Genomic DNA, 71,472 nt, shown 5'->3' with positions numbered 1-71,472 from the left:
TGGGGAATGTGACAGAAAAAAACCTGAAAATCTTGGGAAATCCTAATAATGCATCCCACAGTTATCTCTTATTTTTCTCTTTTTTTCTCCATTTTCTGTAGCTGATCAGCAATTCCCAAGCACCCACCACGGCCACTCCATCTTCTGAGTGTTGCCTTGTTAGACACAGGGCTATTGGGGGCAGATCTTAGGCTTTGGGGATATAAGACCTGGCTGGGGGTCCTGAATCCACCATTGTCCTCATTAGCTGGATGATCCTAAGCAAGACGCTTGACCTCTCTGAGCTTCAGTTATCTCAGTTGTAAAATGGGACTGACCAGAGAGCCTGCCCTGAGGGATAGTGAGGACTGCACGGGACGATCTACCAGTGACGGCAGCAGAGTTAGCACCGGTAACCGCCACCAGGGGCTTACGGTAGGCGCTCAAGACGTGTGAGACACGAATTATTTTGACACTCCTACGTTTAGATGACATCAGGTTATTTATAAATGGGTGTGACCTATTCGTTCATGTGTTCCATTGATTCTAAAGGGACTCACTGAGAGTCCTCTTCATATAATGCCCTGTCTTGATAGTGGGATAAATATTGTGGAAGAATTCAGACACTTGGATGGAGATGACAGACGTTTTCCTCACTTCCGCTCCCCTTTGTGTCTGTCTGTCTGTCTGACTCAAAGTTCACGTTCATTAGACATTCAACAGATTTTCACTGAGGGCCCACTGCGTGCCAGAACATGGGGATAGAGTATCAAACAAAGCCAGTCTCGCTCACGCCCAACGTGAAGCAGCCATTTTTACTTAGGATTCGGAAGGTGGGCTTTGACCTTAAGTTCTGAGTGGGCCTGGCCGCTGGCTCCAGAAGCCCCTACTCCCGCACCTGTGATGCCTGATGCTCACACCACCCTCGCTCTTGGGCTAAATCTTTGCCCTCCCTGGAGACTTGTCTACTATTTTTCTTTTGAAATGACTGACTTTGAATTTACTATAAAAGAAAAAGGTGAATCGTGTTTTCATGGTATATTTATATCATGAATGAGAGTCTGGAGATCAGTGGCTCTCACAGGCAGGCAGTCATGGAGGAAACAGAAGGAAACCAAACCAGGTTAGGTTCTGCTCAGATCCTCCTGCCTGCTGGAAGGGAAGGTTACCTGGAAGAATGGCCCGCCTTAGAGAGGTTTTGCAGACACACCAGCACCTGATGGGTATTTTCTATGTGACAAGATTGGAAAGGTAGAAAGGGAATGGAAAAGCCTGTCTTGGCGAGTTGACGTCATTTGATGTCACGTCTGGACACTGCCTAAAACCTGTCTCCCTCATCCGTGGTCCTTATCCTTTATTTTGGGAAATTTCAGTGAGTCTAGGTGGAAGGTCAGGATTCTTATTTTTCTTTTCTCCTGGGGTGCTGGGGATGGGACCCAGGGCCTCGAGCATGCTAGGCAAGCGCTCTACCACTGAACCTCACTCTCAGCCACCAGGATCTTGGCTACAAAGAGGAACTGGCTTTATTTCTTGAACTGCGACCTGGTGAAGCAGATGACGTTTTCTCTTTAAACCGAGTTAGCGGAGGCCTCGGTGTGGCCGGGTCCTGGCCTTCCACGCCCCCCTCTGCTCTCTCACTCAGTGTTCATGAAGTGAAGTTGGGACCTTTGTTCTCACACTTCCTGATTTCTCCGATCCTTTTACCACATGGCCCCAGAAACCATCCGACAGGGCCAGTCTCTCCTCCTTCCCGTCCCCCTGTGTAGGGGTCTCTGACCTGTTCACGAGGGCTCCTCCTCCTGCTTTCTCGGGGTCTCTCCTCCATCAATCATCTCCCCGGCATTTTCAATTTTTTGCCTATAGCAAATCATTCCCACCCACATTTATTGGTGTATATAAAATTTCTTTCTCATAAATGTACAATTTATTGGGCAACAAAGAAAACTCCAAGGAACCAAGAGTATTTGGCAAAATATCTCCTACTTTTTTTGTTTGTTTGAGGGCTATAAAATGTATCTTGTTAAATCATTCAATCCGCTAGAGTAGGGGTCAGTAAACTGTGGCACATGACCCAAATCTGCCACCACCTGTTTTTGTAAGAAAAGTTTTACTGAAACACGGTCACACTCCCTCATTTATGTATAGACTATGTCTGGTTTGGGGGGAATTTTTTTGCCAGGAGAGGAGATGCATAAGAGTCCATCTGGTCGGTAGAGTCAACATATTTACTATGTGGCCCTCGGCAGAAAAGTGGCTGAACCCTGTGCTAGAGAAGAACCAGTGGTGTATTTTGTGGTGAGGAACTGACTATGGGACACTACAAATTTGTCACAGGTCTGGAGCTGTCACCTCAATACAAATGTGGCCAAGGACCACAACGTAGCATAGCTTAATGGTTCAGGGTCTGGATTGCCTCCTGCAAGTGGCGAAATTTGCCCCATTCAACTCTTACTTTTATGCCTGTGCAAGGAACTTGGTGAGCTGAGCATTGTCTCATAGGAGCAGTGCATTTAAAATTGTTTTTAGTTGTCAATGAACATTTATTTATTTATTTACATGTGGTGCCAAGACTTGATGAACCCAGTACCTCACCAGGCATACCAGGCAAGCACTTTACCACTGAGCTGCAATCCCAGCCTATCATTTTTTTTTTTTTTTTTTTTTTTTTTTTTGGAGGAGCAAAATCTAGGTGATGAGGTCCTTATTTCACAAGCTCAGGCAACCTGGTAATCACAGCATGGCCGTAAGGAACAAGTGAAAACGCTCGGAAGTTCTACACGTCTTCTTACGCCCCAGGGAACGCAGGGATGCGATCAGCCTGCAGCTTGAGCTCACCTGTCCCTTGTATGAATCACATTTGTCTACTCATGCCTTCTTCCTGGAAGAACACCTGCCCCGAGGCCACAATTTGGTCAGCACATGCTGGAAGCGATAGTTAGACAGCTGGAGATGAGACAATATTTCAAGCTGTTAGAACCAGAATATTCCTGTGTCTGAGTTTTGGACAAATTCCCAAGCTGAGAGCAATAGGGGCCAAGGGTTCCCACAGTGATAGGCTAGACGGTTTTGGGACTTGGACAGACCTCCAAGTTGGGTTTTCCAGCGTTGGCTCATCACCAGCCTCCAGACTATGGGATAGAAGGCTAAAGATTCATTTGGAAATTCACAAGAGTAGAGGGCAATCCACCAAAGAGTAGAAATGTCTTTAGAAAGTGTGTGTGTGGTGTGTGTGCGTGTGTGTGTTGGACTTAAAGATATCTGCTTGGGAAGGTTGCAACTTGAAGAATACAGTAACTGTTACCTGTTGCACATCTGTATTAGTCAGGGTCTCTAGAGGAACAGAATCAACAGGAAGGATGATTATAAAAAGGGGATTTATTAGATTGGCTCACACGACCAGAAGCTGGAGAGTCCACATGGCCGTCTGCAGCTGGAGAGCTGGAGGAACCAGCAGCTGCGCAGTCCAAGACGCAGAAACCCCAGAACAAGAAGGATCAGCAGTGCTACCGTTGTCCCAGACCAAGGCTTCTGGAAACTCCCTGGAGAATCACTGGCAGAGTCCACTTTGGAAGAGTGAAGAAGCGAGAGTCCAACGTCCTCAGAGGATGGAAGCAGCAACCAAGAAGAGCTGAGCAGCATCTCATCTGCTTCCTTGTTCTTCCAGCTTCTATTCCATCCTGTTGGGCGGTGCTGCCCACGCCCAGGGAGGGGCTCCACTTCAGTTGGCTCTCCCACATGCCAATCATCCCTAGACACGCCCTCATGACACACCCAGAGCCTCTCCATCATGGGTAGCTCTCAATCCCATCAAGTTGACAGTTCAGACTAACCATTGCAACATCTAGAAATTCAAAGCCAAGGTGTGGACCAGAAGCGGATGGTGAGACAAGGCCCTCGGGACAGTTAGTGCTCCCTGAGTCTCACGGGGCAGGGTTGTCCCTAAGGCTCCCAGGGAAGGGAGCCATCTCTGAGTCATGATGAAAGGTGTACTTCACAGAGGGTCCTCTGGAGAGAGACCACCCCAGTAGAAGAGGGCACTGCCAGGAACCTGAAGCCAAAGGAGTTGGAAAAGTTTGTTCTATGGGGCAATGGTAAGAAAAAAAGAAGTTTACCCTTCATCCCTAGTCCCAGCTTCAATCCCAGGTCATCATGAATCTACTATTGCTATTGGATTGCCTTTCAGAAATATTTTGACACAGGTAGAATCATATGGCAGTGATCTTTTGCATCTGGTCTCTTTTATTCCGCATAATGTTTTGGAGGTTCATCCGTGTTGTAGCATGCGTTGGTGTTTTGTTCTTTGGATTGTTGAGTGGTATTCTGTGCCTGGATATACACTGGTTGGAGGTACTTTTCGAAAGTTCTTTAGATGGTTCTGATGGGCAACGTGGGGTGAACCAAACCATCGTTCTGAGTAAGAACCTTTGAGACACCCAAGTAAACGTGTTCCCTTTCTCTTGGTTTATGTGAGCACCACCACCTCCACCAAAGCCCAGATCAACAGACCTCGCCCAGCCTCCCAGCTCCATGCACCACGGGGCCCCTCCTTACCCTTCCTTTCTAATAAACCTCTTGGCCAGCTGTCTCTGACTCCTCATCTCCTACCAGCTCCTCAACCCACTGGCCCCCCAACTCTGTAGCCCACCATTCTGCAGCTGCTGAAGCCCAAGGAGACGTCTTGGTCACCCTTGAGCTTTTAGAGCATTGTCCCAGCTGATCACTTCCTGCTTCCTGACACGTGAACATCATGACATCACAGCTTCGTGCCTTTGTTCTGAGCTCCTGTTTCCTTCCATGATTATCTTCTCAGTATTAGTTTTCTACTGCCGCATTACCAAGGACTGCACATTTAGTGACTTTTAAACAACACTTATTTTTGATCTCAGCTTCTGAGGGCAGGTGCAGCTCACCTGGGTCTTGTGCCAGAGCCCGAGAAGATTGTGCTATATTTTGAGTCTGAAATGTCTCCCAAAACCCACATGTAAAAGGTTTAGCTGCCAGTACACTCGGGAGTTGTGGAACTCTTGGAGGTGGGGCCTAGCTGGAGGGGACCCAGCCCCCTCCTCCTGCTCTCTCTTTGCTTCCCAGCCACCTTGAGGGGAGCTGCTTTGTCCCATCACTTGGTTCCTATCACGATAGGCCAAAAGCAGTGAATGGCCCAACAAACCATGGACTCAAACCTTCAAACTATGAACCACAATAAATCTTTCCTCCTTTAAGTTGATTCTGTCAGGTATTTTGTCATAGTAATGGAAAGCTGATGAACCCAGGCTGTAATCAAAGCCTTGGTTGGACTCTCTTCTTGTCAGGAATCTTGACTAGGGAAAAATTTAGTCCTAATCTCACTCAGGTTGCTGCAAGAACTCATTTCCTGGTAGCTGTACAACTGAGGCCCCGGGCTTTTTTCTGGGTGTCAGCTTGGGGACGCATTTAGACTGTGACCCACAGTTCCCTGACCCCTGGCCCTCTCACAACACGACACCTTGTGTTTCAAAACGTCTGAAAGAGCCTCTTGCTCTAGTCTGTTAGGGCAGAGGATTACATGACAAAATGGTCATGGAGTGATGTTCTATCTTTGCTGTGTGGTATGAGCTAATCACAGGAGTGACGTCCGTCACCTTCTCCATGTTCTACTGATTACACAAATCCTGCATGCTCTCACTTATATGTGGATGCTAAAGATGATCTCAGAGAAGTAGGGAATATAATCGTGGTTGCCAGAGTCTGGAAATGGAGTGAGGAGTGGGGTGGAGGGAGACGGCTAATGAGTACAGGGGAGACATACTTCTCATGGCACAATAAGGTCCCTGTGGCTGACAATAGTTATGGAATATTTCATATTAGCTGAGAGAGAGAGAGAGAGGATTTTGTCATGGTGGCCTCTGCCCACAGTGGCAGCAGAGAGGTCCTCTGAAGTTCTTCATGGTCAGGAGACAGCAATGAGGAAGACACTGGACAATGGAGGAGGACGGGAGAGACTCCATATGGAGATTATAGCTCACAGATGGAGAAATGCCCACACGGACTCCTGGAAACATTGAAGGGGACCTGAGCGAACACACAGGGCATGACACCAACAGTTTTGGGCATTATGCCCATGGGGCATTTTCACTGTAGGCCTTAATGTGTCCAGAGGATGGCGAGGCAGGAGAACGCTGGAATCATTGCACCTCTCAGCCATTTCTGGACGGTGGGGTGACATGGCATCAGCTGATTCCTTTTATGACCCTAGCAGTGTGCATATAAACCGCAGGCAAAGCTAACCTCCCTGAGACCTGCTGCCTCTCAGGCAGGGTCTGTCGCTCACAAGGTCTCCTTCTACCCTGTTGGTTCATGTCTGTGTTCACCTCATTTCAACAGACATGACACCTTGAAGGCCAGCCTGCACCTTATCAAGCAGTGAACCCAGGGATGCTTGGAACCCATGGAGGGGAAAGGTTTTGTCTTAAGCTGAGGAGAGTAGGTGTAGACATTGTCCCTCCTTGTCAACCAGACCCCTCATCAGGTTTATTTATTTGCTTATAAGGAGCAGACTCCAAAAGTCATATTGGTTGATAATAATGACATTTTTGAAGGACCACCTAGCCTCAGAATGACTTTTGGTATTGAATTATTGAGGTCACCTGCCTTTGAGAAATTAGTATCCATCTATCCATCATCCATCCATCCATCCATATATGTATCCATCCATCCATCCATATATGTATCCATCCATCATCCATCCATCCATCATCCATCCATATATGTATCCATCCATCCATCCATCCATCCATCCATCTTCCATCCATCCAGCCATATATGTATCCATCCATCCATCCACCCATCCATCCATACATACATGTATCCATTCATGTATTTATTCATCAAAAAACTCTTGATGTGCATGACTACTGAGTACTAGACTAAAGGTTTCCAGAAGAAAAGACTGTATTCTTTTGAGTGGTATAAACTTATTCCAGGACCTGGTATTCTTGTTTCCATACTTATTCATAAATCATCTGGAAGAAAACCCTTTCATTTTATTTTGTAAATTGTGAATATTATTTTTGATAATAAAATGGATTTATATTCATTGAAAAATCATTGATTAAATCAAAATATTTGTAATTTAGATAGCGAACAATCCCCAGTATATTTTATTCTCCCATGTTAAGATTTGGAGTATCTCTTTTAGACATCTCCTCCCACATATAAACACACACACACACACACACACACACACACACACACTCTTACATGTGTACACACACATTTGTAGACACACAAGCCAGGCATTTTTCCCTTAAAGAGAAGATGGAAATACTTCGTACCTGCTATTTTTTCACTTTAAAATGTACTGTAGATATCTTAGCCATCAGTACATCTAGATCTCACTCATCATTTTCAAATACCTATTTTATAGAGGCATAATAACCCATTTAACAAATTGGACATTTAGGATGGTTCCAATACTTTATTGTTATCAAATAAGGCCGCAATAACTTGGCTCAAATATCTTCGCATGGTTAACAATCTGAAAAATGATAAATGCTAGGAATTGGAATGGCTGAGTCAAACAATAGGTATGTACATCTAAAATTTTTAACTTTCCTTCCCAAAGGATTAGAGGAGTTTAAACCATCCCAAACGGTGTGTGGCAGCCTGTGTTTCCCACATCCTCGCTCACGCGGGGTGGTGTGACCTCGGGAAAGACAGACAGCTTCACGCTTGTACCTCTTTACATAGAAATAAGCTTTTCATGTTGGTTATCATGTTTGTTTTCTCTTTCTGTATTTTTCCTCAAATATTTATCATTCCTTTGTAATGAAACATTCAAAATCCTTTCTTCTAGCTATTTTGCAGTATAAATGCATTAATTTCTATGGACTGTAGTCACCACAGAACACCAGAGTTTATTCTTTCTATTGAACTGCCACTTCCTTCGTTGGTCGGCTCTTCCCAAACTCTCCCTGTTTCCTACTCTCTTCGGTCTCTGGCGCCCACTCTTCTCTCACTTTATGAGTTAGGCTTTTTTTTATTTTTATTTTTTCAAGATTCCACACGTGAGTGAGATTATGTGGCATTAATCTTTCCGTGCCTGGCTTATGTCATCTAACAAAGTTCTCTTGGTCCATTCGTGTTCTTGCCAATGATGGAATTTCAACCTTTTTACGGTTGAGTAGTATTCCACTGTGTATGTGTGTCACATTTTCTTCATCCATTCCTCTATTGATGGGACTCATGTCGATTTCACAACTTGATTGATCTCATATTTCATATCATGAATAAAGTTGCAAAGCTCACGAGAGTGTGGACATCTCTTTGACATGCTGATTTCGGTTCTTTGGGTGTATGCCCAGTTCATTGCTATTTCTTATTTTGTAAATAGTCTTCCTATCATGTGTACCTTTTATAAGGTTTTTAAAATTTTTCTTTCTATTTCTGATTTTTAACCACTCTGCCTATTGAGGGCATGAATTTCCGATATTTCATATTTGACTGCATGTTTTGCATTGGTATGCTTGTTGTAAGTATATGGATGATGTCTTTTATCATAAAGAAGTTTAAACTTTTTCCATGATTAAATCTGTTATTCTTTCATTCCACATCCTCTTTCTGGTTTTAAGCATCATATTAGGAAAAACTCCTCACATTATAGATCATAAAAAATGACCCCCCAGGTATTTTGGATATTTTTCTCCTTTTTGCTGTAATCATTTTATCTTAGATTTCCAACCTGTTTTGATCATGAACTAGTCTCTTGCCTGGAACCATCTGGAATCAACACCCTCATTTTGTAGATGAGGAAACTCAAGAGAGGATGGATCAGTGACTAAGGCAGTTAATGGCGAGGGCACACCTAGAACTTGGATTTTCCCTCCCTGCCAGGTGCTCTTTGCTGTCTCTCCCCCTCATGATCTGATGTGGATCATACATTCCCTCTAATCCCTGGGACATGGATACTGATGTCTAACCAGTGGTCTTCAGCTGAGATGCCAAAGAGAACTCTCAGGTTTTCTCCCACACTTCAATCAAAGGGTCCACTTCTACTCTAGCAGCAGTTGAAGTTCCACATTATAAAATGAGTGACAGATGAGTAGGGCCCAGGGTGGGATGTGGGGTGGGGATAACTCTTTGGAAGACAGAAGTAAGAAGTGTGGAGTCGACGAAGACAGAGCCATTACTTACAGCGGGGCTGTATTTTGTGCTGTCAGGAATCACTCTACTAGAAATTCTACAACAAGTTTATTAAGTAAATTGCTCACCTTTAAGCTCCCCAAATAGGTGAAGTTTTCATATGTTCTGAAGACAACACGTCTTTAAGAACTTAGCAAGCTCAGAGCTGAGTCACTCAGATCAACTGGAAAAACCTTAAAAACATCATTGATTTCTCAGTCTAGTCATTGTCTCCCGAGTTGGGTAATTATCTGAACAATCTTTGAAAGGCATTTTGAACAATCAGAGCAAAGGTGCTCAGTGTCCATAATACAGCACCAAAATGTTAAACCTATTAGTTTGAGCAGTGCTGTTATTTTCATCCAAGAAACTGATAGTAGCTCAATCAACAACGTCTACTCTATCACGACGCTGGGAACGAGCAAACATTTAGAATCTGCTCATCCCCCTTGAAGGAGAAACTAGAATTTCAGATCAGAATTCACTGTGGATCAGAGGGGACTAAGATCTTCCCTTGTGGACACTGGGTTTCAAAATTAACAAGGAAGGTGGTATTGGGTATAACAAAAATCACCTTTGGAAAATCCATTGCAACATTAACACAATAACATGGCAAATAGCAAAAGTCTTCCCTGGCATTGGAGCCAGTGGAAAGTTGGGGACCAGTGGAAGCAGGGGGCTTGTGTTTACAGGAAAATCCACGTACAGGGATTAGATCTCCCAGTGGAGGGAGAGAGGCTCCTGCTAGGGAGGCAGGCAGGAAAAGGAGGCTGAACCAACTGTTGGTCCCTGGGTCTCATTTCAGATTCACTCTTAGGTGCAGAATATGGAGGATGATTCTCCCTCCCTATTATCCTCTCTTCTCTCACCTTATTTCACTCTTTTTACTTTGACTCAGTTAAATGTACATTTGTTGAAATTCTATTCACCCAGATGTCTTCAGAAATGTGCCTTGGGAATATGTAAGATCGCACAGGCAGGTCAGTGAATATTTTTATACCTTGTGCTGAAAGACCGTTGAAAGATGAGTGCAATAAACGTGGGTGCTTTTGGAGAAAAGGTGGGGCATGAGTGGCAATTGCATCGTGATTACTGTTGACTTTTAAAAGCCTGGTTTGATTCTGTTAATCCTCCAAGCTTGTCCCCAAAAGTTTTGATATTTGAAAATGGTCTGTAAACAAACAACAACAAATAAGCCATAACAGCAACAGAAAACCTGAAGAATCTGCTCTGCATTTATTTTAATCAATTTTAAATTATCTAAATTAAATCATCCCCCCTATTAAGCTTTGTCTGTCCTCTTATCTTGCTCCAGAAAGGTAGATAAAAGAAATAGGTTGCCAACAATGGAATTATCTGTGGGCGGTGGAGATAGCATCGATGATTGGAGTATTTTTGGAAAGAGGCACAAGCATTATTGCAGTGTTTGCAGGAAAAAAATGCTGAAGGAAATGGAAGAGGTATCAACGTTGTTTGGATTACAGAAGAAAATGATGAAACATCCCGTGAGTTTCAAGGGGACTCTGGAATGGAGAGTAACGAATGCCTTTTCTTCGGCAGACGGGGAAGAAGCGGTTTGGTGCTAATGGCTGAGGTTGGTCTTGCTACTTGCTGGAATTAGTTCCCAATCCCCTTCTTGTGTTTTCCTTCCCAACACCATTCATTGGTGACACCGAGGCTAAATTTTCAAGGGGATTTGGATGTAAGTGGGGAAAAGGAAGTTTGGGGAGAGAACTGACATTGACTCTGAAGGACATTCAGACGTGGTGGGGGAAGGGAGAGGGAGAAGGAAAATCATCTCCTGAGAGTCCCCTCCAGCCACTTGGGAAGTCAGTGGCTTTCAAGAGAGACCAATCTTGAAGTTCAAGGACCAAGCGAAGGGGATAGAGCTTTTCCATCCCAGAAGTACTTAAAGCCTCGTGAGACCCTGCTGTCAATCTCGAGGAGGTCAGGTTGCTATATGTCAGGGTGGCTGCAGAGGGGACTTGCTTGGAGGAATGGGCGGATGGCCCTGCGGGTCCAACTAAAAGTAATAATACAGACTTCTCCTGGGAGGAAGAAGGGGGCCATGGCTGATGTTCTAAAGTCCCCAGAAGTGAGCGAACCCTACATCTTTTATAGGTTAAGGTCTCTTTTGTTCTCCAGTTCTCTCCCCACTTATCTCTCCTTCCTGGGTGACTAGGCCTGGTTTTGCATAAAGTGAGAAGCAATGGGCAGGTGATTCAGGCAGGTAAGGGCACAGGGGCATTAATTAGCAGCTCCTTGCCTGCAGTCCCTGACAAGGGCAGGTAAATTTGGTGATCACTGAGCTCCAGAGATCCTTAACATTCCATTCTCCCAGGGGCAGTCTCCAACTTCCAGAGGCAGATGACTTTCATGGCCTTCATTTCCTCGATTTAACCCGATCCCCTATTTCTACACTAACTGCCTGTCCCCAGTTCTGGCTTCACAACTCAGTGCTGGGCTCACCCTGCCTTTCTCGCCTCCAGGACCCGCCGGTCTTAGTCGGGGATGCTCTTGCTTAACATTTCTGATCAACCAGGACAAGGTGGAATATTTCAACGAGAGCTTGCCTCAGGTCTGGGACGATGGTGGAAATCAACAAAGACAACCCTAAGGGGACGGTCCAACTTAAACTGGAGCCACCTCTCCAGCTGGACTTGCCCAGTCCTTTGTCTTCCGGTCTTAAGTTTCACCTTCAGCGTCTCTTCCCCAGGAAAACTAACGTGGTCACTTAGACGACCCAGACAGAGAGAGGCCTAACCCTAACCCTGCCTTCCCGGAGCCACTTCCTGTCTCTCTGTCCGATGGCCCGTCTCTCCCTCAGCAGCTGCGATGACCGCAGTCTTTAGGGAAGACCCTGTCCTTTCCTCTCACGGTAGTGGCCTTTCCCCTGCACCTCTTGCTGCGACGGCCGCGTCACAGTCCATCACTGTGCCCCAGATAATCAGACGCACTAAGAGGCACACGCATAAAGCAACAGGAAGTCATTTTCTTACAGCCTCTTGGAAATTGGATATTTACAAAATTAATTTGTCATAACAAGAAGCCCTTGTCCCCAGCTGAGGAATATGTGTGTCCTCCCTCTCGGAGCCTTGGAGACGTACTTGACATAGTGGAGACAGGTGACCTGCATCCACGCTCACCCGCCAACAGGACTATTTCCGTTCTTATCCTCACCAGAGCCAAGTGATAGCAACCCTAACAAAAGGGGCAAGTGGCCTTTGTGTCACTGCCCTCTCTTCATGCCGAATGCTCGAGCTTCAGTCCAGAGACTAGCAGAGGATGGAAACTGAGAGAAGGAGCCAGGTGCCCCAGGGAGCCGCTTTTACTGGGATATGGGGTGACGGAGGGCCTGCCGTCTCTCTCCCAGATCCTCCACGCTCTGTCCTTTCCAGGCTGTCACTGGATGACTGCAGTGAACGAGATGCTTTCTCTACTTTGGAAAAGGGAGGGGGATGAGATAGGACCCTGCTCACCCCTTCTTTCCTGGGAGTGACCTCATCACCTCAAAGTGGACCCTGTTACTCAGAGAAGTCCTGGAACCCACAACATTCTTCTTACCCTCATTCCCAGGACAGGAATAATACAAATAATAATAAAAATCAATCTATCTTAAACAACAGAATCGATTCGTTTATTAATAATTAATAAGAAATAATGGTATAGCTAATGAACACATTCATTAATAATAATAAACACATATTTCATTAATACATGGATTAATAATCTCCAGACACAAAATATGATAAATCATCCCTACCGCTCCCTTTCGAAGTCTGTATGACTGTTACTCCCACTTTACAGGTTGATACCATGGAGATTCAGAGATCGGGAGTGACTTTCCAGGGTCACTTAACCGGGACGAGGGGGACCCGGGATTTGAACCTGAATCTGCATGACCGTATCCTTGCACACCCGCGAACCTGCTGTCTTTAGGGGTTGCAAGGTTTCAGGTGTCCGATTCGGGTACCATCTTTGTTCACTCCTCAACGTGCTATTTAGTGTCATGATTTTAATCAAAGTCGCTTAAAATCATTTTCTTACCTCAGAGTTTTAGAGAACTGTGTGAGATCTGGGAGAGAGTATGGCAAGACTGAGGGTCCCTGAGATAGGATGTGTCTTTGGAGGTGCCCAATGGCCCCACCCTGCTTTGCGGATGATGAGGAGCTGGGAGGATCGGGGGCATCTTCCCTCGATGTATTTTAATAGTCCAGCACACCCGACCATCGCCTCCCTGTGGGTGGGGAAATCCCCCAAATAGCCTGGGCCCTGAGGAGCGTGTGGAGGGGGAACGTGCTGCCTTCCAGTCCTTCCAACCTGGCCCATGGGGGATACTCTTGCTCCTACTCCCAGCAGTATTTGGGAGGTGACGTATCTCCATCCTCCTCTTTAAATCCACTCCCAGTGAAGAGGAAAGGCCTTGACTGATCTGTGGACTTGGGAGAAGGAACACACAGCTGGGAATCAGCTCCCTTTCCTCTCTATTTCTCAGGCTGTCCGGAGAGGGAGGAATTCTTCTGCTGTCTTGTCTGCACAGGAACACTAGCTGTATTAGGTCCCTACCTCGTATCCAGAGGATGGTCTGAAGGCCCATTCCTTGAGGACAGAGATCAACTTGGGAGGCAGAGAGTCTGCTTGCTACAGTCTGGATACCTGTTTTCCATGTTTTCCCAGATATGGGGGTTGGGTAGGAAGAAGTCCTTTGGCCTTGGGTCTAATGAGGTTCTCCAATCCATCGTTCCAGTAATAGAACTTGCCTTTGGTCTCCACTGGTCCATTTCTTGAATCTCTTTCTCAATTTGTTCCAAAGTCAGAGTGGGGGATAGTGTAGGATTTATCAGCTCCCTGGGTCTCCAACAGGGACTAGGGCACACATTGGAATCCCAACCAACTGTGGAGCCTGGGTTAATGAAACGCCCAAGTGACAGATTATTTGGGAGGACTGTGTTGTGATTTCCAAGTTCTTCTAGCTGCCTCCATGCTGCTAGGCAGGCAAGTGACCGTCACTTTGGGCTGTTTCAGAATCACCCAGGTGTGACTTGGGCACCCTGATGCCTCATGTTCATTCCTGGAGATTCTTATTTAAAGATAAGATCGGGTCTGGATGGCTATAAAGTGCAGCTAAGCCTGAGAATCACTAAATGAAAACAGCTGAAAAAGCCTTATTTTATTGTATCGTGTCTTCTAAGGCACAGTGCTTGTGACTGGGGGAGCCGGTTTGTGTGTGATGGTTTAGACAGCACAAGGCTTGACTCCAGAATGTCGAAGCATCTTTTGAAAGAACCTCCCTTTCTAATTTGCTATCAATCCTTTTGATTGGGTGAGGGGAAAAAAAACTCTCATTATGGGCCTTTCACACCTGGCTCTTGTTTCATAAACAAGAGAGACTAGATACCAAGTTCGGAGAATAGTGCGTGTTGAGATTTTCAACCATCTTTGGTCATTTGCTTTACTCTTTTTTTATTGATCTATGATAGATGGTATTCATTTTTCCATTTATGGTGGTGATATGAAGTTTTCTTCAAGGAAATCAGAGGCTCTCTCTTTCGATGACATGTTAGAATCATTTGAGGAGTGGGAAGATTATTGACTTCTGAGTTCCATCTGGGACTTTAGGATTTTCCAAAGTTCCCCAAGGGTACATAATCATTGGTTAAAATGCACAAGGACCTGGCTTCTCAAACTCACTTGCTTATGAATCACCTGGGGATCTTGCTAAAATACAGATTCTGCAACACGGAGGTGCCTCAAAAGGCCAGGCATGGACCCACCTCATGACCCATCCCTGGTGTTTATCCCAAAGACTTAATGTGAGCAGACGTTATGTGCTACATGCATAGTCGTGTTTATAGCAGCACAGTTCACAGCAGCCTAGCTGTCTGTCAACAGACGAGTGGATCAAGAGAATGTGGTATCTACGCACGATGGGGTTTGATTCAGCCACAAAGAAGAATGAAATGGGTGGTATTTAAGAGTATCGTGTTCAGCAAAATTAACCAAACTCAGAAAGTCAAGGCTCCTGAGTTTTCCCTCATCTGTGAAAGCTGGAGAGAAAAAAAAAAAAAAAAATGAAAGAAAAAAAAGTGTGTGTGTGTGCGTGTGTGTGTGTGTGTGTGTGTGTGTGTGTCTGAGGTGAGATGGTGTGTAAATCTCACAAAGAGGAGGGACTGGGAAATGACATTGACCAACTTATGTGCATGTACAAATAAATACGTAACAAGCCCCCCAAAATGTATAATTACGATGTACCAAAAAAAAAAAAAAAAACCTAAAAAAAATTAAGAAATGCAGATTCCAATCCCTCGGGGGGTCGTGATTCGATGTTTCTCACCGACTTCCATGTAATGCTGTTGCTTCCGCCGGAGGGGACGGTGTTCTGAGGAGCTAGGCCCTGGTGGAACTCGACTCTGCAAGAAGTCCCACCCTAAAAGTGCCCATAAAGTAGCTAATACAGTCCAGGGTCCATTTTTTAATGTGGAGGGTAGGGGGGAGTGCAAATCTGTGTCTTTATGTCTAAAATTTTCTTGCATCGGATATCACTCTGAATGAAATAGAGGTCATGGCCCAGGGGCTTCAGGATCTTGGGCTGGAGCAGAGACAGCAGCAGTCAGTTGAAGGGTGAGTGCCTACGCCCAAGGAAGGCGAGTCAGAACCTCGTGTGAAAGTCTGGGAGACGGGGACGTTGAGAATATTGCGGTGGGCTGTGCAGGGACATTTTGAGCCAGCCTCTGCCTTTTTGTGTCTCCTGCACCAGGAGCAACTTTATTATTCCATCCACAACCTTGGGGGGCCAGGCTTCTGCCAGATTTCATCAAATGCAAAATTGGGTCAGGAAATAGAACCATAAAGGACTGTGCCCCGGTGATGTCTGACTCCTCATTAGTGGAATTAGAGGAGGACGTCCGCCTAAATATCAGCCCGGGACCATGAAAAGGCTAATGGGACCACAGCTAATTGAGGAAGGAGAGAGCGGGTGTCAACCGCAGCCGGCCACAGTGCCCTCCGGAAGTGGCTCTTGGAGTGAGACCGGGCTGGGCTTCAGCACCAGCTCAGAAGTGGCTCACTGGGATGTGGGGGCTGTTTGATTTAGTCCCCGGGAGACTTAGCAACGGGGGTAATGGCACCCCCCTCGGAGAGGTGTCCGATGGCGTCCCTCCAGATTCTCCACAGGGCCCAAACCTGTCCCCGCCTCGCCCCTCCCCTGCCCTCCTGGCCTGGTCCACGTTCTCCCAGGTCACAGGCATCGGCAGGCTGGGCTGTTCCATGAGCTCTCAGGGTTATTCCCATTTCTAAGGTTGTGGTACCTTCTGCTTCCTTCACCTGGAATGTTCTCTCTCTCTCTCCCCCTCCTCTCTCTCTTCTTTTTCTCTCTCCATCTCTGTCTTTCCCTTCTCTCTTTTTCTGTCTCTCCTTCTCTCTTTTTCTGTCTCTCCTTCTCTCTTTTTCTGTCTTTCTCTTCTCTCTCTTTCTTTCTCTATCTCTCTCTCTCTTTCTCTCCTCTGCCTCTATCTCTGTCTCTTTCTCTTTTTCTCTGTCTCTGTTTCTTTTGTCTCTATCTTTCTCTTTTTCTGTCTCTCCCTCTCTCTTCTTCTGTCTCTCTTTCTCTCTCTCTTTTTTGTGTTTCTCTCTCTTTCTCTCCTCTCTCTGTCTCTATCTCTCTCTTTCTCTTTTCTCTGTCTTTATCTGTCTCTCTTTTTGTCTCTATCTCTCTTTTTCTATCTCTCTTCCTCTTTTTCTGTGTCTTTCTCTCCCTCTTTCTCTTTCTCTCCTCTCTCTCTCTCTCTTTCTCTTTTTCTCTGTCTCTTTTCGTCTCTATCTCTATCTCTCTCTGTCTATGTCTCTCCCTCTCTCTGTTGTTACTGTCTCAAACAGACCTTCTTGACTGCTTTATCTAATGCCGGTTCTGCCCGGCCCTGGATACTTAACTGTTATTTTCGTCAGCACTTACCTCTACCTGAAGTTATCTTGCTTCCTCGCCTATCATCTCTCCCAGGAGAAGGTGACTGGCACAAGGCCGGGGGCCTCATCTGTCTTGTTCGCTAAATAATTACCATGCCTAGAACGGATCTTGACACATAGTGTATTTTAATGATCATCAGTCGGATGAATGCGTGGCACTAGGATCTGGCTCTGGTGAGGGCCTGCGCTCTGGATCCTCGTCGTCTCCATCCCTGAACGTGTTCAGGCTGACAGCGCACAGGAGATGCTGAGGAGGAATCTGAGAAATTTCTGACCATGAAGGTTTAAGGCAGGCGTCTGAGGGTGCACAGTCCCATCTGTGTTTCTGGGAAATGTGAAGGAAGATCACGGGAAAGAGTATCAACTCACATTTAGGTTGTGTGGCTTGGGCAAGGGGGACTTTGGGGTCTCAGTTTTCTTTTCTTTTTTAATCTTTGAGCAAAATAATTTCTAAGCCCTCCCTGGCTCTCTGTGGACTTAGTAAAATAGAAACCTGACCTTTGCCGGTTCTTCTGTGTTGCTTCCTGTCTCATCTCACCCGTGGCCTGTTCTTTGCTGTTCTGCGTCTTGGGGTCCGGCTGCTGTGAGCTGCACCCCGTGAACTCTCTTCTGCTGGTTCTGTTTGACTTGGGTGTGGGGGGCACCAGGTGTATCAGAGGGAAGGAAGAGAGAGAGGTTGGGGCATCCCTACACCTCCCTTTCTAGCATCACGAATCTTTTTGGATACTGGGGATTGAACCTATGGGCCACATCCCCATCCCTTTTAATGTATTTATTTATTTTATTTATTTTAAAATTTTGAGACAGGGTCTTACTAAGTTGTTTAGGGCCTCGCAAAATTGCTGAGACTGGCCTCAAACTTGCCATCTTCCTGCCTCAGCCTCACATTTCTGACAGTGGTATGGAACTGCCTCTAGATTCCAGCCCTGGCTGAGCGCAGGTGAGTCTGTTCCCTGGGAGGGCCCCATAAATCCGAGGGAAGTCAGGTTTCCCATGGTTTCTAGTTCCTTGGTATCTCAACAGCTCTCCTTGGTTTCTTCCTCCTGCTCAAGTCTGACTATCGCCAACATCTCTTGGTTCAAGTCTTCTCACCGAAGGCTCCTGCCCGTGGTTTGGTTCCTGCGCAGACTCTGAAGCAGAATCCATTTTGAAATAGATCTAGGGAGGCAACTAGTAAGGGCTCCCCCTGCAGTAGGGGGTTAGCAGACATCCTTACGAATAGGTCTTCTCTGGTTTTAATCCAGAGCCTTCCTGCTGCAGTTAAAGGCTCACTTCCTCTTGCTCCATCTCCAGTACAGACGTATTTTGTTACTGGTACCAAAGCTCTCTGGGCATGGAGACACCTCACACAGATGAGGACACGTCTCTCTGCCCTGTGGCCCTGTTTGCTCCTTTTTCATCAGAGAGTTCTTCTTCTTTTGGCGTGACAGTGACACATTCTCCCAATAAACCCAGGAAATTCGCAGTATCTATTTCTCCCAGTGGACACAAGTCTGTCCCTGCTGCATCGTGTCTGGCGAGGACCTGGATTAACTGCACACCCTCCAAAGAGGCTGGACCACCCCATGTAACCGAGTGCATTAATAAAGGGATTATTTTTTATCAGTCCAACCTCCTTCAACTCGCTCTTCCTCTCCCTGAGGTGGTGGGTGGGGATGAGCCTGCTGTGGACGTGCCCAGTGGCTCCTGGTGGTGACCCTCTCAGTGGGTTCTTGGCTTTTCTGTCCTCCTCCCCGACTTAAAGTCACTTTTATTCCCCAAGTTGAGGCAAAGATGGATTGTGACAATAGTTTGTGGGTGGCTGTCAGAATTGATGGTGGTTTGTGTGGGAAAATGCATAGCGATTTTGAGAGCTGATAGAATCAATTAAAAAAAAAAAAACAGTTCTACCTTCCAGGGAAAGGTCAAGCGGAGTGTTTTAATTACGATGCTGTTAAAATATACCTCATGCTTGGCTGACCTGGGTTTGAAGAGTTGCAACATCCCCAACTCTATAAAGGGCATAAAAATAAAGTGATCTTTTGGAGGATGACTCAGAATTCTGCAGAGAAGTCAGTGAGGTAGGGTGGAGAGGGAAGGGTTGAATGATGTGGGAGCCACTCTGGACAAAACCTCTTTCACCTCCGAGTCTAGCACCCTCACCTGTAAAACGATGTCCAATTGGAGGCTTTAAAATGTTCTGCTACAAAGAAGCACCCCAGGAGGCACTTACTGGAATTATGATTAGCCCCATTTTATGGAGAGGAAATGGAGACTCAGAGAGATTGAGAACCTTACCCAAGGACACACAGCCTGCAAAGCACAGCCTATAATAACTGACTCCAAATCTTGGGTGTCTGACAAAGAGAGCCTCTGTTGCCTGACAGGCAACTGGGGAAACAATTAAAATGGGCCCTGTTTTCTAGATGTGGCCAGTCTTGCAGAGAGTTTTCAAGGACTTGTTCAAGGCCATCTATCTGGTAATGGTGGAGCTGGGACATGAACCCACGTCTGTCTGACCCCAAAGTCCAAACTCTTAGTCATTATGCTAGATTTCCATTTGTGATGGCGGCCCCATGGTCTCAGACAGGATGTGATCAGAAGAATTCTGATTCGTCCCTGATGAACAATCTAATTCAGAAGGACAGGAAGCAGAGCTCAGTGGTTTTGGATTCTGAAATCCATCTGACTAACCAGGAGGCTGGCAGGACTCTGCTTTATTCTAGCACTCAGGACAATGTAAGGTGACTCTTTGAAAGTGTGACTCAGCATCCTAACTGGGAGGACTTTTCTAAGTGAAATACGCCCTGGACAGAAAGACAAGCATCACATGATCTCACATATATGTGGAATCCCAAACAGCCAACTTCCCGGAAGTAGATTTAGATGGAGGCTATCAGAGGCTGCGGGAGGAGGCGGCAAGGGAATGGGGGGCTGTTGAGCGGAGGTTTCAGTTAGACAAGAGGAAGACGTTTTGAGACCTACTGCGTGGCAGGGGGACCATGGTCCATAATAACATACTGGATACTTCAAAATAACTGAGAGTAAGTTTCAAAAGTCTCACCAGAGAAAAATGCTCTGAGTCATGGATATGTTAATTAGCTCAATTTAATCATTCCACATTGAATACATATATCAAAACATTACATCGTACCCCATACAGGTATACAATTATGATTTGTCAATTAAAAATTATATTCATAAAAATCAACATTCTGCAATTGCTTAAACATATATGCAAATGCCAAACACCAAGTGCGCACCATATTAGAATTTATTATAATACAAACAAGTCCAAACACAATATATTGTCTAATTAAGAAAATATGAGCTTTTGCTACTTCTCTATGGCAACCTTCTATTCCATCCTTTTGAGCTGGAAGAGCCCACGGTAGAGTTGCTTATTCTCTTCCCAGAGGCTCCCTGTGTTGGATAGTAGGCACCAACTGTGCAAAACCACCTTTCCCAATTGCAGGGATTCAGAGTGGAAGTTCCTGCTTCTCATGGTCTGTGTTTTATGATTTGTCGGTCGTCACCCTCATTTCCTTCCCCAGGAGACATTTCTGTCTTCGAGTCATTCACTAAAAAGACACAGCACGGACGTGTGCAGTATCATAGCAGTGTCCAACCAAGGACACAGGTCCTTCAGCAAGGGAGATGCGATTAACAGTCTTTGAAAGAGGCACCACAGAATCCCGGCCAAGGCAACTGCTCTAGCGCCCTGGGCAACAGCTGTTTACCTGACGGCTTCAAGATTCAAGACTTTGTTTCCAAAACTGGCATGAAAGAAAAGGTTTCCAAACTTCTAAAGTAAAAAAAAAAAAATGTTTTTTTTCATTACCATTCATAATGATTACTATAAATCATAATAAATTAAAAATCCTTAGAGGATCTGAAATACATTTTAGGAGCTATGTACCAACCTAACCCATTGGGCATTCATAGGCATTTTAAGCAGGAGACAGCAACTAACTCCGGAGTGCCTTTGAGAATCAGATCTTTGAAAAGATTACTTAGCAAAATAGAAAACCGAGTCAGAAAGAAGAGATCACAGCCCTACTATGTAAAACCACTACTGTCCAGAGAACTAATCAACGAGTGTCTGAGGAAAACCTTCCCAGTGCACACCCAATTTTTAAACATCAAGGATTAATTTTTACATACAATTAAAAACAAGGACCAGAGAGCGTGGCGATATACAGACTCAGTTTCCATCTCACATACGTCCTCAAAAAGGACTTGCTGAGGCTGGGGAGATAGCTCAGTCGTAGAGTGCTTGCCTTGTAAGCACGAGGCCCTGGGTTCGATCCCCAGCACCCAAAAAAAAAAAGGAATAGCTTTATCAGTATGGATATTGCACTTTGACTCATTCACATATAGCTCAAACTGTCATATTTTTAGAGCTAAGTATTTTAAAAGTAAATAAATAAATAAATATTCATATATATATATATATTCAGTATAGGTCGCCTTTGGTCAATGTTCATTCATAAGGGGGTGCGGTGGAGTCACATCATACACACGTTTAATGAACATGTATTCAACTGCACAAGCTTGGCAAAGAAATGGACCTGAAGGAACCTGAGGACCTCTGCTCACTTCTCCACTCAGTGAGACACACGCCCGGGAGCAAGTGAGAAGGGAAACAGGGATCTGCTTGTCCAGCAATTGGACAACAACTTCCCAAAACCTCTATTAGCGGGAGTGCCTTGCCACACCAGAGGGTCCTAACGTTCTCAGACGCGTTGGAATCAAACAACATGGGACCTAAACACAAGCCAAGTCTGTTTTGTCTTCAACCAAAGAACCAGCAACCTATTCTGATGCTGGAGAAAAACTTTGCTATCTTCGGTTTTGAAAGAGACAGCACATGATCTCCAATGTAGCTCTTTCCTAAGGACTTTGCACAGGTAACTAGCTACCATGGGTTTTTGTCCTTTGCACTGACCTTAGAGTCTGTCCCCGGAGTCTGGTGGGACTCTACTGCTATGACTTAAAAGAAGTAGAAGACAGAATCATTAGGACTGATAGGACCAAAATTATATTTAGTTAGTATTGAGGGCCTTGGCTGAAGTTTAGGGTTTGTATGACCCTGGGGCATTTTTACCCCATTCATTTATTGCAAACTCCCTTAAAAAGAGACCACCTTCCAATTTAGGGACAACATGCAGTCAAATGTCAGCCTAAAGATCCTAGTGTTCCAGGTGAACTGTCTGCTTTTTGTTGGGTCACCAAAAATATCATGTGATTCCCAAACCATTTTGGAAGATTTCTTTCAGAACAGGGGTGAATGCAAATACTGGAGATCTGTGAGTGAAGTTTTATTTTTCTTTTAAAAACTAAAATAACAGGGACTCCAGCTCAGATTTCCCTTTTAAAACACCGCCCTGGGTGCAGGGGGGTCTCATGGAATCAAGTGAGCGTGTACGCAGCCATCTTTCTTGGGAAAGCTCCTGCTGATTGCATTCTAGAACGGTTCTTGCCTTCAACAGGCAAGGGGAGAATAAAGAAATAAACTCATATTTCATCCTATGAATGGATCTGGATGAAATGGCTTCACCGAGAACCGGTGCCACCGTTTTGAGCCATGTGCTTCAAAGGACAGAGAAGCAGCCAGCGCCAGCACCTGTCCATGTCAACCGCGTCTGCCCTGGTGGCCTCAAGGTAGTGCCGGCTGGCCTGGGGGTGGGGACAGAGGATGGCTCCTTTCATACCCGGGGAGCTTCCGTTCCTGACCCTGGAATATTACATTCAGTGAGGAAATCACACCAAATCAAACAGCCTGGTGAGGGTTTCAGCAAGCAAGTGGGCGGGGCTGGCGACTCGGCAGGTGGAGGCCCCTCTAGGAGGCCGTGGGCACCACAGCAAGAAGCGGTTTGGAGCAAAGGAGTCGTTGGCGGCCGACACGGGCATGGATCGGGACAATGGCAAGAGTGGGCTTGTTTTTTTTGTTTTCCTGGGCTCAAGAATTCCTCCTTCCCCCCACACACCAGGCAGGGTCTTTGTTTTGGAGGAAACAGATAACATCTATACATTATGGCAAATAGAAAACTGGACCTCGGACGCCAGGTCTGAGGGTCATAGTCACATTGGTCTGGAGCCTCCCTGCGGGAGCTCTGGACGAAGTTTGGAAGGGATTGAATGTCCCCCTTCCCCCCATGGTGACGTTCTGCAGCCGGGGTGCCGGGGCCTCTTCAAGACCACAACCCTCTCCAGGACAAAGGGCACCTTGGAAAAAAAAATCTCAAATCGATCGGCATGATTGGCTTCTGGGAATGGCACGGGGAAGCGATGGGTGACCTCAGCTCTCGGAAGAAGAGTGGGGACGCGGCCACGTGCTGCCGTGGGCTCGGCACGTCACACAAATGAGCGGTTCCCAGTGATGGTGGATGGTGCCGGTGCTAAGTCACAGGCTATTTCTCTACCGGGGTCCTTACTGGTCACAGGATGACAGCCCGGCTTCCAACAGCATCTCCAGACTGGCAGGAACTTTTGCCGTCGACGTGATTTTGTGGAAATGAGTGCGTAAATAAAAGCAAGGTCCATGCATTCCTTCCTTCTCTTCCATCGTTTCTCATCTACCAGTCTGAGAGTTGCTCAGGCTGCGGAGACAGGAAATCAGGTGAGCACTCTTAAGCAGACCTGTCCAGCCACAGGATGGGACGCCCTCCCACCTGAAATGGATCACGCAGGGGCACCAGGTGCCGCACCTGCGGGGTCAAGGGGAGACTTTTATAGGCTTCCCATTCTTGTCATACTGGTATACCAGCATCTTGATACAGTGCGAGTTCGCCGGCGAGATCCAGGGACTACTGGTTATGGAGAAGTTATGGTTGGTATAGAACTGGATGGGTTGCTTCTGGCACTTGAAGAAGGCCTTCAGCGTGGCGGCCGCCATGGTGCGGAACCGCTTGCTGATGAAGCAGTAAAGGAAGAAGTTGATGGCGGTGTTCAGCAGGGCCAGCATGTTGGCCACGTCGGACATGATGTGCACCAGCCAGAGGTTCTGGATGGGCGTCCCGTAGAGGTGGTAGAGGATCACGATGATGCGGGGGGCCCAGAGCGTGGCGAAGATGGAGGTGATGGTGAACAGGATGGCTGTGGTCTTCCCCGTGGAGTAGCCGCGGAGCCGGAAGCTGCTCTTCCTTCTGAGCTTGTACACAATGATGGAGTTCAAGATGAAGAAGATGGAGCAGGGCACCAGGTAGACGGTGAAGCAGTGGATCCAGACCAGCACGTGGTGCACGGAGGTGCTGATGTAGTCCTCCGTCCAGATGTTGGGCCACCAGTAGTAGGGGATGCTCGTCAGGAAGCAGGTGACGTACACGCTGACGATGACTTTCCGGGTGCGGGCTGGGTAGGAGACCGTGTGGTACTTGAGCGGGTGGCAGACGGCGATGTACCTGTCGATGGTCAAGGGAACCGTGATCCAGATGGAGGTGTGGATGGACGTGAACTCCAGAACCTCTATGATCTTGTCGGGGACGCGAGGCATCTGCATGTGCAAGATGAAATCTTCCAACAGGAAGTCCACGAACACGATGAAAAAGAGGACCAAGATGTCGGCCGCCGCCAGGGCCAAGAGATAGTTGTAGGAGGACTTCTGACGTCTGGCCACCAGCTGGGAGAGGATGATCACCGTCAGAATATTTGCTGTGGGAGAAAAAAGAGAGTCTGGTTGATTTTTGAGGCACAGAAGACTTTGCTGACTACGAGGGAAGCCCTGGGCATCGGGATATTTCTGTGGAGGTTGAAGGACAGAACTAGCAGTTTTTTAAATTTATTTTTATTTACTTATTTTTTATTTTTACAGACTGCATTTTGATTCGTTGCACACAAACGGGGCACAACTTTTCATTTCTTTGGTTGTACACGACGTAGAGTCACACCATTGTGTAATCATACACGTACCTAAGGTAATAATGTCTCAGTCCACCATCTTTCCTTCTCCCACCCTCTCCCGCCCCATTTCCCTCCACACAATCCAAAGTTCCTCCATTTTCCCCTTACCACTACTCCTGCATTATGCATCTGTATCGACTTATCAGAGAAAACTTTCAGTCTTTGGTTTTTTGGAATTGGCTTATTTCACTTAGCATGATATTCTCCAACTCCATCCATTTACTTGCACATGCCATAATTTTATTCTTCTTTATGGCTGAGTAATATTCCACATATGTATACTGTGGTTTCTTTATCCATTCATCTATTGAAGGGCATCTAGGTTGGTTCCACAATCTAGCTATTGTCAGTTGAGCAACTATAGACATTGATGTGGTATGCTGTTTTTATTGTAGTATGCTGCCCTTTACTGTACTATGCTGATTTTAAGTTCTTCGAGTATAAACCAAGGAGTGGGAAAGGTAGAACCAGCATTTTTGAGGGACAACCTCTGCACTACAAATTGAACCTAATGTGAACATCTGGATGCTGTTTTTTTGCAGGGGGTAGTGGGGGTGGAACTCAGGGGCCGTCAACCACTGAGCCACACCCCAGCCCTATTTTGTATTTATTTAGAGGCAGGGTCTCACTGAGTTGCTTAGCACCCCGCTTTTGCTGAGGCTGACATTGAACTCAAGATCCTCCTGCTTCAGCCTCCCAAGCCACTGCACCTGGCCTGGATGTTATTGTAAAGTTGGTTTATTCTTCACACAACCAGGAGAGGTGGTGTTGCCATTATCCTAGGAAGTGAAACCAGCACCCCAAGAGCCAAAGGGTCATATAGTGTAAGTCAGGGTGACAGGAACCTGCCCAGATCTAATCCCAACACTCCGCTCTTTCTTTTGTCTAACCGCATGAGGGAGGGGATGGGGGTCTTTTTCCTGCTGCACCTGTTCAGGCAGCAGCCTGGGCTCCTGGAACTTGCGAGAACCTCTCTAGAACTTAGATTTTAGAACTTTTCCTTTTTAAGTGGGTTTAGAATGAAAGGAGAGGGATGATCATCACTTTCAGATTTATTATATATGATGTGTCAAAGTGCATTCTACTCTCATGTATAACTAATTAAAACAAATCAATTTATTTTTATTTTTTAAAATCTTTTTTTTTATTATAAACAAATGGGATACATGTTGTTTATGTTGTTTCTCTGTACATGGCGTAAAGGCATACCATTTGTGTAATCATAAATTTACATAGGGTAATGTTGTTTGATTCATTCTGTTGTTTTTCCCTTCCCCCCACCCCTCCCACCCTTCTTTCCCCTCTATACAGTCCTTCCTTCCTCCATTCTTGCCCCCCTCCCTAACCCTAACTCTAACCCTAACACTTACCCCTCCCACCCCCCATTATGTGTCATCATCCACTTATTAGCAATATCATTCGTCCTTTGGATTTTTGAGATTGGCTTATCTCACTTAGCATGATATTCTCCAATTTCATCCATTTGCCTGCAAATTCAATTTTTTTTAAATAAGAAAACAGGAAATGCTATTTGTTGCTGTTGAATTTTACAGCATCGCTAAAGTGTAACGCACATAAGTGTGGTTATCGTCATCTACAAACAATAGATACATTTAATGGTGAAACAAAGATTCCTTTTCTTTGTTCTTTCTCTAAGTTCCCCAAAGAAATTTTAAAAACACCAGAATACTGGATCAATCTAAAAATAATAATAAAAATAAATTAGCCAGGAATGGCGGTGCAGGTCTGTAATCCCAGCTACTTGGAAGACTGAGGCAGGAGGATGGAAGGCAAGTTCAAAGCCAGGCTGGGCAACTTAAAGAGACCCTTCTCAAAATAAGACCTCAAAAGGTTTGTGGATGTGGCTCAGTGGCAGAGCACCCCTGGGCGTCTGGACTTCCTTCCCTGTAGCACACGAATCGATTTTGGGACTAGGTCATCAGTCATCAAAAATCACAGCGGAGTATGTAAATTCCCTTCCGCTCTTGTTCTCCCGCCATCCGAGCTCTGAGCCCTCAAGGCCATGGCAGTTAACAGGCCATCGATGAACCTGCAAGTCTATATATCACGTAGTTGAGCAGTTTTTGCATAAAGAGTAACTGTATTTTTCCTCCTTGGGCAGATTTGTGTTGAAAACGCACGCACACAGTTTCTGGTTGGGTTTAAAAACTAGCTTCTCCCTGGACGGGACGCGTTTAGAAAATCAGGCGGGACTGGTGTCCCAAAGCATGTCTCTGGGGTAACGCCCGAAGCTGTTCCAGGCCTTGCTTCTCGTTCATTCCCATGCACAACCCCGGGACTTAAACTCGGTCAGTCCTGTTCTGCAGACGGGGGTCTGAGAGAGCCCACGTGCTGGGCGGAGGCCCTAGAGGCAGCGCTAGACCCCGCTCCTCTCTCGGGAGCCGCTTCACGTCTAGGGTCTTGCACACGAGACGATACCACCCGCTCCAGGGCGCGGCCCCTGGATGGAACAAATCCGAACACCCTGCTGCATCCTTTAATAGAGGGGTGGCGCCCTAGGAGCGGCTGAGGTCCCTTCCCCTTCTTCCCCTCCTTCCCTCCGGGCGCCTTGTGGGGCGGGGACCCTCCACTCTGACTCCTCCCTCCTCCTCCACCCTCCGTCCCTGCCACGCCCCTCGCAGCCTCTTCCACCCACAGCCTGTCCCCAGACCCCGTGGAGCTGAGTTTGCTTGTCGTGATGAGCATAAAGCGGTTCCTTGTGAACTCCTTGCAATTCATCCATGGCTATGAATCATTTATAATTTATCACATCGAATAGAGACATGATATAAAATGTTATATCAAGTTGATCAAATCTATAGATATATAAATCAAATTTATAAATCTATAAATATATTAATGTATTAACTATGTCAAACACATTTAGTATATCAAATCTGTATTTATTATAACATATCAATATACGACACCACGCTGGTTCCAGGGTTTGGCTGTTATGCACCGCGTGACTCTTCACAGGAAGTCATTTTATTTGCGAGTTCTCTGGGTAGCACCCGTCTAGAAGCCCGTGATGCTTTTGAGTGGGTGCATCTTCATGTTTAGTAGATATTGATTAAGAATGACCTGCAAAGCTACCTGGCTAATTTACACTCCCAACAGCCGAGTGTGAGTCCCAGCTCTGCGGTGCCGCCCGGTTCCCCTTTCCTTTCTGCAACCTGTGACGTTCTCGCTCTTTCCCAGAGCAATTCCAAGTGACCTGCTGCAGTGGCGGCAAGTGAAGGGACCGGCGAGATGCCTCAGCCGGGATTCAAACCCAGGACCGATGCTCAGGCTCCGTACAGTGTATGATGCGGGTGTTCATCCGCGCGGGGCGCGGTGCCCTTTGCCAGGGATGCTACCCTGGGTCCCGTAGAGGAAGAGGATGAGTCTGTGCTACTTCAAGTCACTGCTGCAGAAAAGAGGCCCATGGAGGCCAAGTGGTTTGTGTTTGTAACCCGACATTCCGAGCATTTACCTAGCAATGTGTCTGTCTCTGCTCTGAGCGCACCTGGGAAGAGACGGTGAACAGGACAGATGTCGTCCATCCTGCCTTCACGGAGCTTAGAGTCCACCCGGGGAGGAAAAGCATCCACAGAAGAGTCATACGAGAAAATACAGAAGGTGGATCTATACTAAGTGTTAGGAAGGAATGTTCGGGAGTAGTGATCAGAAAAAGCTTGACTGATTTGTTCCAGCTGAGACTGGAGGACAAGTAAGAGATAAATGGGCAGAAAGTGTGGTAAGGGAAGGGGCTTCAAGCTAAGGAAACAGCATGTGCAAAGGCCCCCAGGTGGGGGAAGCACACAGCACAGCGTTTACTAAGGCCAGGAACACTGATATTGATTTCTGTTGGCTCTGTAAGCATTTTTGCATTTAATAGCTCTCTTTTATTAAACAACCTTGCTGTGTTCTGTTGAAAAGGATTTCAAAATGTTTTATTCATCCAGAAATCCTTTCAAAGAGTACTGAACTTTTACCTTTTGTGGGGTAAGGATCCGAGCGTGCATGGGCTGAAGGTAGATACAGATTGGTAGTACAGAGTTCTGGGGTCTATCAGCGTAGGAGCTGCTATGAGCGGTGAAATGAGAACACACAGTGAGATCCGTGCTGTGACTGGGCAGATTCAGAGTGAAGGGCAGAGGCTTTGGAGGAGGGGTCTGGGTTCAAGGTCTGGCTGCCAGTTCCTGCTGGCTCTGACCCGATCACATAGGGTCAGAGCTTCCTGGAAACCCAGCTGTAAAATCAGGTCTGAAGCCCGCCTACTGCCCCGGAAGCATGGAGTCTGGGTGAGGTTTGCTCCTGGATTACTACTTCCTGGCTCTTGGTTGGCAAGTTTATTTACTGTCTCTGTGCCTCAGTTTCTTTGTTTATAAAATGGGGCTAATGAGAATACCCACCTCATAAGGTTGTTCTGAGTCAGACCAAAGAAGGAAAAAAATTAAGTGGGAGAATTTTTGCAAAGTGGTTAGAATAGCTCCTGAGACATGGTTAAGTGCCCACTGAATGAGCTAGTGAGTGATGGTCCCTTTGCTCAAAAAATATTAATTGGGCATTTACTTCGCTAGGTATTGTACGAGGTGCTGATGACGCAGGGATTAGCACAATGGACAGGCTCCCTTTCGTCATGGGGAGGATGGTAGAGTAAGGGAGAGGGCTCTAGATAAATAAGCAGGCACCGAAATGCACAAGAGGATTTCAGAGAGTGATACCATCAAGAGTCAAGTCAAAGGATGAGATAAGCTGATGGGAGAGTTATTTTTAGAGCAGAAAGTGATGTTTGAGTTCAATCAGGGTTGAAGAGAAAGGACCTTCCATGATGAAAGAGGATTCTGAACAGTGGGAATGGCGAGTACAAAGGCCCTGGGGTGGGAACGAGTTTGGCATGTTCACAGAACAGAAAGAAAAGTGACTTTTTCTATTTCACAGATGAGGAAACTGAGACTTGAAGCTTTAGGTAATTCACCTAGTCACAAACTGAGCATGTGGGGAAACTGGAAGGGGTTTCCAGCTTTGTGTGGTTTTGTGGCACATCAAATTCTGCCTTGCTTATTTCTGGTTGTAGGAAAGGGTTCTTAGCAGGAGATGAGCAATCCCTGTTCCCTGGGTTGCCCCCTACTTGGAAAAGTACCATCATTTCTCAGAGCCTCTTGTTCTCCTGCCCATTAAGCAATGTCCACATACCCTCTCATCTGTGTCCCCAAACCCATGAAGAGGCAGAGGTGGATAATTGTTGGGGTCTCCCCAGGAAAAGTGCTCTATATATTCTGCAGAGAGAGACTCTGCCACCATCTCCTCCCCGCAGCTGACGTCTGTTTGAAACGTGGTGCTAAAAATTCTCCATATCGAAACTCTTTAAAAATATTCCAGCCCCACCTAATGAATGCTTTAAGTCAGGCAAGTCATCACACTCCACACGAAATTGCCAGGTATTCATGTTTGACATTTCCTTAAGTTTCTAGTCACTGCATCTCCCGAGAAAGCAACCCCAAGACACAGTCTCCCACTTCTTTTGTTCGGATAGATTCCCTGACCCCAGGCCGACACCAAGACCACTTAGGAGACCTGGCGGTGGGAGAGAGAGAGAGTGGAACCAGACAGAGCCAGGGGGAGCCTGTGGATTTTCAGAAGAAACGAGAGGACAGAGACATCCACTCTCCAGGCTTGACCTTGGCCATGACTCCCCACATCAGGGGAAAAAAAAAATTCCTTTCATTTCCACAGTGGCACATTCTTCCCAAAGAGAAAGACTGGTGTTGACCAGGACCTGTGTGTATTTATAAGGGTGGGTAAACTAAGAAACCTAAATCATCACGGCCTGAAATTGCATTTCACAGTTTTTCTCTCAAGCTGACCGGCCCAGGGACTCTGTGGTTGGGAAACCCAATCTCACCCACGCCAGACCCAGTGAACTTCACGATCTGAATGTCAACGCTTCTGAGTAGCAAATCCTTTCTGTCAATGGTGCTGTTGGACAGGTTTAAGCTCCCGGATAATAGAAAGTCCATGTTTTGTGATTGCAAAGCTTCTTGGTTATATTCTTGGGGGAATTAATTTCCTGTATTTTGCAGCTTACGGTACCCAAACTTGAGAGGATTGTGGGGAGTGGCTGACAGAATAACCTAGGTTGGGATGCCAGAGCCCAGCACTGAGTGGTCAGGGCCCAGAGAGACAGGTTCAAGGTCTTCGAGAGGTATTCTCTGTGTCTCTGAGGACCAAGGGGTCCCTCTGGCTCCTTAGAAGAAGCAGCTGGATGGAGTTGGGAGTTCTGAGTTTATATTTTTGTTCTGCTACATTTCCTTTTTTTTTTTTTTTGTCTTTGAAAATTTATTTTTTCAATTACAAAAGTAATATCCACTTGTAAAATATTCAACATTATATCAGTGCATAATAATAATATACTTAGCTCACTTTTCTTGAGCATTTATCATGCCCAGGGTGCTTCAAAGCGTGTTATATGCCATGTCTCCCTCGATCTTCACCACTGCCAGGCGAGGCTGGTACCATGATTTGAGAGCATCAAGGTCCAGAGAGGTTAAGTCACATGTCTGAGGTCACACAGAGGCTGGAGGGTGGTGAGCCAGGACATTAAACTAGGCCTTTTGTGTCCTGAGTTTATACATTTAACTACTATAGTAGAAATAAGAAAGGAAAAATCCATCAACATCTTATTTGCTAGAGATAAGGTAGTAGCTAACCTTGCAGATGGTCCCCAATGAACCACGCATCCTGTTATTCGGGCCCCTATGTTGTCTCCATGCCTTGACTTGGAGCTGGTCCTGTGACTTTTGACCAACGGACTGTGGCAGGAGCAGCCCTGCATGACCTCCAAGGCCTAGGTCATAAGTGGGTCGTTGGAACACTTACTCTTGGGATGCTCCTTCTTGAGACCCAGCTGCCATTTTGTGAAATGCCCACACCACTTGGAGAGTCCATGTATCGGAATGTGAGTTGAAAGGCTCCGTGAAGCCCGTAGCCAATATCCAGCCTTGACTGAGGAGTGAGCCGCCATCTTGGATGCCCAGTGGCATGGAGCTGCCAAGGGGCTGAGGTCCTAGCTGCTTCCTGGACACAACTGTGCAAGACCAGAAGCAAGAACCACCCCATGGAGCCCAATCAGCCCAAGACCTCACCTACCATAAATGGTTGCTTTTAGACTCTAAGTTTTGGGGTGGTCAGCTACACTGCCCTAGAGGTAACTAGAACAGAGTTTGTTATCTCTTTGGTGTTCTCTCTTCAGGATGCCTATACATGCCTATGATAATGGTCAGTAATAATGATAAGCTTCACGAAACAGGGTTATACAGGAATACTGCCCTGCAACTTGAATTTTTTCACTTAGAAATACATCATAAATTTTTTCCCTCTATCAATAATATTCATGCAATATTCACCTCCTGCTGGACATTCCTTATTATTATTATTACTGTTATTTTTTTTGGGGGGGATCACTATAGAGCTTTATTAAGCATTTCTGTAGGCTAAATTCCCCCAAATCTAAATGCTGGTATTGCATTTAAATGCAATATACTTTTCTTCCCTTCTCTTTTCTTGCTTCTCCTTCTCTCCCTCCCTAAGGCAGCTAACAGATTTAAAAAAAAATTTTTTTTTTTTAGTTGTGGATGGACGCAAGATCTTTTTATTTTATTTTTATGTGGTGTGAACCCAGTGCCTCGCATGTGGGAGGCGAGCACTCTACCACTGAGCTACAGCTCCAGCCCCTAGCTAACAGATTTTATAAGAAGGAAAAGAACTCAAGTTAGGACCATAAAAAGATTGCGGTTAGACCCCAGGAAGAACCTTTCGATTGCAATGCCAATTATGTAAAGCAGAGCACGACCCGGACAGCACGGTTGTTCCATCCAGATAGCGCTTGAGAATCGGGGAGAGAACTGCTTATCTGGGCTAATGAAATTCCTTTGCAACCTTTTGCAAACCCTGTTGCTCTGCATACTCAATTATGTTCTTGTGAATTTCCCAAAAGAGAGTCATTGGCCCATTTCAGTCACCACCCCCTGTGGCTTAAATGCTTGCCCCCCAAAGCTGCTTATCTCTGGCACGACAGGAGTCAGCCCTGGGGTCACGAAGACCCCCGGCATTGCCGGCAGTTCCAGTGATGCTATGTCGCCTGCTTCTGGGAATCCCCAAGGGTGGACGTTTAGGAAGAGCAATTTTTCAGCTTCCTTAGCTGAGAGGCCGGCGGTGCCCTTGCTTAGGTCAAGTGAGGAGCAGGGACCCAGAGGTGCGGAGGCTGCCACCTCTCACTGGCAGCTGCCTGTCTCGGGGCGGAGGAAGGGAAAGGAAGTGGAGATGCTGGCAAGACGGGTGCTCAGGATTTGGGCCTCTGCGGATGATGCCGGGAGGTTTTCAAGGGGTTCTGAGCTCTGAGTTGGGGAAGGAGGCCCCAGGGCAGCTGTCCCACCAGGATCTCCAGCCCCAGGGGCTGCCGCTGGCCAGCGGTCCCCCTGGCTCAGTGGCAGGAATTGGGAAGGTACGGATTTCCTCCTGAAGGTTGACAGGGGCACGAAACTGACTGCGGGTGAGGGGTCTGAAGGTGGGCAGTGGGACCCCCCCCCCGTGGAAGGACAGGCCTGGGAGATGGCGTCCAGGTTCCCAGAAAGGAGCAGGAGGGCTGTCTTGTCCTTTGGTCCTACGCAGTCTGAATCTCACCCAAAATATCAGGGTACCAAAGAATGTACCCTAATGTGAAGGATCTCTAAGGTTCTGGAGGCAACAGGGATTCAAATCCCAAGAGAACCATTCATCTCATGGTTAGCAGGTGACCTGATCTCTGTGAGCGTCTGTCCCCACCTCTGTGCATTGGGCCTCGTAACAGAGAAAACCCTCTGAGACCATTAGGAATAGGAAATGCTGTGCGCACAATACATAGCACGGCTCCTGGCACAGAGTGAACGCTCAAAAAATTAGCTCTTGTTTCGTTGTTTTTTTTGCACGCAGTCAGTTCAGATTGTCAGGTAATTATTGAGCACCTACTAGAGACCAGACCCTGTGCTAGATGCGGAGAGGAGTGGCTGAGAGTCCACGTTCTCAAGGAATCCCAGAGAAGATTCTGGTTTCCTCCCATGACTCATCACAGGCACTGACAGCCCTGTCCACCTCCAGAACATTCTCCATTGCCTCCACCCCAAACCCTCTCATCCCTCTTGTGTTCCCACCCTTCCCCAATTGGTGCCTCTGCTTGGTGGGGAACACCGATCATTACCTGCACGACTGTGCCCTTAAGAGTCATTATCGCACAATGACTCAGTTGTCTCTGCATCCTCTGAAATAGCCTTTGCTTTTTTAAACCTTGAGTTTCTATTTTGATGGCTCTTTCATTTTCTTTGTCTCTCCCTATAATCGCATTTTAACACTTGAGTGGATTCTTTGCAAAACCAGAGTTAATGTTTCCCCTTTCTTGGTTTCTCCTTTCATAGAGTCTCCTATCAACGGGGTCTCACCTTCTGTCTATTGGTAGTGTCTCCCTGGGGCCATGTTGAAAAGGACACTTTCAACCATGCCTGGACATGGTGGAGCCAGGATGGATTGGTCCATCCATTGGTGTGGCTCTCTGGGCGCCATGTTGAAAAGGACTCTTTCAACCATGCCTGGGCTTGGTGGAGCTGGGATGGATTGGTGATGTCTGCCAAGGTGGAACACATGGGGTGGATTTGTCCTGTGGCTCTCGGACCCTGAATCCACAGTGCAGCCTACCTGGCTTTTTCCCTGGGAAATTAACAGAGCAGTGATTTCCAGTGGAGACCACCTTGCTGATGAACAGGCAGTGGGAGCTGAGATGGCTGCCATCCCAGGCAGACTGACTCCTGGCACTGGGAACGTGAGTCAGCAACCATGCTGCAGGGCTGGAGTCTGTCTTGCCAATCAATTGACCTCCTGAAAGCAAAACTGGTTCTGTTTTTTTTTTTTTTTTTTTTTTGAGATTACTTTTTTATTTTTATTTTTATTTAAATATTTTTTATTTTTTTATTTTTTTTGACCAAGGGCAGCGAAGCCTTGATCATACAACCGCAACCAAGCCAGCTGCAAGACTCAAAAACTTCCAAACCACACTTTCTCAGTGCCAGTGACGACCCTCCTCCGAGTACCTAGGAGGTCTTGGTGGCTTTTCTGTGGATGATTTTGCACAACTCACTGATGAAAACTGTTACTTCGAAAGTTACGGGTGTCGTTTAAGCGATGTCAGAAGGATGTTACTTTCTCAAGGAGGGTAGTGATAAATGCCTGCTTAGCTAATAAGTTCAGCTTATTTAAAAGGTGAGTTGATTAAAAGTAAACTGTAAGGAGGTGACAGTGTGGGGGGAAGGAAGACTTCCGGTCCCCAGTTACAAATGAGGAAATGGATGGAGAGAGGACGGCACCTGCCCCAGACAGTGCAGCTGGAAAATGCAAGAAGCATCTCTGGAGGACTCAGGTGCCACCCTGGGTCAAGCTCTGCACCAAGTGATGGATGCACCTGTGCTTTCTCTGCTCTGGGAGTTGGTCACAAAGACAGATGGGGCAGGGCTTTTTGGTAATGAGTCTTGGGCACGCAGGTGGCTCTCTTCCAAATGCTGAGTGGAAGCATCACCAGGATTATAGGATACTCAAAATGAGAGAAGCGTTTTGGAGTCTGGCAGATTTAGGTTAGCTTCCCAGATCTAGGTTTTTCCAACTGGCATTCTTGGTCAAGTCGTATAAACACAATAAGCTTCCAATTCCTTATCGGGAGTCAGGTGCGGTGGCACACGCCTCTCATCCCAGCAGCTCGGGAGGCTGAGGCAGGAGGATCGCAAGTTCAAAGCCAGCCTCAGCAACTTAGTAAGGCCCTAAACAACTTAGTGAGACCCTGTCTCTAAATAAAAAGTAAAATAAAAAGATAAAAAGGACTGGAGATGTGGTTCAGTGGTTAAGGGCCCCTGGGTTCACTCACAGGTACATAAATAAAGTTCCTCATCAGGAAAAGGGGGTTGTGATGTGGAAGCTGGTTCAGAGATTTGCTGTGAGGGTTCAAGAGAGGTGCACAGGAAACTCTTAGCAAGAGCCAGGTCCGAGGAAGCTCTCAGGAAGTGGTTACTGAGCACAAACGTGGGGATTAGTCTTTCCAAGGTGACGGGCTCACTAGGTAAGGGCCCCGTGAGGAGGAAGGAGCATTCACAGTTCTAGATGGGGCCTTCTCCTTGAAAAGCCCTCTGACGTAGACGAGGTCAATGAAGAGTCCTCAGACTTCCTGAATTGGTTAGGAGATGCCTGGGTGTCGGATTGGGTTCTGACGTGGACCCCTGTGTCTCTGGACAAGCCATCTCGCTTCTCAAGACCTCAGTTTCCATATCTGTAAAGTGAGCTGGTTAATAAGAAAGCGTTAGCTCAGCTGGGGAAGCTGAGTGGGGGCTTAACAGGCAGGCAGGGAGGGCCAAGGTCAAGGTCGAGAGGTTATCCCTTCTCTGGAACAGCTGAGTTATTGAGTGCTCACTATATCAGACACTGAGTTCTCCCCCTATGCGTCACAGCTACAGTGATGTGTCATCTAATATTCTCAAGTCCAACACAGACAGTCCCTGACTTACTATTATTTTTCAACTTTATGAGCTGCATTCTGTGGAAACCGTACACTGAGTCTGGCTCTTTCCTGGGCTCGTGATATGCTGGGCAGTGGAGGTGACTGCTGCTCCCAGTCAGCCCTGGGACCGTGAAGGGAAGCTGCCGGGCTCTGCAGTGTGCGAGGGCGTTGGGTAGGTTGGGTGGATTAAGGCGTTTTTACTTAGGATATTTTAAAAGTACAGTAGACTTGTCTGGACACAACCCCATCGTAAGTCAAGGGGCCTCTGTAGGAAAAGTCTTATGAATGAGGTGTAGGTATGGCTTCCACCCCCTTGTAGATGACAGAGACTGAGGTTCCTGTCCTACATAATGACCTCGAGATCCTCCTCCAGCTCTTTCACTCTCTGAAACCTGCTCTAGAAAAGCTGAGCAAGGTCCGTCCCTTTTTTTTGGTACAGGGAATTGAACCCAGGGGCATTCAACCACTAAGCCACATCCCAGCCCTTTTAATGTTTTATTCTGAGACAGGGCCTTGCTAAGTTGCTTAGGGCCTCACTAAGTTGCGGAGGCTGGCTTTGAACTCACAATTCTCTGGCCTCAGCCTCCCCAGTGCTGGGATCACAGGAGAGCTGGCCCGTCTGGTGAATTTCAATGGTTCCCTTTCCTGAGCGTTTACTGTGTGTCTCACTTGCGGAGGTTTTACTTGCATTGATTTGATTCTCACACGGCATCGTGAGATAGATACCAGGAATCTCCCCATTTCAGAGATGAGAACACCAAAGCCCAGGGGCACTGGGTGACTTCCCAGATCAGTCAGCAAGTGTTTTCTGGATCCAGGATTCTAGAACCTGCCCAGGGCACCGGCTCCTTCAGATGCTTCTGTTACCAGTACTATCAGCTGGCATGTAAGTGGCATGAATGAATTTGACAGAATTCCTTTCAGAGATGTCACATGGCTTTTGAGAATCCCTGGGAATAGTGGGGGAGGGGACGAAGAGACCCCAGCAGCAGCTAATGGCTCTCCTGAGGTCCAGGGCAAACAGCTGAGACCTTCTGCAGTGTCCCTTCCAGGGTCAGAGGCTGCTCCCCCTGGCCAGTCTCCACCACATTCATCTCCCAGCCTCTGCTTCTGCCCAGGCGGTCCATCCGCTGACTTCCAGCTGGTCACTGCCTTGGGCGGAGAGAGGATGCTCATTTGTTTTTGCTGTTTTGTGGACCCAGGGTGATGGTCACTGGGTGCCAGGGGACCAACAGGAAGTCAGAGGCTTCCGGGCTCTTCATCTGGAGTTCATGGGGTGTCAGAGGCTAATTGTGGCTCTGCTCGGGTTGTCGCTGTTTGATTAAACATCTTGAGCTGAGCGCCATCTCTCTGATGGCTGCCAGGGGTAGGTATTTTTAGCCGCGGGCAAATAGCTTATCAATTGTGCATACAAAATGCAGCCAACGGAAAGCCATCATTTTCTGTGACCCTGCCTTGTTCTCCCATGCAGGCAAGGACAAAGGAAGAATTAAACGTGGCTGGCGTTCACACGTGCATTCAACAAACGCCCCCTGAGCCACCACCCCAGGCAGGCACGGTGCTAGACAGGGAGGCGGCAATGCGCAAGCGCAGAGCGCCCCTCTACATGCGGCTTACGCTCCTTTCTGACCCAGGAGAATCCTGCTCTGCTAGTTGATAGCTCTGTGACCCGGCGTCTCTGGGCTTGTTTCTTGCATCCAGATAGCACGTGCTGCGCACAGAGGTGAGGCTGCCCGACCAAGCAGCAGGTGTGACCCAGGAGGCGAAGGCACTGTCCCAGGCTCACAGTGAGGGGCCTGGGAAGGCTTGGTGGGGGCAGGAAGGAAGAGACTGGGAGAAAGGACTCAAAGGTCGGCAGGAGCAGCGGCAGGGAAGTGTGACTGAGTGACACCACGCAGTGGGAGCAGAAGGCCTAAGTCAAACATGAAATTCTCCAGCCAGTGACTTAAGGCGTCTCTTCCTGGGGACCGCTGGCTATGCTCCAGGTAGGCCCTGGTAAACTGGAACCGTCAGCCCCCGACTTCACGTCCCTGGCTGCTCTCTAGCATTAGGCCTGCATCAGGTGTCTCCAGCTTAGAGGAAAAGGCTGTCAGTGAAACAATGAGCTCGTATATGCAGTTTCTAGAGCACCCGGCTGCAGTTACTCTACATACTCTGAGCTCTGCTGCCACAGATGTCCTGAGAGCTGATCACCACTGTCATCATGAGCCCCACTCTGATGATTCAGAAGGGTCTCCCAACACCACCCCAAGAATATGCATGGCAAAGAGTACAGATTCTAAGGACTCCTACCTGCCTCTGCCACTTTCTAGCTGTGTGACTCTGGACAATTTACTCAACCTCTCCGTGCCTCAGTTTGCTCATCTTTGAAAAGGATGACTCTACGACACCTGTCACAAGATTTTGTGAGGATTAAATGAATTAATGCATGAAAATGCCCAGAACAGTGCCTAATACTGCAGACAGAAGTTCCGAAAGGCAGGGAGGATCTGCTTTGCTGATAATTATTAGTCTGTTACCCATTTCTTACTCAGTTTCTGGCACTTAATAGATGTTCAGTAAATACCTGTTGAATGAATAACCACGAATATAGATTAGTACAGCCTCAGGGACATGTGGTAGTTCTGGTTAGTAGGTTTGAATGGACTGGAAGATAACTAAGGCTTTACCACAGAAAATGAATCAGGTGATGTAATTAAAGGTAATTGGAAATTCATTTGGTGTTCAGTGGTGAGAGGGATCTTTTTGAGACCATCTGTTCCTGGAGAAGAGGTTTTGTGCCAGACTGTCCCATGCGAATCCGGTTCAGTTCAACATAAATTTAGGGACGTCCAACCGAGTGCCAGGGCCTGGAGTAGGAGGTCGTTTCTTGGGCTCAGGGCGCTCAGAACTTACTGATCTAACCACCCTTGGCAGGAGGAGTTGTTTCCACCCCCATCCTCGATGGCCCTGTGCCGTGACCTGCAGGCCGAAATGGCCCTGGTGATAACACAGCTCCCGCCCCATCTACGGGGGGCAGTCATTGTTCCCCTCCGCTTGGAATGAGGGCCAGTGTGGCCGCCTCTTCCAGTGTTTCAGGAGAGGCTTGCAAGCTGCACGCGCGCGCGTGCACACACACGATGTGGCCCCTGGGTCACTGATTTGAGACCTCAGCTCCATAGGACAAATTGCAAAGTCCCCGCGTGACTGTCAAGGTCCTCCCCGCCGACACCAGCCGCTCCCTCCCGCACCGCAGGCCGCTGCGCCCTGCACCAGCCCTTAAGAGGTCCCTCCCGCCTGCGCGCACGGCTCTCTCTCGAGCAGCACTGCCCGTACTATTTCCTCTGCGCGGAATTCCTTCCGCCCGCCCCGCCCCTGGCCCTTTGCAAATAAGACTGTACATTAAGGCCTTCCTTCCCTGAGTTCCGCGTGCACTTAAACACTTCATTGACTTTTTCTGTGACGATTTCTTTCCAGATCTTTGCCACCTTGGGCTCCTGAATGGCAGGAACTGCTGACTCTGTTCTCAGACCTTAAGGGCCTATCACAGGGTCGCCATAAAGGACACACTCCACTAACGTTTGCAGAATGAAAGAGGGATGTATGTATGAATAGACGGATAGATGAATGGATGGGTGGATGGATGGTGGATGGATAGATGGATGGATGGTTGGATGGATAGGTGAATGGATGAATGGATGGGTGGATAGGTAGATGGATTGATGGATGGCTGGCTGGATGGATGGATGAATGGATGGGTGGATGGATAGGTGATGCATGGATGGACGGGTGGATGGATGGGTGGGTGGGCGGGTAGATGGATGGGTGAGTGAATTCCTCAAGGATCTCTCCGTGGAACATTCATCTGCTCACAACACTTTCCTGTATTCCATTATATGCATGATCAGGATCTTTCCCCCTTGGCTCTCTGGCTAGGCTCTGGGAAACCCCTTCTGGCCACGCCCTATGATGACTGATGGATCTCAGTTCAAATTCCCCATTTACTTGCTTGGGCACGAGGCTCAATTCAACTTCCTCTTTTGTGCAGTGGGGAATAATGTCCTCCCCTGTGCCTTGTTAGGAAGACCGAGTAACCTATCAAAAGCTTTAGCACAGGCCTGTCATGTAGGATGCTCAGAAATAGGATTCATTTCCCTTCTGAGTGTGATAGACAGTTTTCCTCTTAGAACAAAGAGCCTTCCTTTCTCTCACTGAAGGTGGGGTGGTTAAGAGCACTAATTCTGAAGCCAGATTTCCCAGGGTTAAAAGCCCCAATTTGCCGATTCCTAGTTTGGGGATTCTGGTTAAGTTTCTTAAACGCTCTTTGCCTTGAAGCTCTCCATTATTAAAATGGGGTTAATAATACCTGTCTTATAGGGTTCTTGTGAGAATTACATGAATTAGAAGAGTACCTGGAAGCCAGTCATGGTGGCACATGCCTGTAATCCCAGCAACTCAGGCAGCTGAGGCAGGAGGATCACAAGTTTGAGGCCAGCCTCAGTGAATTAGTGAGATCCTCAGCAACTTAGCAGGACTCTGTCCCCCCCCAAAAAAAGTACTGGGGATGTAGTTCAGGGGCAAAGCACCACTGGATTCCATCCCAGCACCCCACCCGCCAAACAGAAGAAAGAGTTCCTGCCCGTCGTGAGCGTTTAGTGAGTGCTAAAGTCGACTGTCCACCAACGGAAACCAAGAGATTCTGGGATAGAGGAGGGTTTCATATTTCACAGGATTCGTTGGGGGGCCTCCCTCCCCGGCCTTCTATCACAGACATGTACTCCGGCCCTAAGCAGGCATCTTGCTACAGGCTGCAGAAGAACCAGTTTCTGCCCTCCCATTGCTTCTAGCCTGGCAGAAGAGCCAGGCAGCTACTCAGAGCCCCGCCATGGCAGAAGGTAGTGTGCACGGGGAGCCCTGAGCTTTGGGGAGCACGGAAACCTTCTTGGAGCAAGCGGCATGCTGGAGCCAGGCGATCAGGTGCCTGGGAAGCAGAGTGTGTGGCCAGGAGCGAGCAGAGCGTGCAGGGCCAGGATCAGGGAATCGGCACAGGATGGAGGTTGACTGGAACCTGATGGGCGGATTCTGGGTGGCAGACGTAGCACCAGGCTCTGGCCTTATTTGCACATCGGATGCTTCACGTCCAACCTAGGATCTGAGTTTCTTTAGAGGGAAGGCCAGGCTGACTCCTCACTCCACGCCGGCTGCCTCCTGTTGAAGACTTCTCGGCCAGGCCTCCCGTTTACGTCCTCCGCTCCTGCCAGGGAGGAGAGGCCAGGAGGGGGCCTGGCTGGAGAGGCAGAGCAGTAAGGGCAGCCGGGTGCCTGGCTTTGCAGCCACGATGGGTTGCATTTGTCCGAGGCGATGGGGGGTCAGGGAACGACTTCAGGTGTGAAAGGGCTTGATGAGGAAGAGGCTTGTTGTTTGGACCAAACCAGAGATGTCCCGAAGTGGGATGCAGAGCAGAGGCTCCTGACATCCCTCAGGGAGGCTGGTAAAAGGGTGGAGGTGGCGGCTTCCGCATCTGTGACATTTGACAAGAGGGAGCAGGAACACCGAGAGGCGGCATCTTCCCACGGAGTGCGTGTCTCCCTCCCGCTCCTGGGTTAGCTGAGGGAAGGTCCACAGGATCTGGATGTTCAGGAACACGAGGAGACTCCATGGGGCCCGCGGCCTGGCTGCACGTCCTCCAAGGCCACCTTCCCATGGACGTTCTGTTCCTCCATGGGACCTGCGTTTAGGTACCGGGTCAAAGTGACGGCATCTGTGCTGGGAGACGGGATTGGACGGGGAACAGGCCATGCCCAGAGGACAATGGCTAATTACCCAGGAGCCTCAGGAAGCAATTTTCTGAGGTTGGAGAAATTGCTATTTTGTGCCTGAGCATAGAGCTGAATGACATGTAGGTCAAGGAGGCGTGATTATGTGGAAATGGGTTTGTGTTTGGGAAATTCTAAAAGTCTCCCTCCGCACCCTGGGAAGAGGCAGAGAGGAAGTGACTTCAGATTGGCCCAGGCTGAGTTGAGCAGGTGGATTGCGTCCTTGGGACTTTGGAGGGACCGGTCTCTTTTCTGGCCTCAGGACACACACCTGAGAGTCACAAAGAAAAGGACACAATGCTTGTCTCGCTCTGTGGGAGTGAGTGTGGGTGCTGGATTCAGATCTAAGCCACACTTGTGTGACTGCTGTGGTTTGGTCCCAAAGATTCATGCACTGGGAGCTTGATCCCCAATATAGAAGGTGGTGGGATTTTAAAAGGCGGGCCTCGTGGAGGTGAAGTCACCCCCGCTCCTGTGAAGGGATTCTTGGTCCTCTAATTTCCTGTCTCACCCTGTGAACTCTCTCTTCCTCCCAGCGCAACTCCTTCTCCTTCCCCGTCTCCGCTGGGTTGTGAGACAGTCAGGAGGCCCTTGCCCCATGCTGGCACCATGCTGTTTGGATTACCCAGAATCTTAAGCACAATAAACCTCTTTTCTTTACCAACCATCCAGCTTCGGTTATTTTGTTATAGCAACAAAAAATGACTAAGACTGTGACCTTGGACAAGTTACTGAAATTCCTGTGCCTTTTTTTCCTCACCTGTAACATGGGACAGAAAACCACCTGCTTCATGGGATCCGGGTGGGGACTAAATACCTTCACAAAAAGCAAGTGCTTAGAAGAGTTTGGGGTGTGTGGTGGGCACCACTAGAATTGTGACCTGTGCTCAGGTCTCCTTCCTATTTCTGTCATCACCGCCACCCACCCTATGTAGATGAAAGGAACCACTATCCTCAGAGTCCCCCAAACCTCCAGCCTCTCCCTCTGGCCTACACACTTCCCCTTCCTGTAACCTTTCCCTGTTCTTTTTGTCTGGATGACTCTGGTCTGTCCTTGATGAAGCAGCTCACACAGCCACCAGTGTGACAGATTGATGTCCCCTTCCTTTGCTATCGTCCTGCCTATGATAAAACACACTGATTTCCCTTTCCTCTGAGCAGAAAAGCCATTGCCAAAACAGGGCAGGAAAAGGGTCCATAGGAAAAACAAATTTCCCCTCCCCTGTTTCAGAAATAAAAGAAATGCTCAATCACCATAGCAAGAGCAGCAGCGATAAGCCCGATGCTGACGATGGATGGCTCTGCACCTTTTCCTGCCATCAGGGAAGTGGTCCTAATCATAAGGATGGCTTCCCCTGAGCAGTCTTCACTGTAAGCTAGAGATGGTGATGAACATCAAATACTTAATAATCACTGCCGTTCTCTCACTTTAAAGGCGAGTATTATTAGTAGACCCTTTCTGTACAGGAGGGATTTCTTTTGGGGGGTGGGTGCTGGGGATTGTGCATACCAGGCAATCTCTGGGCCACACCCCCAGGCCCTCGAGGAGGGGACGAGGTGTAGAGACTTCCCTGAGGTTACCTAGCTGAAAGTTACAGACCCAGGATTCGAACCCAGGTGCCTCCAGCTGCAATGTAGCAGTTGCTATTTTTTTTTTTTAAGAGGAAGAAGCCCTTGGGACCGGCACTTCCACCGTGCCTGTGGGACCAAAGTTAGGTCCACTGGCCTGGGGGGATGCCCTAGTTCCCTACTCCAGGTGTCCAGGCCCCCCAACCCAGGAAACAAATGCCCTTCCTTGCTCGCCTTGGGTTTCCTGGGATGGACAGGGGGCTCTTGGTGGAGCCAGGAAGGGATGGGCTTCTTTCTAGATGGGGGTGGGGGCGGCCCCACGTGCACCATCAGGCAGGCGTGAGAGCTCACTGCGATCCGTCGCAGAATGGGGAAAGAGCGGGCCTGGCGGGCGCGGGGACCGCAGAGGTGAAGGGCGGGAACTCAAGGATCCGGCGCCAGGACCTCGGTGAAGCTGCTTGCAGGCTCCCAGGGCGGTTGTGGGGACCAGACGAGGCGAGGCCCGCGCGGCGGCTCTGCACCCCGGGAAGAGCGTCGGCAAATGCGAATTATCCTGACCCGTCTCAGAGGTGGCCCGATGGGTGTCGGAAACGAGTCAGCAGCGAATGAAAAGCTCTGCTGATTTCTCTGGAATCCGCGTTCTCAAAAGCACTCATACATGAAGCATGCTCAGTTCCTCGCGCTCATCTCCCTTTTCTGGTCTAGATAAATATATCATAATAGATTTCAGAAGCTAATACACCTTCTGCTGCTTCCCTGGTCATTATCGATCCTGCAACCGCATTTTGCGATCGGGAGTCGTCTTTTGCTGCTGCCCGTTAGGCCACATTCAGCTAATGCTTTACCCAGACACCTCCTGGGTGGCTCTGTCCCGTCTCTGTCCTTGGTTGTCCGGACACTGGAGGTCAGGTCTGGGTCCGGCTGGTTTAGAGCCGCATTCTTAGCCCTAGCGCAGTGTCAGGCACGCTCGGCACTTGGTGGGGGAATTGTTCAACATCCGGGTCTCCATGTCATCCTGTCACATCCCAGTTGCTGCAGATGTCTTGGCTGAGCTTTGGCTGCTTGGTTCTCAAAGCCAGTCTATGTCTGCTTAAAAACACAACCCATTTCCCCGTTCCAATAAAAGACCTACTCAGACCCATTTTCAACTAATAACAAACACTAATGGTACAAAAAAAGAATCCAGACCTGCAGGTGAGTCGGAGTCGTAAGTTAGGAAACTAAAATAAGAGGTATTGCAGGAGCTGCTGTTGCTGTCATGATTATTATTTTTGCAGATAATATAATGGCGTGCTTTAAAACTCAAGAGAATTAGCTGCCAAGCTGTTAGAGGCGGCAGGTGAGCTCTCAAGAGGCGGGAAGCCCAATGCGTCAGCCCAAAGTATGGTTGGTTAGAAATGGAAGAGGAAGGAGATTTCACTTACAACCTTTGACCTGTGCACACCCAAGGAAGGCTGCAGGTTGCTCTGCTCAGGGTCTCACAGAGTCACCTACATCTCTACTGTCAGTTTCTGACTCTTATTGGTGGGGAAAAAAAAGCCTCCAACCCCCCTCTTCCCGATGGGGGAGACAGATGGCCTTGTCATTATCACCCTCAGTCCTCAGTCCTCTATGAGAGAAGGCTGCCTGGTGTGTGAAGAAGAAAACCCCCATCTCCAGATCCAACGACCTACCAAGGCCGAAGGCTGCACCCCCGTATTTCCATCCCAGAAGGACAGATCACAGTGGCTCTAGTGACGTCCCCAGTGGGGTGCCCTTGGAACCCAAGAGCTGTCCTGCCTGAACCCTGGTTAAAATTTCCCTCTCTCTGGGAGGCTGAGGCAGGAGGACTGCAGGTTCAAGGCCAGCCTCAGTAACTTAAGGCTGTAAGCAACCTAGGGAGACCCTGTCTCAAAATAAAAAATAAAAAAGGCTGGGGATGTGGCTCAGTGGTTGAGCACCGCTGGATTCAATCCTGGGTGCCAAACACCCCTCCCTCCAAAATAAACCAAAAAACCAAAAATGGACCATTAAAAGTCCATCTCACACTGCAGATGGGAACAGCACAGTACCATGACATGGTCTTCAGCCACCTACCACCTCCCCAGCGCTTCAGTTTCCTCATCTGCAGCATGGGGTAATAAGAGCCCCTGCTTCATGGATTTAGAAGGATTAATTAAGTCAATTCGTGTCAAGGGCTTAAAAACAGTGCCCAGTATGGCATTCAGCGATGTTGGTTGTAATTATGACAAATGACTCTGAAGTTTCACCAACAAGGCTTCAACAGTCTTGCCGGCCAAGGTTCAGCCATGGATTTGGCCACTTGCAGGGAGGTGGTGATCGACAGGCATGAATGAAGTATTGGGCCACTGGCCCGGGGCTATGAGATCACCCTGAGTTTTTTTCTCCATAATGAATCATTGCACTACGAGGTAATCAGCCGACCAACCTTCCATGGACTTTATAAAAGGGAAAAGTGGCCAGATATTGACTAAGCCAGACAGCACAGTTTCAGAAAGCTCTTTCACTCTGTTCCACCCACTTGGGATCAGGGGCCAAGTTCATCCATCCTCCCTCTAGCCCCAGCGGCGGTCCTGGCGCAGAGAAGATGCTTAGCGCACGTGGGTGACGAGGAAATGGACTTGTGACCGGGACACGCACGGCAGAGTGTCTCAGAAAGGAGGAGGGGTCTGTCCTGGTAACCCCACCCTATCCCCAGCACGGTCCCCAACCCAGGACTGGAGTTCACGCCCTTCATCTTTCTCCTGGGGTCCATGGATTATCACACAGACCCTTCACAGGGATGCAGTCACTTCTTCATCTTTCCAGCCAGACTGTGTCCTCCTTGAAGACAGGGACACTTGTTTATTGGTCTTTATGGCACCAGTAGCTGGTCACAATTTACAAGGGAGCAGACGGTGGGAGGTCCTAGCAAGATTCTGAGAGGTGGCTTTGCTTTGGAGATCGTTGCTGCCTTTGGATGCTTTGTGTGTATCACAGAACCGTGAGCCCTGGGTTCAAAGACCAAGAATGCAGCTTCGGTTTTTAGCCCTGCCTTTTACTTGTAGATTGGGAGAGCTACTTAACTCCTCTGAGCCTTCTGTCTCATAATGGATGAGCAGTTTGTAAGTTTTAATTCACTTAGCATATTGGGCAGCACCGTGTCAACATTAGTGCTATTATTGATGTTTCTTTTTAAGTATTAGGAATAAAGTCTGGCACATAGTAGTTGGTCAATAAACACTTACTACATGAAAGGGGTTTAAAATCATGAGCTTGACTGACATTGAGCTCCCTTATGGCTGATAAATGGAACCTTGGAATGACCTGGAAGAGGACAGATTTTTTTTTAAGGGGGGACTGTTTCATCACAAAATGCCAGTTTAAGAAAAAAAAAAGAGTCAACTCAATTTCCATATTTTAGGTTAGATATGGAGCAGAGAGGGAATTCACCTACCTGTCCTTGCTTAAAAATAATTTCAAGTAATTAAACCATCTGCTTTGGGGAGAGGGCAGAGGGGACATGGGGAGAGTCCTCAATCAAGAAGGAAGACATAGCTCCCTAGGATGCCTGTGAAGACCAGGCTGGGAGGATGCGCCCAAGCAGAGGTCGGCAGACACAGCATTTGTCTTGTCCCGTGCCCTGAATACCAATGTGCCGCAGGCTCAGCAGTGAGCAGAGCACCAGCTGTGCCGCACAGACTTGCCCACCTTGGCTCTGCTGCTCGCCAGAGGAATCGCCTTGGGCAAGCCTCTCTCCTTCTAGCCTCAGTTTCCTCCTCTGCCAGAAGGGCAGGATGACCAACCACCCAGGCACGAGTGTGAGGATTGGTGGCAAAAGGGAGAAGTAGGTTTGCTGTACTGCTTAGTGACGATGCTGATGGTCATGATCCACATGTCCTCAGTCTCCACAAGGCCAGTATGAGATTGCATTTATAAGATTAAGATGGCAGTCATCACTCACCCACCCATCCACCAATCCATACACCCATCCGTCCATCCACCCACCCACCTACCCATTCATCAATCCATCCACTCACCAATTCATCCATCCATCCATCCATCCATCCATCCATTCATCCATTCATCCATCCATCCACCAATCCATCCATCCATTCATCCACCCACCCACCCACCCACCCACCCATTCACCAATTCATCCATCCATCCATCCATCCATCCATCCATCCACCCACCAATCCATTCACCAATTCATCCATCCATCCATCCATCCATCCATCCATCCATCCATCCATTCATCTACCCACCCACCCATCCATTCACCAATTCATCCATCCATCCATCCATCCATCCATCCATCCATCCATCCATCCATTCATCTACCCACCCACCCATCCATTCACCAATTCATCCATCCATCCATCCATCCATCCATCCATCCACCCACCAATCCATTCACCAATTCATCCATCCATCCATCCATCCATCCACCAATCCACCCACCAATCCATTCATCCATCCACCCACCCATCCACAAATCCATCCATCCACCCACCCACCTGTCCAGCCATCTATTAAATACATATCAAACCCCTTGGCATGTACCAAGGCCCCCAGAGGACATTGGCGTCCAAGAGATAATGTAGACTCCATGTCTATTGCCAAGGGCTCATAGTCTAATTCAGCCTCTTTTTGGTTCCTTGGCAGAGCTGAGCTCTTCTTCGTTGGGGTCCCTACAGGACTTTAAGTACCTCACCCTCTTACTGCCCTCACTTCTATTATAGACTATGTCACATTTTATTATCCTTACCAATGTCTTTCTGCTTCACTGGAGTTGCCAGTTTTTAAGGGCAGGGCCATTTCGTGCACATCTTTGTGTTTCTCTTTTGTTCCCCCATCCTCCCTGGTACCACCTAGGACCTTGTGTTGGTTCTTAGTAATGCAGCCTAAAAAAGCAACACTTTTGCACTGTCAGGGGGAGTATAAATTAGTACAACCACTGTAGAAGTCAGTGTGCAGGTTCCTCAAAAGACTAGGCCTGGAACCACCATATGACCCAGCCGCACCCCTCCTCTATATTTATCCTAAAGAATTAAAGTCGTCTTGCCACAGCTATCCATGCACACCATGTTCATAGCAGCTCGATTCACTGTGGTCAGACAGTGGAACCAGCCTGGATGTCCATCAACAGACAAATGGACAAAGAAAATGTAGTACCTATACATAGTGGAAACTTATTCAGTCAGGAAGAAGAACTAAATGATGTCATTTGCAGGAAAACAGAAGGAAATCGAGTCCATCTTGTTAAGTGAAGAAGGCCAAACTCAGAAGGTCAAAGGTCAGATGTTTCCTCAGATGTGTGGAAGCTAGAGAGGAACAAGGAAAAGAAAGACGGAGGGGGCGGATCTCACAAAATGGAGGGAAGATGAGTAGAGTAGAGGGAAGGAACCAGGAGGAGAGAAGATCGGTGGGAGAGGGGAAGCTGGGCACTCGTCCTCATTTTACTGATGTGGCACAGAGGTTTGGAGACCTTGGCTGTGCCTAACTAGGAGGTCTAGCCCCGAGACTCGAATCCAGGGCTTGGACGACTTCTCCCACGGGAAGGTGTTTAGGATTCTTTGGGAGGAGCCACAGGCCCAAACTTGAGGGTGTAAATGTTGTGTGTGAGTGTGTGTGTCGTGTAGAGGACCTTGGAGGTGAGCTTCAACATCAGTCTCCTGCTGGGGTAACAGTGAGAATAAAAACAGGCCGCGATAAGAAAGATCTTGGCCTGGGGAGGCACTGAGGAGAGGTGGGGACTGTGGTGAGCTGGATAGCGGCCGTCTGCAGGAGGCCACGGGGACCTGGCTCTGGGCTCCTGGTGACAGTGGGGGAAGGGCTGGTTTCCCAGAGGTTCACATTTCTTCTGAGTCATGAGAAACGTGGACTTTTCTGAGCTGGCCTCAGCCTCCGTGAAGGGCAGGCGCTGCCTCTGGAGGCAGCTCGGCAAAGACTTGGCCCACGTTCTGAAAGGCTGGCGGGGTCCCCTGTGCAGACCTCTCCAGGAGGAGATGAGGGTGCTTGAGAAGAGCGTTAGCCGACCTGCGCGTCACCGACGCAGGGCCGTGTCCAGGGCTGGAGGAGTGAAGGGCTGACTCCACGGGGTCGCCAGCCTCTCCTTCCTTCCCCGCGAGCTAACTCTGTTCACGATGTCCTTGGAGTCTTCGCCTGGCTGGGGAGTGTCACTCTTCCTGCTGGATTCAGTGTCGTTAGCGCTGAATGCAGTCCCGGTGACAGTGTCCCTCCGCCACGCTGGCCAGACCTCGGCCCCGTTCATTTGTCAAACGACAGCGCTGAAGGTGACCTTTCCCGGCTGCCTCGTCTGCCGGGTGGCGGCCCCGCAGAGCCTGGTGTCTCCTCTCGGTTTGGAATCCTGACCGACGTGGCCGAGAGGCGGGCTCTCTGCCGTGCCACGGGGACTTTGCACAGCCCCTGCAGCCAGGCACCGACATCCTGGCGTCTGAGGACATCAGGAGCTCGCCGGCTTCTCCGCTGTCTCTGGAGGTTGTTGGACGGGGCAGGAGTCGGAGGTGAGAGGCTGGCCGTGAACATGACCCCGACCCTGAACATGACCCTTGACCCTCACTCCTGCTGGGTGCCAGTGCTGTGCTGGGCACCCTGCCAGTGCTTCCCTCGCTCCTCCCAGCGCCCACAAGTCCCCTCTCCTGCCACAGACTCCTCCCTCTTTGTGCAGCTCCCCTCTCACCATGGTCCATTGACTCATAGCCGCCAGAGACCTTTGAAAGACACACTAACTCATTTCGCCTGCTTAAAGGTGCCTATGTCTTCCAGCAACTCAGAGTAGAATCCAAAGTCCTTGCAATGGATCAAATGGCCCACTTAACGCGGCCGATGCCTACCTTTCCCCCGATCTCTGGTTCCCCTCTCTTGCTCAGTGCGCTGCAGCTACACCCGTCCTTGGGCCAGCTCCTCCCCATCTCAGGGCTCTTACCCTCACTGTTCCCTCTGCCTGGCACGCCCTTCCTCCCACATGCCCCTGGCTGGCTCCTTCTTGTTGTTCAGAGTCTGCTCAAACATCACCTCTTTGGAGAGCACTTTCCCACCATGTCTGATGTAGCTCCCTGTCACCTTTCTTGGTGACACCATCTCCAAAGCACTTCCCAGTCCCTAAGGTGGTTTTGTGTGTGCATTGCTTGCCATTAGTCTCCTGGGTAGAATGACGGCAGCGCAGGGATCTCTTGGGCTTCTTGGCTTTGCCCCTGGTGTCTAGAAGCTTGCCTGGCGCAGGAAAGGCTCCGTCCCCTCATAACACAGTTGATGTGAACACCTCGGCTGCCCGATGAGCGAACTGAGGCTCAGAGCAGGGACCTTACCTGCCCCAGACTCGCTGCCAGCCAAGTTGCAGCCCTGGGACTTGAACTCGATTCCTAAGTCAGTGCCCTCTGCTGGAGGGGAGTGCAGATCTGGAAGGTCCCGGGTGTGGAGGGCAGAGGCCAGGTGGGACTGTGTGCAGGAGGGTCGGCAGTGCCGGCTCTGGGGTTCCTCTGGGGAACGCGTAGCCCTGCCCTGCTGTGGCCCTGTCCCCTTGGGAGCTCGCTCCAGTGCCCCGCCTGAGAGGGAAGCTGCGGCTTTTCTTTCCAGAGGTAGAAGACGCTTCTGGTTGGTGGCGGTGTGGAGGTGACCTGGGCTGGGGAGGCTGGGGAGGCTGGGAACGCGGGGAGCAAAGGCCCCGGCCAGAGCAGAGCCCCTGGTCATTCTGCACCTCTGGCTGTGCTGTGTGGTGCATGCGTGCGTGTGTGTGAGTGTGCAGAGTGTGTTGTAAGCCTGTGTGTGTCTCTCTGTGTGTCTATGTTTGTGTGTCTGCTGTGCGTCTGTGTGTTGTACGCCTGTCTGTGTGTGTCTCTGTGTGTCTATGTTTGTGTGTCTGCTGTGCATCTGTGTGTTGTACGCCTGTCTGTGTGTGTCTCTCTGCGTGTCTGCGTTTGTGTGTCTGCTGTGCGTCTGTGTGTTGTACGCCTGTCTGTGTGTGTCTCTCTGCGTGTCTGCGTTTGTGTGTCTGCTGTGCGTCTGTGTGTTGTACGCCTGTCTGTGTGTGTCTCTCTGCGTGTCTGCGTTTGTGTGTCTGCTGTGCGTCTGTGTGTTGTACGCTTGTCTGTGTGTGTCTCTCTGTGTGTCTGTGTTTGTGTGTCTGCTGTGCGTCTGTGTGTTGTAACCCTGTCTGTGTGTGTCTCTCTGTGTGTCTGCGTTTGTGTGTCTGCTGTGCGTCTGTGTGTTGTACGCCTGCTGTGTCTGTGTTTGTGTGTTGGCGTGGGCAGCTGTGTGGGAGTGTGTGTGTGTGTGTGCCTGGCGACGTCCCTCGCTGGAAGCGATGTGACGGATGGCTTGCTTTGCACTCTGCTGAAGTGATAAGAAACGTCCGTGGCAGGGAAGCAACTCCCCCGGCTCCGACGGCTGCCAACGTTTCTGGCAAACAAGGGGCAGAAGAAAAGAAGTTCCTGGGAGGTCCTCAGTTCACACAGAGGTGCCGTCCCGGCCCGGGGCCGCTGGCCTGGCTCCTCCTCTTCACTCTGTGTGAGCCTCCAAGGGTGCCCGTCCCCTTCTCACTGCAGACATTCTGATCCCCCTCCTGTCCCCAAGGGTGTGCGTCCGCCCCTCCTGCCACGGCGGGTCACAGGCTGCTCCCTCTGCCCTTTGCCCTTTCTTGTCCTCCAGATTTCAATCGCTCCTTCCTGCAGGGAACTTTCCTTGGCCTCTAAGACCTCAGGTTTCTCGGTCTTAGCATCTCAAGCTCCGTGTGTCTCCTCTTCACGAACTTTCCACGGTTGAGCTTTGACATTTGTTCAGGTTTCTGATACCGGGGGGCAGGCGGGGTGTGGACATCCTGTGCGGCAGGAACAGCCTTTCTGGACTGTCGGGTGACTAGCACAGTGCCTGGTTCCCAGAGGAGTTGGGCTGAGGGTGGCTGCTGGGTGGCTGGATGTTGGAATGCAGCCTGTGACGTGTGACGTGTCCTGGCGTCTTTCGTCACCCCTCCTTGTCGTGGGGCAAATGAAATCACGCACTGAGGCTGAAAAGTCCTTTGCTTCCCCTCCATATAGTTCAGCTGGCCATGACCTTCCTTCAAGAGAAGCCAGGCCATTCTGCTTCCAGGTCACAGAAGAGCAAAGATCCCAACTCATCCACACAGAGAAGTTCCTTCCTGTGGACTCCCACGGGGACCCGAGGCAGCCACCTCCTCCTCACGCCCAACCCCACCTTCTGCACAGGTCCACGGAGCTGATGGTGAGGGGGTCACTCCTGAGGTCGCAGTGACCAAAGCACCCTGGATTTGGAATCTGGAAGACCTGGCTCAGGTGCAGCTCTGCTCCTAAGCAGCTAGGTATCCTCGGGGAACTTCCTTGGCTTTTTGGCCTCACGTTTTTCACTGAGGACACTGTTGTATTTGATGAGTGTTCTCCAGACTTTGGTGACTGGTCCACTGCAAACGACTGAGTGGTAGTGTCCTCCTCGATCCAAATGTGGACGTCCTAACCCCCAAAGGGAGGGCATCTGGAGGTGGGGCTGTGGGAGGTGATTCGGTTATGGGGGTGGCACTCTTACAAATGTAGTTAGCGTCCTTATGAAAAGGGTCCCAGAGAGCTCTCTCTTGCCTCTTTCTGTCATGTGAGGGTACAAAGAGAAGCTGGCATCTGACATACAGAAGGCGGCCCTCACTGGAGCCCAACCATGCTGGCGCCTGGATCTTGGACTTCCAGTCCTCCAGAACTGTAAGAAATAAATTTCTTTGGTTCATAAGCTACCCAGCCTATGGTATTTTGTTGTAGCAGCCCAAACTGACTAAGGTACTCACCCAATTTTATGACTTTTACTGTATTCAAAAGTCAGTTTCACCTGTACTGTTATTTACTTTCGCATTTTGTTTGAAAGTGATTTGTCCTTTATCTTAAATTTATACTTCATATGATAGTGTTGTCCAACATGAATGTAATATGAGCTACAGATGCAGTTAGAAAATTTTAGTAGCTACATTCAAAAGTGAAAGAGAAACAAATTAATCTAACACTATTTTCTATTTAATTACTTACATGCAAAATATAATCAACAGCAACTATGGAGATATTTAGCTTTCCTTTCTTTCTTCCTTTCTTTCTTCCTTTCTTTTTTCCTTCCTTCCTTCCTTCCTTCCTTCCTTCCTTCCTTCCTTCCTTCCTTTCTTTCCTTTCTTTCTTTCTTTCTTTCTTTCTTTCTTTCTTTCTTTCTTTCTTTCTTTCTTTCTTTCTTTCTTTCTTTCTTTCTTTCTTTCCTGTGCTCAATCTTCAAAAGCCAGTGTGTAGTTCGTGATTCCAGCACATTCTCAATGGGGGCTAAGTTTTCCTTCTCTATTTAGATGCCATAAAATATATAGTTGAAAGAGTAGATCATATACCCAGGATTCAGTTAGACATTTATTTTCTAATACCTAAATTAAGGATCAGATTTTAATCTGAAATGAAGTCAAATTAAAAATTCGGTCCTTCCGTTGCACTAGTGAAATGTCAAATACCTAAGAGCCTCACGTAGCTGGTGGTGACCGTACTGGACAGCTCAGACCCACGAAACCCCTGATGATAAACCAGTCTTCCTGTTGTAAATAGAAAGTGGCCTTAAAAATAAGTACAGTGACAGTGCAGGAATAATATTAAATTCAAGCCAGATACTGCTGCTGCCAGCCTCCGTGCTGAGCCCAGGGCCTGCCCTGTGTCTGTTAAAATAGAAGATTTAGCACATATTAAAAAGGTGTGAAAGACACAGAGCGGGGGGGGGCTGAGGCTCCCCTTTGATGGAATCAGCAGGATTAAGCAAACCGCAAAGGGATTAACGCCGCAGACTGGTGCCACCTAAAATCATCCCAGATACCAACACAATGAGCCCCCAAATCTGGGTGACCGCTCTGGGCTCTAAGATTCCCCAGCTTTCACTTCATCACTCTGCAGCTCCGAAGGGTCCTGGGCAGGGTGACTATGTGGGAAGCAAACTAGGTAAGAGTTGGGAGAACCAAGTGCTGGTGAAGACTTGGCCTATTCCCAGCTCGGGAACTCTGGAAAAGAGCTCGAATTCCTGCTTTTGTGAAATGGGGCGGTTTGGACTCATCAAAAAGCAAAGCAAAACAGATGAAAAAACAACCCAACAGCTGTGGAGCGTCCCGCTCTGTGCTGTGGGCCAGTTCTGAATTATCTCCTCCCATCCGTGCCACAGACCCTAGGAGAAGGGTATTGTTGTGCCCACTCTGCAGACAGGAACACTGAGGCTCAGAAAGGATAACGCAAGTTGCCAGAGCCACTCTGACAAAGATATGAGACTGGCGTTGGAATCTGGTTTGGGGACTACCGAGCTCACATCCTCACCAACCATGCTGGCAGGTTCTAAGGATGGTTGTTCCAAAAGATGGTGGGTTTATGTTCCAAGGCCTTGTCAACATGCAATTTGTGGTATTTCTTGGAGGTGTTTTCTTCCGATTTATGCCAGATCCCTGCTTTTCCGAGTTGGTACGCTTTTCCTGTTAGGCCACACTTTTCTCTGGGTCTCTGTGTCTGTTCTTCTTCGCTCCCAGCTCTGGATTTGTGTTTTCATCCTCCATCTCCTGAGTCCAGGCTGCACCTTGTCGCTCCTGCAGCTTTCCCCATCCTGGGGCTTGTGAATTGGCAACCTGGTGGGCCGTACCAAGCCTGCAGAGATGTTTGGTTTGGCTCACAAAGTGCTGGCTCACATTTCTGAATTAGTTGCCAAGACTGAAACATTGGGTCTTTGATGTAAAAATCTGGATTTCTAGATTTTTAGAACAACTTGGTGACACTGAACCACCAGCTAGAGAGCTGAGTGGCAGGGGCCTTCTACTGTCCAGGCCCTGCCCTCCCTGCCGCCAACCTCACCTCCCCACCAGGCTGGAGCGTCCGAGTCCGCTGTCATCCTGTGCGTGAGGCTGTCGTCTGACGGTAAAGCTGGGCAGCAGCACTGAATTTTGCTCAGTCATTTCCTAGTGTGTGACCTGGGCTTTGCATCTCAAAGTTCCCATCTGAAAAATGGGCGTGATATATACTTCGAAGAATGATCGAGAGAATTACGTGAGTTCCCGCACGGGAAGTGCTTTGAAGACTCCCTCGCACGCAGAAAGCACTACGTAAGTGTCAGCAATTATTAAAGGGAAAATGTAAGTGTGTTTCTGAGTTCTTTTTCCTTTTTTGCAGATGTCTGTCTTGCAGGGAAAATGAGAGATCAAGAGAGTCACACGCTTTCAGAAAAACAGCAGGGAAGCACCATTCTTGGGACAAGTACGGTATTTCTTAAATCTGGGCTACTTTGTTCATTTCCATTACCACTTAGTTACTGCCCCTTGAAGGTACTGGGATTGAAGACATGGACACCGCACCCACCCCCGTATCTCATGGTACCCGCTACTTGAGTGGCTACTCATTTCAACCCTTGCCTACGTGTTTCAGATGCACATGGAATTCAATGCAGGACGCCTTCCGCTCACGACCCTGGCCGCTGCACTGACAGCCTTGCTTGGTACTTGTCCCTATTTGCCAGCTTTGGCAAAAGGCTGCTGCGTGTTCTGCACTGATATTATTTTTGAGAATTTCACTGACTCTCAGGCAACTTTTCAGGAGGAAACATTCCCTGGGCTTACCATGGCATTGATGGCTTAATCCAGTGGCTCATTCTCTCCCAGTTTGTCAGGACACAGAATTTCATTTCCACTTTGAATGGAACTGTGCAATTTATGGGAAAGACCCATGGACCAAGTAATGTGTGGCTCCCAAGCTCTTACGTAACTTGAACACATGGACATGTTGGACAATAAAACAATGGAGAATTGAGCTTCAACAACGTGTGAGGAGCCCTTGCATTTATTATTTCTAATCGCCACAGCAACAATGCAGGGCACAGAGGTTAATAACACGACTGAACTCTTCTTCTATGAGAGCAAACATGTCAAGAATGGCGTGAGCACTTTTACAATTTCATTTAATCCTCAAAATAACCCCATGAGCTAGGTATTGTTATTCCCTCTCCCAGCTGAGGAGGCTGAGGCTCAGAGAGGATGAGAAATCTGCCCAAGGTAACAGACTGGCAGCTAGGGGAGCCAGAATTCACAACCAGGCAGTTTGTTTTCTTAACTGCTGAATTTGTTGCAGACGAGAAAAGTGAAGGGCTCTACTTGAGATCATATGGCAAACCAGGGTAAGAAAACGGTTCAAATCCATGCCCAGTTCCCATGCAATGTATTTTATGTTCGATCTCATGAAGCAGACCTGACGTGATCATTACAGAAACTATGCAAAGGCAAAAACTGCGAAACCCAAGGCCACCCCAGACAGTCCCCAGTATTGCTCCATCCTTGGTTTATGCTTGAATACCATCTAAGGGCTGTGTCTCCAACTACAGCCCAGGCAGAGCGTGGCTTTCCTGTGGCTCCGATGGACCCATCAAGAATGACTTAGGCAAGGACTTCTGAGGAAGTATTCTTCGTCTGACAGGGGTCTTATGATCAAATGCGTCTAAGGACAGGCCAGAGAAGTCATGGGGATGAACATGGAGAATCACATAAGGACTGTTTAGAACTGTGTGCTTTGGAAAGGGGCAGCCAATAAACAAATTTTGATACAAATATGCAATGAAATGCTATGCATCTGCATCAAAGAATGACAAAGCTTCACATAAACTATTATGGATGATTAAATAAAAAATAGCAAATGTAGGTCAATGTGTATTATGTGTTCATTTTGGGGAGAGTTAAAAAAAAGGGAGAATGGAAATCCTCAATTCATATTTGCCTATATATGCAGTAAGGTACCCTGGAAGATTCCATAGGAAGCTAAAATACTAAGCAGAATGGTTACCTGTGTGGTGGTGGATTTGAGAATTGACAAATGGGGGACAGTGATGAAGGGAGACTTTTCAATGTGTGGCATTTCTTATTTTTAGGGTTTTCAACCATATAAATATTATTACCTGTTTAATGGGGTAGGGGAAGCAGCTGTTCCTCAGCTCCAGAAAATTGCTAGCTTCTTGGAATGAAAGCTAATGTAATTTTTTTTTGGTTTTACATGGGAGCTTAAAGATTTATTACTTAAAATTCTAATTTGTAATTTCAAATGATTCATTGCTAGCATATAGAAATATAGTAGGTTTAGCATGTTAATCAAGTGTCCTGCAAATGTGCTGAAGTCACTTATGAGTTTTAGGAGTTTTTGGTAAAGCCTTAGAGGTTTCCTGGCAAGACCATTTTATCACATGTGAATAGAAATGACTTTATTTCTTCCTTTCTCCAGGGTTTTTATTTATTTTTCTTGCCCTATTACTCTGGCTAGGACTTCTAGTGCAGTGCTGAACAGGAGTGTGAGAACAGCCATTCTTGCCTTATTCCAGATCTCAGGGAGAAACATGCAGGTTTTCATTAAATGTGCTGCAAACTTTAGGTTCTTTACAGATGCTCTTTATTAGGTTAAAGAAATTCTCTTTATGTTCCTAGTCTGATGATTTCTTATGAATGGATATTGACTTTTGCCAAATGCTTTTTTTCTGTTTCTACTGAGATGAATCATTTGGATTTTCTTTTTTAGTTTGTTAACCTGGTGAACTACACTGAGTGATTTTCAAATGTTGAACCAGCTTAGATAAACTCAAGTCGGTTTTGACGTATTATCTTTCTTACACGTTGCTGGATTCGATTTGTGATTTCTTGAGGATTACTGTGCGTATTTCGTGAGGATTATTGGGTTGCAGGTTTCTTGCAATGTATTTGTCTGGCTTTGATATGTGGGGTAAAGCTGGCATTATCAAACAAGTTGGAACATTTTCCTAATTTTTAAAAGATGAAAATAGGGCGTACAGAGTGCTTACTATGTGCCAGGTACTGTGTTCAGTACTTAGCTCATTGAATCTTCACAGAAACCTTACCAACTATGAACCGTTATTATTCATCAGTCCCACTTTACAGATGGGGAAACCAAGGCACAGACCAGTGAAAGTCCCCTGCCTTCAATCACATGGCTCGTAAGCAGGAAAGCCAGGACTCGACCCCCCAGACGTCCAGTTCCTGAGTTCTCAGGCGGAACCTGTTTACTATATTTTCTCTAATTAAAGATGTTTATGGGCTGAAGAAAACACAGCTGCAGGGCTCTGTCCAGGGGACAGGCTGCTGATCTGCCACCTCCAGTTAATAACCACGGTAACTGCCTCGTGTGGGGCTTGCTCACTACCTGCCAGCCTGTGAGCCGCATCAACGCCTGTCATCTCCCGGCAGCCCTGGGAGGCAGATGGTATCGCCCAGGACTGGCAGCCCCTTCTGCAGGGTGGCCCTCGGGTTTCAGCTATCATCTCTTGTCTTTCTCCACATCTCTGGCACCTTTCAGAAAGTAAAATTTAAAAAATATCTTTCAAATCTCAGTTTAATTCCATGCCACTCCTTCCGGATCAGGTGGGCTCACCCAGCCTCCCGCCCCACGTCTTCTCAGGCATCCAAGTTCAAGTTCACCTTCCTCCGCCTGCACTGCCTTTCCTGTTGCAGGTCTCGTCCCTGCTGGCCCAGGGAGCCTCAGCTCAGCGGACTTACTGTCTGTCTCTCGAGAAGTGGGAAATACCTTGCTACTTAAAAAGGAGGAAGAGGAGAGAGAACGGGATGGAGTTTTTAGGAAAGGCTGCGGCACCCAGCTTGTCCTCTGAGCCTGTGAGCAGGAGGCACCAAGGCTGGGAAAAGAACCTCTGCTGGTGACGCCCGCCGCGTGGTGCAGAAACAGGACAGGCGCTGGCTCGACTGTGTGACCACGGACAGATGCTTCCCTGCCCTGAATCTCCATGTGCTCATTTGTAAAATGGGTTCAGAGACCGTCACAGGAGTGTGATGCAGATGAAGTGTCATAACACAGGTGAGAAGGGTCTGAGCGTGGAGGAGGCACTGAGGAAAAGGGGCCCCTCTTGGACCAGGTACTGGGCTCCACCATTTTTGTGTCCCCCTCTGGGGATGGGATCTTGCTGTGCTGCCCAGGCTGGACTCCTGGGCTCAAGTTATCCAACTGCCTCGGCTTCCCCAGTAGTTCACTTTATAGGCGTGCGCCACCATGCCTGGCTTGAGCCATTTTTATCTAGGTGACCTTATTTAATAATATTGCTTGTGTGGGTAATGACCACCTGTCAGCTCCATTTTACTGATGGGGCAAAATGAGGTACTAAGAGGGTGAAAATTCATCCTTATATTTCACATTAGAATTCCCTGGATTCCACACCAGACCCATGAAGCCAGACTGAGCAGGCACGTCCTTGGAGTAGGGAAGGGGACTATGTGGCTTTCCTCAAGCTCTTCCTTAGAGACTGTAGGTAGCTAAATACATCCACTGCTTTCCCTTGATTACTGGCTCCCCTCGTTCTGCTGATCCCCCTCCATTCCCCGGTTTCCACCCACATCTCCAGCCACCACTATGAGAATTTGGAACACTGGGGCTGCGTTCACTGCCAGGAATGGTGATTCAATTAAAATCTCTGTTTTCAGCCGTGTTAGCAAGTTCCTCACTTCGCGCCCTGTGTAGCTGTGCCTCTCGGTCAGTGGGAGGATAATGAGGGTTTGCTAATTGATGGCGGTTGGGGGGAGGTGGGGCCCAGGTGATGCACTTGCAGGAAGACTAGCACCCCATGCCCAGTGCTTTCCTCTGTGCCCCTCCTAGCCCTTGGCTGGCTCCCTGTGGGGCTGGGCAACCTCCTCCTTGCCACCAGCCAGCATGGTGATGAGCACCTCAGCCACAGCAGCCCAGAGGTGCTGCTCTCTCAACGGTTTCCAAATGGATGTGGAAACTGAGTCACAGAGACATGAGAGGCTCACAGCCTCCACCGGGCAGAGGCTGAGTTAATGCTCACCCTACACTCCTATTTGCTAGGATGTACTAGTCCCAGCTTGGGGGCTTTAAAAGAGTGACTTCAAGGTTTCCCCTCTGAACCAGCCTTGTGGGCTACTGACAAGACTCCTTTCAGCCCGTGGTTTTGGACAAGCCTGGTCTCCGCACGTGTTCTCCAGGATGCTCAGTCCTTCCCATCCATCTGCAGCCTCTAGAATCAGATGCCGCGGTCTGTGAGCTCCTTGAGCTCAGAGTCTGCCCCCCAGGACTCTCTGGGGCTCTTTAGCACGTCCTTAGCATGTGCTGCATGCGGTCAACATTAAGTCGAGGGTATGGACGTTCTCTAAATTCTAATCCCAACCCTTCATTTTTTAAGGTCTCTGGGTCCTGGGCTGAACCCACGCCTGGCAGAGTGAGTGGCACACAGTAGGTGCCAATGCTGTGGGTCACAGGCCTTGGTTGGCAGAGGAGTTAGGTGATGAAGGTCCAAGGTGCTTGACTTCCACTTTGAGGTCTTTGACAGCTGAGCTGTCCTTCCTTTTCTCCAACCTCATGTCCCTGGCTTTGGACTCTTAAGAGGTCAGCCAACCCCTTAAAGCCTTTCAGAGGAAAAGTCGAGGAGCACGAGAGTGGCTACCTCAGTGGGTAGAAAAGACGGAGGGGTGAGGTGTTGGGGGTCAGATCCGTCCTGATGAGAGGGCTGACCCGGCAGGAGGGTCTATCGCTTCTCCGGATCAGCGAGCATCACCCATAACCAACCTTCTGAAAAAGTCATTTCCCCAAAGACAGATCCCGGGAAGGTGCCACTGGGACCCAAATCAATCCCAGCGCGAGGTAATTGCAGGGTGGACGCTACCACCCGGCAGGGTGCATCAGAGGCGGGGCTCACCCTCCTCGCCTGAGCGGTTAGTTGGGAACAGAAGCCAGGTCCCCGGCCGGCCGTGGGGAGAGAGGCTCCCGCGTTTAGTAAACTTGGCGCTTTCCTGAGCCGGCCGATTCAGGTGGGGGTCGACTGACACAATCTCTTCAAGGGTTCTGGTTGCCAAGAGGGATGTTTTGGGAAGGAGATCTCGAAAGGGTTCTTGGAATCCCAGCTCCCAAGTTCCCAGGACCCTAGGATGCTCAGGTTCTCTCACTGGAGAGGTTGCTAAGGTTCTAGTCTGCAGGTTGGATTTCTTTTCCGTCCCTTTTTGCTCCTTTCTGTCACTCTCTCCTTCTGCCTGCAAGTGATCTTCAGGAATCTTTCTGCAGTAGACCGTGTGGAAGAAAGAGACATCCAAAGCTGGAGCCTCGGGGAACCTCTCTCTCTCTCTCTCTCTCTCTCTCTCTCTCTCTCTCTCTTGCTCTCACACACGGCCCCGGGCACCCCCTCCTCTCTAGCATCTTAGCTCTCTTCAGGAATTCAGCACAAGTCTTAGCTACACTTCAGAGAGGACATTAAGATGTGGGACCAGTCAGATATCCGCAGCACCTGTGAGCTGCCCAGAGAGGACCAGGGTAGACCTGGAGGCAAATCCAGGGGACCAGACATGTCCTCAAGGAGACTGTGACCCCCCTGAGGTTGACAGCCAGCCGAGTGTGTCAGCACCCTTGCCCTGAGCACGCACAGCCTGAGGCACCCCCTGAGCCTTCTCAACCATCCGGAGGCACTGTACTGGCCCTGGGGGGGTGGGGGGGCAGCAAGGGCACATCCTAGGGCCCTCTGTGCAAGTGACCAGCATCAGGGTCTCCAGCTTTATCTCTGGTCAGGGAGATGGCGCAGAGGTCAGAGGGGCAGCAGTGTCCCCAGCCGGACGTGTGGTTTGATGGGAGAAGTGAAGCCCCCATCAAGCGCTGGGTCCAGAACCTGCAGTCAAGTCACAGCACAGCCCTGAGTGAAGCCTCCCGACTCGGACCCTTCAGAGCCGCACACGAGTGCCTGCTGGAATCCACACGGACACTCACGGCCAACTCATGCGATGCCCACTGCCGCTGTGCACACTCCTGAGCACACACACGCACCAGCAGCAGCAGCACCACCACCAGGCCACAGCAACTTCCTTTCCCCCAGGCTGGAAATCTCCGCAGCTGCCTTTAAGGCTTAAACTTTTTCAAGGGAGGCCAGGGAACGCACAGGGGTCTGGGGTTCTGGGGGTTCTGGGCAGGGCTGCTTGGCCCCTGGGGGATCCTGGCTTCCCTCCCTCTCCCCGTGCCCCTCACCTGGTAAACCGAGGCACAGCAAGAGGCTGTAGTAGACCACGGGCACGAAGCCCAAGCCGCAGGACAGCGAGCTGTTGGCTGCGAGGTGGGCGTGCGTGTGCTCCATGAGCGCGCCCCTCCTGCCCTCGCCGCTGCGCGCCCTGCCTGCCGACCCGGCTCTGGACGCCGGCTCCGTGGTGGCGGCGGAGGCAGCAGCTGGAGCAGCGGCGCCTCTCTCCCCGCAGGACTTGCTTCTACCCTTGGCCGCGATCCCCTCTGCTCGCTCGGCACCTGCCCGCCTGGAGTCCGGGCTCAGCCCTCCCGCAGGGTGCAGAGCGCGCGGCGCAGGGCGCGGGGACTCGGGAGGGGCTCCGGAGCCGGTTCGTGCACCTCCCACCTCGGACCGCTCGGCTCCCGCCTCAGAGCCGGGGGGCTGGGACGCCGCTCCCGGCAGCCAATCAGCAACGGTCTGGATGTGGGGTGTGTGTGTTGCGGGCGGGGGGGATCGGGTGGGTGCGCAAAAGGAGGGGTCCCAGCTGCCTGTCTTGGCTCCAGTTTCAGAGGAGACGATGGAGTTGGAGCCCGCAACCCCGGAGGAAGACCAGGCTGGAGACCAGGGTACCCCTTCCCCAGCCCCCGCGGAGGGGCGTGGTGTGGGTGGGACCTGCTTCTCCCGCAGCGGCTCCGTACTCCTCCAGCGTGTCCTCAGTTTGCCTTTCTCGACTCTCCTCCCAGCCACCTCTCTTCTCCCTCTCCGATGCCTCGAGTCCATCTTCATATAGAGGATTCTACATCCAGGGCGTGGGGGGAAGGGGAGGCTGTGGGAGACGCGAGATGCCAGAGGGTTGGCTGAAGCTTGCTGCCTCTGAACCGAAGGGTCAGTGCATCTCTGTGCGTGTGTGCCGACTCTGGGGGCGGCCAGCGGTGGGACTGTCCCCGAGCCAGCTGGAGTGCTCTTGGAGGGGATGCAGGCTGGCTAGGAGAAGCCCGCCACATGCACCCCTTCAGTCTGGGAGGAGGAGATTCACCCACGCTCACACAAAGACACACAATACCCAGTCATGCGGGCGCCCTCACACACTCGCGTGCACGCCAGGCCCTCTCATCCCACACCCAGCTAGACACGTGAAAACACGCAGGCAGGCGCCTCATCGACACGCGGGCGCGGGGCGGTCTAGCGTGTTCGAAGTGGGTGTGGGCAGACCAGGTGGGATCCAAGCAGTGCCCTGGAGCAGCGCCCCTCCTCCTAGGGGTGGGCAGATGGAGAGTTTCAAGAGCACACTTCTCAGCCACCACAGAACCGGGGAGCTAGCGACATCTGTCCAGTACTCCAGACGGCGCGTGTGAGACTGTTAAAGATTCTGCGGAAATACAGAGGCAGGCGATTCCAGGAGCAGGGCAGCAGCTGCCAATGTCAACCATGTGATGGGCTGTGACGAGCTTAAGACTGCCCCGCACCCCCATCTACAACATCAGTTCTTGGAGAGAAGAAACTGGCTGGGCTTCTCCCAGCCTCTGCCCTGTCTCCTAAGGTGTAGTGGACCCCTGTCTCTCTGCCCACGCCCCATCTTTGTTAGTGTCTCCTCCAAGCAGGTTTTGGGGAAGGGGCAGGGCATGTCCCTGGAGCACCCTGAAGCACACAGAGCCAGACAGAGTAGGGAGGGAGGGAGCTGCTGGACCTGGCTGGGTCTGTGGAGGACAGGGAGGCCCCGGAGCCCCCTAGAGGACAGGTTATTGTAGAGTCACAGGGGCCTAGTGAAGCCTGGTCTGATATTTCAAGCCTTATTAGATATTAAAATTTTATTTTGACCTCTCTCATTAATTTGTTTTATTTTTATTTTTGATTGACACATGGTAATTGTGCATATTCATGGGGTATAATGTGACGTTTTGATTCATGTATACAATGTGTAATCATCCAATCAGGGTAATTAGCATATCCATCACCTCTAACACATGTCAGACAGGTATCATTTCATTGGCATGAGAACATTCACAATCTTCTCATGTAGCTATTTTGAATGTGACTAGCCCAAACAAAAAATAAAAGAACCCCCACTGTATTGATGATAAAGCAGTGCCTGCCTCACATCGCAGAGGCGCAATGAATAATTGTTCAAAAACTCATAGATTGGATGTCTGCAGGTGGCTAGACGGAGATGCGAGACTGAGGGTGAGGAAGCAGTGTACATGATCCATCCCCCTCCATCTGCAGACATCCCCCGACACTGTGACTCATGGGTAAGGCCCCAGGGCTCTTGCACTGGCTATTCCCCTTGCCTGGAATTCTCCCCAGAAAGCTGCAGACCTGCTTCCTTGCCTTCCTCAGGTCTGCTTCTCATTGAGGCATTTTTAGACCATTCTATTCAAAACTGAACTCTGTTCCTCTTCACTCGGAAATATTCTGCTTCCTTTGTCCCAACCTCAGCACCCACTAGCAGAGGGCATGCAGGGCGCCGGGAGATGGATTTGTCTTTGCTTGTATTTGCAGCCCAGAGTGCCAGAGCATGGGATGCCACTGAGGTTGGGGACAGAGCCTCAGTGTTAGCATGTAACTATCATGTCTGCCTAGCCACTCTGAAAATGGTTCCAAGTGGTTTGCATTTTGAGGCTTTGAGTTAGGTGCTATTTATAAGACGTGGCCAGGAAGAGGAACTGGGTTGAATGGAGAATATAAAGAGATCTTCTTGTGCCCGAGCCTTTATTTCTCCATCTGTAAAAGAGGAAGAAAGGAGTAAAGGAAGAAAGGAGCGCCTTTGTCCCAGGAAGGCTGAGAGACTGGCTAGGTGTGACCATGGAATGCTCATAAACTAATGTGACTGTTAAGTTCATCCTCTTGACACACCCATGTGGGCTGGTCAGGACCGGCCCTGTAATTTGCAGGGCCTGATGCAGGAAGAAAATGTGGGGTCTCTTGTTCAAAAGTGCTGGAGAATTTTAAGATGGCGAAGGCAAGGCGTTAGACCCAGTGTGGAACCTTCTCCATGCGGGTCCCTGTGTGGCTGCCCAGTCACACACCCAGAAGTTGGTCCTGCAGAGGGTTCAGGGAGGAGCGCTGGGAAGGAGTGAGCACCCCTGGGGCTTATTAAGAAGCACCTGGAAGGAAGGTGCAATGTTCAGTCACGTTTCACAGGCAGAAAAACCAAGGCAGCTGGATCATTTGTTCAAGACCACTGGCCTATGAAGGGGTCCAAGGCGGTCTGACCCCAGAACCTGAGCTGACAGCAGCAGACAGCTGGGCGGCGGGACGACAGGTCCAAGACAGAAAACTGTCACATGCTGCAAAGCAGGTCCCACGGAACATGAAGGCAGGGTCTTGTCCCGCATTGTATTCCCAGTGTGTGCCAAATGGAGGTCCAGAAGAAAACTAAAATAAATGAGTAAAACAGAAGTAAATGCCAAGTGTTAGCAGAGGAGTTTTAAACAGAAATGCCTGAATACCCGGTAGATAATCAATAGGAGTGACACAGAACTATTGTACCTTCTTCACTTCCATAAAGAAAGAAACTGTGTTAGCTTTACACCACTGTGTCAAATACCTGAAAGAAAAAAAAAAAGAACTTAGAGGAGAGATTTATTTTGACTCATGGTCTCAGTACGTGGTCGGCTGGAAATCCATTGCTTTGGGCCTGTGGTGGGCAGTGCATCATGGCGGATGGGCATGGTGGACCCGAGCTGCTCACTTTCCAAAGGCCCCACCTCTGAACAGTGTTGCGCTGGGGACCGAGCCTTCAGCACGTGGGACTTTGGGAAACATTCCAGATCTAAACTATAGCCTATGCTGCCTCTCATTTTCCTGGAAACCCTTGGCCTTCTTGGTCGAGACTCCATTTCTCCACCCTTGGATAAAGGGTTAGGAATAATTATTTACTCTAATAAAACCAGCATCACAAACATAACATATATGGAACTATGGCAATGCAACAAAATAGCAGGGTGTCTGCCAATCACGGTACTAGGTTCTGGGTATGCCGTTGTTTTCCCAAAGTCGAGATAGCCGGGCTCGGTGGCTTACACCACCAGCCCAGCAGCTGGTAGATCCAGCAATTCAGGAGGCTGAGGCAGGAGGATGGCAAGTTCAAAGCCAGTCTCAGCAATTTAGTGAGACTCTAAGCAACTGAGCAAGTCAGCCTCAGCCATGTAGTGACGCTCTAAGCAACTTAGCAAGATACTGCCTCAAAATAAAATAAATGAATAAATAAATGAGAGTCTGGGAATGTAGCTCAGTGGTTCTGTGTCCATGGGTTTAATCCCTGGTACTGAAAAAAAAAATGGATATAGTCTTTGCTTTGTTGGATCTTAAAGTCAAAAGCAAGAGGCATGAAGCAATGCACATACAGACACGCACCCCCATGCACCCCCACCCCACACACAAATAAATGCTACAATGAAAATGTTCAAAGGAATGGAAGAACGTGTAAAAGAGATCTTGTATGGCCTGGCAGTCAGAGAAGGCGTCTTTGAGGAAGTGAGCAGAGGTGAGAAGGGTAAGTAGGGATAACTAGCAGAGACAAGGGAGCATCTGAGGTAGAGGGCAGGGCAAGTGCAAAGGTCCTGGGGTGGGAGTGACAAGCACTCTGAGGAACCGGAGAGCCAGACAGTGTGGCAGGCGAAGAGCTGGTCGCAGTTGCAGCGTGGGCAGGGCTTTTGTTGGCTGTGGTGAGGAGCATGGTTTTTAGCCCCGGCTTAACCAGCGGGGAGCTGTGATTGGATTTGCACCTTCCTATGTTCACTTTGTCAGGGAGGTAGAGAATCGAAGGACGGACGGCAAGAATGGGGGTGGGCAAACAAGTTATGGGACTGTCCCGTTGGGCCTGTGGGGAATGATGGTGGCTCGGACTCGGGTGGCACTGAGGATGGAGTGGACTGCAACCCAGAAGTCAGGAGTGAACGCAGGAGGGGAGGAGGGACAGAGAGGAGGGAGAAGAAAAGAGGTGGGGGAGCGGAGAGGGAGCAGGTTCGAACGTGTATGCATAGAGAGATGACAGACAGATTGACAGGGACACACACACACACACACACACACACACACCACACAGGTCATGGCTGAGGCTGGGGGGAATGGCAGGGCTGGGCGGTCAGTCCTCGCTCCTATCCCAGGCTAACTGGCCCTCTGGGGTCTCTTCACTTTTCAGGAATCCTCCTTCGGGTCACGTCCTCCAAGCCTTTCCTGACCTGCGTGTCACGCTCTCCTCTGCGACATCTCTTACCACCCGGGGCGTGGGAGTCTGTCCCCTGCCCCTCCTGGATTCTGATCGCCTCCTGGCCAGGCCAGGCTTCCTTTATCTTTGCCTCTTCCGTGTGGAATCTAATTGCAGTGTCCACGGGGACACTATCAAGGTCTCGAAGTCAGAGGCGGGTTTGAGACGCCAGCTCCGCTCTCTAGTAACGAAGCACTTCTCCGGACGCCTCTGATGGAAATTGATAGAGAAAAGCTCTGACGAGCTCAGTTTTTAAAAAGAAATGTACAGGCTCTCGTAACTAAAAAGTACAGACGTTTACCTGACGGGCGGACTCGGGGATCCTGGCACGAGACCTCCCTGTCTCTTTCCATCAGTGGAGGCTGCTTTACTTTGATGAGCTGCATTCCTAAGCAGGTTCCTACAATATAAAAGATATAAAAAAGATGATCACCGGCGTCCCTGGATTGATCCTGCCAGCTTAGGAACCTGAGCTGAAAGAGAGCATCAGTAGAAGTCCTGGCCACACCTCTGGATGCACCGGCCTGGGTCACGTGTCATCTCAAACTCGTGTGCATTGGATTTCTGTGCCCAACTAAAAAAACATCGGAATGATTCACATGTCCAGCGATGGAGCCAGGAGAAGGACTCAGTTCTCTCCAGTCACATGGACTAGGAGAGAACAGGAGGTGGACCACTTACCCAAAGGAAAATGGAGATTCCGTAATGGGAGGAATGGGAGAGATGCTGGGTAGGCAAAACCAACACAGGTCTGCAAGCCGAATGCAGCCCACGGGATGCCAGTTGGCTAGTGCTCTGTTAGATCCAGGTCGTATGTTTTATTAAAGAGCTTTTAATAGACTTCAGTTTTTAGAGAAGTTTTAAGTTCATAACAAAATACATAAACCCTCTCTCCCCACACAAGCACCATTACCAATATCCTGCACTGGTGTGTTACATTTTTACCTTAGTCAGCTTTGCGTCACTGTAACAAATTACCTGAGGCATTTAACTTGTAAAGAGAAAAGGTTAATTTGGGCTCATGGTTTGGAAGGTTCCAGTGCAAGATTTGGTGACCCCATTGCTTTGGGCCTCTACTGAGGGTAGCACTTCATGGCAGATGCAAATGGCAAAGCCAATTGCTCATCTTTGTGCCAGGGAGCAGAAAGAGAGAGAGAGAGAGAGAAGAGACTAGGGTCCCATAATCCCTTTTGAGGCCATGCCTGCCATGACTTAAGAACCTCTTGCCAGACCTCACGTCCTAAAGGTGCTGAGCAACTTCCAATAGTATCACCCAAGCCTTTCACACATTTGGGGGGACACGCCTCTGAACCACAGCAATTTGTTACAGCTGACAAATCTACCTTGACACATCATTATCACCAAATCCGTAGTTTACGTGGGTTCGCTCTTGGTATTGTGTCTTCTAAGGGTTTGGGCAAATGCATTATGACATGAGCCCACCATTACAGAATCATCCAGAGCCAGCTTATTGCCCTAAATTCCGTGTTCTGCCTGTACATCCCTCCTTCAGTTCCTCCCCCTAACTCTTTCATTTTATTTTATTTTTACATTGAATGTATCTTCTGTAGGAATCACAAACAAAGAGCCACCTTCAGTTCAGGCCAAAGTTCAGGGTGGAAGCGGACTCATGCCTGCCACTGATTTCAAAATGCATCTAAAAGTGAAAAGCTGTATGCATAGATAGAAGAACCAGCAAAGGGATTAATAGGCACTTAGGCAAAGAGATCAATTAAGTGCAGATAATTAAACCCAGGTCATAGGCATATGAGCTTTCCCTCTAAAAATTCCCGCTTTTAGGTATGCTTGAGCATCGTCGTAGTAAAACACAGGTAGAGGTATCTCGTGCTGCGTCTTGGGAAAGCACATTATTACAAAGCGCTTGTGAAACCCACCTCGGCTGGTGGGGTCACCGTTCCTGAGAAATTCACCTTTGGAGCTGATGGAGGAGACAATCGCTCCCTGCCACTGGGCTGTCAGAATGGTGCCTGATATTTTCCCGGGTGCTCCTGGGGCTCCACTGACCCAGGCCTGTCCCGCGGGAGCTCTGATAGTTTACCTTCCTCCGCGGCTCCCGTGTGCTGTCCAGGAAGAGCCCACCTGATGCTCCTGTCTTGCCCCCGGTGCCCAGGCATGGACACCAGCAGTCCTCACAACAGCCTCGCCTGGCGGTTTTTGACGGGCACGTCCATGCCCAGAGAATCCGGATCCAGGCTCTCCTTGTCTGTCACCCAGCTGTCGGCGGGGTCAGCGCCAGCCACAGAGCACGGGAGCGCCCAGTCTCGGGAAAGGAGAAGGCTCCACGTTGCACTTGGGTAAATGTCATCAGAACACGGAGGACTGTGGAGGAAATGGAGGAAATGGGGTCTTTGCTGGGGAGGAGGGGGAGGCAGGGGTGAGGTGCGCGTGCGCGTGTCTGTGCGCGCGCGCAAGTGTGATGGGATGGGGGGCGATGGAAGGTGTCAGGACCACCGTCTTTTCTCTCCAGTTCGGAGGGACAGAGAGACTCCTGAGCGTCCTCCAAGACTCACTTGGCTCTGAAAGGCCTTATCAACGGGAGCAGGGTGGGGGAGACAGAAGGGGGTCGTGGGAGGACGCACACAGAGGGGGAAGCCGGACAGTAAGAAAGGAGAGTGCTGAAGAGGGGAGAAGGGAAGGGAAGAGACAGAGGACAGAGGAAACCCACAATGGCACCGACTCCTGTAGGTGGGGGAGGAGACCATGAATTGGCAAAAAGTAAATCAAACCCCAAATCCTATATTTGAGCACTTCACTAATTTATTTTTTTTCTCTCTGTCTTTTGAGGTGCTGGGCATTAGAAGTTAGGGGTGCTTCACTGCTGAGCCATGGCCCCAGCCTTTTTTTAGATTTTTATTTTGAGACAGGATCTCCCGATCCCGATGTTGCTGAGGCTGGCCTCCAGCTTTCGATCCTCCTGCTTCAGTCTCCCAGCTCACAGGGATCACATGCACGCCTCATGTGCATGTTTAAAAACCAACTAATTTCTGAGAAGTAATTAATTTGCATTTAGGGGCTTCCCAGATTCTTCGTTCTTTACCTAGCAGATTTGGATCTTTTTTTTGGTGAGTGATTCTCCCCTGCTGAATGTGGTCTTGGAAGAAGAGTGAATCAGGTGCGGGCCACCTCAAGGAACCAGATGCTCAAATTCAGAGCAATCAGGGGTAGGTAGGCAGGCATCCTGAACTTAGCCAACTGGACCTGCCTGCTGGGGTGTAGAACCTTTAGAGAGTCGAGTAAGCGGGTAGGAGAAGAGTTTGTGTTGTCATTCATCTTGGCAGGGTCTGCCCACCAAGACTCATCTGCTCTGGGGTCACAGTTGTGATTCTTGCTTCCTGCCCCTTCCCTGACATGTGGCTTCCTGTTCCTCC

General features: G+C 49.0%; 1 protein-coding gene across 1 annotated transcript; it reads right to left on the bottom strand.

The window, feature by feature from the left end:
- Nucleotides 1-23,794: 23,794 nt before the first annotated feature.
- Gpr139 (G protein-coupled receptor 139) lies at nt 23,795-63,009 on the bottom strand. The gene is made up of 2 exons (XM_047532738.1): nt 62,904-63,009; nt 23,795-24,729 (listed from the first exon to the last, which is right to left on the bottom strand). The coding sequence occupies exons 1-2, from the start codon at nt 63,007-63,009 to the stop codon at nt 23,795-23,797; spliced, it is 1,041 nt and encodes a 346-aa protein (XP_047388694.1).
- Nucleotides 63,010-71,472: the final 8,463 nt, after the last annotated feature.

The sequence above is a fragment of the Sciurus carolinensis genome, chromosome 18 (assembly GCF_902686445.1).
Source record: "Sciurus carolinensis chromosome 18, mSciCar1.2, whole genome shotgun sequence".
Lineage (NCBI taxonomy): Eukaryota > Metazoa > Chordata > Mammalia > Rodentia > Sciuridae > Sciurus > Sciurus carolinensis.
The sequence above is the reverse complement of the archived record's forward strand: the minus strand, read 5'-3'. Positions and strand labels throughout refer to the sequence as shown.

Coding starts and splice junctions, on each gene's coding strand:
- Gpr139 (XM_047532738.1), bottom strand. CDS start 63,009: ATGGAGCACACGCACGCCCACCTCGCAGCCAACAGCTCGCTGTCCTGC. Junction 24,730..62,903: donor GCTGTGCCTCGGTTTACCAG/GTGAGGGGCACG, acceptor TTTCTCCCACAG/CAAATATTCTGACGGTGATC.